The sequence below is a fragment of the Miscanthus floridulus genome, chromosome 6 (assembly GCF_019320115.1).
Source record: "Miscanthus floridulus cultivar M001 chromosome 6, ASM1932011v1, whole genome shotgun sequence".
NCBI classification, from domain to species: domain Eukaryota; kingdom Viridiplantae; phylum Streptophyta; class Magnoliopsida; order Poales; family Poaceae; genus Miscanthus; species Miscanthus floridulus.
In genome coordinates this window covers 7559483-7620430 of record NC_089585.1, presented here as the reverse complement: position 1 = coordinate 7620430, position 60948 = coordinate 7559483, and the positions used below count along the sequence as shown (strand labels likewise).

The following is a 60948-nucleotide window of genomic DNA, read 5'->3' as shown; positions in this document are numbered from 1 at the left end:
GGCCGAAGTCAGAAGCGGGCGTCGTTCCTCCTTGGCTAGGCCTTTCGGTCAGAGATTGGATCGCCCTTCTAGCTTGTCGTTTAGGCTCTTGGGCCGGCCCAAGAGCTATGGGTTCATTCGTAGTGTTCGTCTGCTGGGCCAAACCTTTGCAGATAAGTTGGTCCATGTGAGACCCCGGGTTTATGAACCCGACAACTCCAGTCTTCGCCTTTTTAGGTGTCTTTGCTATGTCCTTCTTGCTTCTCATGAACGCACTAAGCTGAGTGTGTTTTCCTAGGCTATAGTGCTGAACACAAGGGATATTTGTTGCTTGTCGTATGTGGATTTCTTGGGACGTTACTTTTGATGAGTCTCGTCCATTCTATCCTCAGCCTACCTCTGATGTTTCTTCCCAGGCCATTATTGAGCCTCTTTCCTTCTTGATTTTTCCTGATACACCTATCTCCACTATGTTTCTTCCTCCTCCACCATCTCCTCTTGCACCCTTTCCTTCGCTGCCTTCTAAGCCGCCTTCACATGTTCCTTTTAGGTCTATTTATGATTCCAAACCCCCTATGATTCACACCTATAGTCATCACCTCTAGAATCCCCCACCTCTTGTTGAGTCGTCTCCTGATGTTTCACCTCTAGTTGAGACATCTTCGGTTGCGGATATTTCCTCTCAGCCATCCTCTCGTTATGATCTTCATGATCGAGGGTCCCTGAAGCCTACAAACTAGTATGGTTTTGCTGGCACTGTTCTTTCTGAGCCAACCACATACCATGATGCCATTTGTCATCCAGAATGGCAACATGCCATGGCTGAGGAGATTGCTGCTCTAGAGCGCACTGGCATTTGGGATCTTGTTCCTCTTCCTTCTCATGCTCATCCCATCATGTGTAAGTGGGTTTATAAGATTAAGACTCGCTCTGATGGCTCTCTTGAGCGTTATAAGGCCCGTCTTGTTGCTCGTGGTTTTCAACAGGAGCATGGTCGTGACTGTGATGAGACCTTTGCTCCTGTGGCTCACATGACCACTATTCGCACTCTCCTTGCTGTGGCCTCTATTCGTGCCTGGTCTATCTCTCAACTTGATGTAAAAAATGCCTTTCTTAATGGTGAACTCCATGAGGAGGTCTACATGCGACCACCTCCTAGGTATCTTGTTCCTGATGGCATCATTTGTCGTCTTCGTTGCTCTCTTTATGGTCTAAAACAAGCTCCTCGTGCTTGGTTTTAGCTCTTTTCCTCTGTGATCGCGGCTGTTGGTTTTTCTCTGAGTGCTCATGACCCTGCCTTATTTGTTCATAATTCATCTCATGGCCGCACTCTTCTTCTTCTTTATGTTGATGATATGATCATCACTGGTGATGATTCTGAGTATATTGCATTTGTGAAGGCACGTCTCAGTGAGCAGTTTCTCATGCCCGATCTTGGCCCTCTTCGTTACTTTCTTGGGATTGAGGTCTCTTCCACCTCTGATGGCATTTATCTGTCCCAAGAAAAGTACATTCAAGATCTTCTTGATCGTTCTTCCCTCACTGATCATCGCATTGTTGAGACTCCCATAGAGCTTAATCTTCATCTTTGCACAATTGATGGTGAACCTCTCACTGATCCCACTCGATATCGTCATATTGTTGGGAGTCTTGTCTATTTGGGTGTGACTCGTCCTGACATTTCATATGCTGTGCATATTCTTAGTTAGTTTGTTTTTGCTCCCACTCACCTCCACTATAGTCATCTTCTTCGTGTCTTGCGTTACCTTCGTGGGACCATTACTCACCATCTATTCTTCTCGCGCTCTAGCTCTTTTCAACTCTAAGCCTACTCTGATGCTACTTGGGCTAGCGACTCTTCTGATCGTCGCTCTCTTTCAGCCTATTGTGTTTTTCTCGGTGGTTCTCTCATTGCTTGGAAGACTAAGAAGCAGACTGTGGTTTCTCGTTCAAGTGCAGAGACTGAGTTGCAAGCTATGGCTCTTGCGATAGCAGAGGTTACTTGGCTGCGCTGGCTACTTGAGGATTTTGGTGTTTTAGTTTCTGTGCCAACTCCTCTCTTGTCTGACAGTACCGGTGCTATCAGCATAGTTCGTGATCCGGTGAAGCATGACCTCACGAAGCATATCGGTGTTGATGTGTCTTACACTCGGGCACAAGTGTAGGATGATATCATTACTCTTCGTTATGTGCCTTCAGAGCTTCAGTTGGCTGACTTCTTCACAAAGGCATAGACAAGAGCTCATCATCGTTTCTTTCTCTCCAAACTCATGCCCTGTTCGCTTGATCATTTCTGTGGCTTATAAGCCGACTGATGCTGTTTTGTTGTGAGAGAAAAATATTGTATTATGATTGGTAAGCATGGCTGATACGATCAAGCGAACAGGGTGTCAGTTTTCGTGATCCATCCTGAGTTTGAGGGGGGGTGTTAGATATAGATGTATATGTGTCTGTGTACTTTCCTCTTTGTGTAAGGGCTTCTATGCATATATGCCCATGTACATGTTTGGGCTGAAGCCTATCGAATGAATAGAGTTCATTCTCTCCTAATAATAAAAAAAAAATTACCAAAGTCCTCAGTAATCCACAAGATGAATTTATTAAGCCTAATTAATCCATCATTAGTACATGTTTACTGTAGCACCACAATTGTCAAATCGTAGACTAATTAGGCTTAAAAAATTCGTCTAGCAAATTAGTCGCAATCTGTGCAATTAGTTATTTTTTAGTCTATATTTAATACTCCATGCATGTGTCCAAACATCCGATGTGACAGAAAGTAAACTTTAGAGGGAGAAACTAAACAAGGCCTCAATTATGTACAGTACATCCACAAATAGTATCTCTAACTCTTTGTCTGGTGCCTACTGCTGCAAGTGCAACGGTGGTCATGGTGCTAGCTCCATTTTGTCGAGGCAGCCAGGCAGGGCCGCAGGGGAGATCCAAACTTGCACAAATTAAAAGCGAGGCTGCAAGTCTCGTCAAAGTGCATGCGCTGACTATTCCAAATGCATAAAAACTGAGAATATATATCATGCTTACGATGATTATAAAGATTGGACGAAATGAAGCGGCCATCCCCTACTGTATGTGAATTTGCACTCTACTTTCATGAACTACAATATATTGAACTACTTGAGTAGTACTTTTCAGCAAACAAATAGTGTTTTTCTCTCACAACAAATCAGTATAAGTATCAGCATAAGCCAAATTTCAGCGAAGCGAACAAGGTATTTTTCATTGGTTGAACTTATGGTAATAGATGGTTGTGCAAATTCATGTACAGTAGAGGATGGCCATCCCCTACTCTACTTTACATGAACTACAATGAACTACGATCAACACCCCACACTCCCACGTCCCCGCACTCTACTTTTCATTGGTTAGACTTATGGTAATAGATGGTTGTGCCTGTGCATAAAACTCATGCAAAGTCTAGAATAGAGCAGTTGCCTTTATTGAGAAAGATAACCTGTATTGATCACTTGCATTTTCTGGTTAGAACTAGAGGATCCATCTTATCTTTTTCAGAATCATAGTTGGATGATTAATTTGGACAGCGCCAGAATTTTTATTTTTCAAATTGTTGGAGGATTTGGATAGTGACAGCATTTGTCTTTTCAAATTGTGCTAGTGCCTAGAAGAGACATCACCAATAATTGGACCCTTTGCATTGTCACTACATGTGGTTCAGTTGACATTGGTGGATTCCTAGTACTGATTGTCCCCCACTCACTTGCCTTACTCTTAGCCGTTTCACCACTATTGGTGCGTGTACAGGAACTCCATGTCTACAGGGACGATGACATTGGAGCACTACTTCTCTTCCCCTCAACCTCCCCATTTCCCTAAGCTGAAGATTGATCTATTTTGTTGTGGTTAGATCGGCCCTTTCCCTTGAATGAGTAGATCCCCAACAAAATTTGCACTGGATATATCCTTAGGTGTGGTGGCACGATGGTCTAGGTGCAGCCAAGGATGTGTAAGTGTGGGGTGTTGGATGTTGTTCCTAGGCTTTTGGCATATGACAGAGGCCATGTTTTGGATGTTTTGTGCTACAGGCGGTTCTAGCAACCAGATGCTCCATGGATGGGAGTAGCTACGAGTTGATGCCCTGGTGGTTGCTGGGCTACATCAATGGAGGGCTACAGTGGTGGAAAATGGAGGTTGAAGTTGCGTACCAGTGGCCAGTTTGTTTTCTCTAACGTGGCTCTTGTACCATTAAGTATGGTGGTTGTTTCTAGTCTCTTCCTCTAGTGCTTGCATCCCAGGCGATTCTTTGCTCCTTACCTAACTACTAGATCTATCCTCTCCTAGGTTCGCTTTAGATCGAAGAGAGCTAGATGGCTTGGTGCTCAGAAGTGACATCTACGGGCGGTGGTACCATGGTGGCACCCGCTTGCAAATTCAAGTTGGACGAGGGGTCATTTGGAAAAAGCCCTTTTCGCAATGATGACGTTGTGGACTACACTCCCTTGTTTAGAGGCAATCGTCAAGGCTACATCCCTTCTCACCACCACTCATGCCTAATGGATTGATCCCTTTGTGTGGAAACCTAGCCGACTTATATAGATAGATAGATAGATAAAAATAATCCCTCCATCTCTAAATAAATTAATTTCTAAAATCCATACAAGTGAAACTATCTTAAGATTGACTAAATTTACGGGAAGAGCAACAACATCTAGGATGTAAAATGAGCTTATTATGAAAATATATTTTATGGTATATTTAATGATTCTAATTTAATGTCGTAAATCTTGACAGACTTTTTCTAAAAATTTGGTTAAAGTTTAAACAAATTAATTTTATATAACTCTAGAAATATATTTATTCAGGGATGGAGGGAGTAATACACAACACGTCAAACACTGGGGAAACAAGTTTTTTTTAGAAAACTAGGGAAACAAGTATGTCCATCTTTCTGAGCTCATTAAATCTCCAAACCGACTTGGCCAGCTAAGCCCAATCCGGTTAACATAAGTTAGGTGGTGTTTAGTTCTTTAGTCGCTCCTAAAATTTATGTCACATCGAATGTTTAGATACTAATAAGGAGCATTAAATATAGATTAGTTATAAAACCAATTACATAGAAGCAGGCTAATTTGCGAGACGAATTTTTTAAGCCTAATTAATCTATTATTAGCACATGTTTACTGTAGCACCACGTTGTTAAATCATGGACTAATAGGTTTAAAAGATTCGTCTCGTAAATTAGCCTAATTAATCTATCATTAGCGTATATTTACTGTAGCACCACGTTGTCAAATCATGGACTAATAGGTTTAAAAGATTCGTCTTACAAATTAGTCATAAGTTATGCAATTAGTTTTATAATTAATCTATATTTTATTTAAATATTTGATGCAACATGAATTTTAGGAGATGCTGTAGAAACGAAACAGGCCCTTAGCCGCCCATGGGAGCCCTAGTGTAAATCGAGAGCAAAGCCCACTTCCATGTCCACGGCAACGAAACAAGTCCATCTAGACTGTTCCTCTTCTAATTTGGCCCCATCCTCCCTTCCCGCAGCCCTCACCGCCATGGCAACCATCGAGGACTCCGCCGCCGCGGGCGAGGTCCGGCGCCTGCTCGCCCACCTCGACTCCCAGCAGCAGATCCTCGCTGACTGCCACGGCGCCTGGTCGCGCGCCCTCGCACACTTCGCCTCGCTCGAGGAGGACCTCGCCTCCCGCTCCGCCGCACTCGAGGAAGCCCTAGCCGCCGCCGACGCTTCCACCTCCGAGTCCCTCGCAGCGCTCGAGGCCCGCGAGTCCGCCGTCCCCGTGCGCCTCGCCGCGGCCTCCGCCGCGCTCTCCGCCGCCGTCGCTGAGGCCGAGACTGAATCCACGGGGCCACCGCCCACCGACATCAAGGGCGCGCTCCGGTGGATATGCCGCCGCATGGACGCTGCTGCGCTCTGGCGCTTCATGGCCGCACACCGCCGGGAGCTCGCCGTGGTCCGGAAGGAGGCCGGCCCCGCTGTCGCCATGGCCGTCGACCCGCCCCGCCTTGTCCTCGACGTGGTAAGCGATTTCTTAGCCGCTGGCAGTGGCGTCGGCGAGGACCAATGCTGGGTGCTCGGCATGTTGTTGCGCTCGTTGTTGGATTCCAATGGCCGGAAGCCTCCTGAGATAGGAGATACATTGGTTGAGAGGGCGTTTGCAGTAACCAAAGAGTGGCAAGAGCGCTTTGGGATCAATATGGACAAATTGTCTTCCGAGGACAAAGAGGTAGAGATGGCCGAAGCTGATGGGTTAGGGAATTCAGGAGCAACAGAGAAGAAAGAAGGAAAAGAAGAGGAGGAGGAGGAGGAGGAGGTGGTGGAAGAAGAAGAAGAAGAGGAAGAGGAGGTGGAGGAGGAGGAGGAGGAAGAAGAGGACCCTGAGAAGACAGCCCTTGTGTCAGGGGACGAGGAGGACCCAGAGGAAGTAGAGGAGCCTGAGGCATTAGAGAAGGAAGGGAATGAGGTGAAGGGAGAAGGGGCAGAGGGAAAGGTGTCTGAGGAGGGAGAAGGGGCAGAGGGAAAGGTGTCTGAGGAGAGAGAAGGGGCAGAGAAAATAGGACCTGAGGATGAGAAGAAGGGAGCAGCAGTGGGCGCCATGGAGGGGAATAAAGGAGAGGAAGGTAATAAGGGTGCACCAGAACAACCGGAGGCGCAGATATTTGTGCAGATGGTAGCGGCATTTGGATTGAAGGACAAGTTCGATGAGGAGTTCTTGAGAAGGCTATTTGTTGCTAATGGACGGAAGAGGGAGCTTGCTAGGTTTGCGTGTGTGCTTGGATTTGGGGAAAGCCTAGGAGGTGATGATCTATTAACCTTGTTTATTAAGTATGCTATAACTTATATTTATTATCTGATTCAGGATCAGATTGTTGTTCTTTGAATTGTGATTGTATGGTATTTGCAGAACTATTGCTGTTAGATTACAATAACAACAACAACAAAGCCTTTAAGTCCCAAACAAGTTGGGGTAGTCCCAAACAACTATTGCTGTTAGATTGTTAGAACAAAATTGCATACTGTTATTCTAGCTATTTCTTAAGTTTACTTAACAAATCGATAATCTTTGTTTAAGAATGGGACATACGTGTTCATAATCTTGTGTCAGGTTTAGGATGTCCATCTGAACACCTCATTGAGATAATCCTTTTGTCAGCCTATTCAATGTCTCTGTATGCTTGCTTTGGTGTTTTGATTTCTGGATCTAAATAACCATGTGAAATTTGCTTTGTGATAATGTTACCATTGGTGCTGAAACAGCACCCATATTTTGAGTATTTGGAGCATTTTAAAAATGTAAACTGCTGAAATTACCATGGGATTTCATTGAACTGAGGCCATCATGATTTTGATTTTCAAAGTGGCCTTAGTATGCAGAACATGGTTTGAGTTCGCCATTGTTCAGTTAACACTGAAGTTGGCAGACATTCAACTGTGTTTGTGCTTTTAATAATTTGTCTTTGGAGAGTGCATCTTGATTTACTGAAGCTAATATAGTTTGAAGTTTAAGATAATCTATTCTAATCTTAGTTTTTTTATTCAACAGTATGTTCTTCCTGAGTCTGTTAACCAGACTAAGGTAGTGCATACTTTAAATTGAAGGATTTTCCTTCTTTTAGGTGAGAAGTGAACCAGGCTTTCCTTAAAATCTATGTTGAATTTTGTCATATCTGACACCTTCATTTAGTATTTTGTTCAATTCAACTGTACTCTAATAATAAACATTTTTGAATGAGAAACAAGAGTTGACAAAAGCTACTGGGTGCTAATCTTTTCAGGTATTGTTGAGGAACTAATAAAGTCAGGCAATGTTATAGAGGCTATATTTGTTGCCCATGAGGCTGATTTGCTTGAGAGATTTCCACCTGTACCTCTCCTCAAATCCTATCTGCGGAATTCCACAGATAAGGCTCAGGCGGTGTTGAAAAGTGGAAGACATTCCAGTTCCGCACTTGTAAGTATTTCTCTTCTGCCCTTGTTCCAATCACTCTGTTATTGATTGCTTAATAAATCATGTAATATGAGCAGAGCCCTTTTTTCTTCCCAGATACCTGTGAGGAGTCTTGTATAATATTGTATTTAGTCTATTTATTTATTTCTGAACGCAAAGGGTTCAGCCGGCTAGGCAAACTCCCAAACTAACCTACTTAAAGCCAGTTACAACTGACTACAAAGCATGAATAAATTCCACAGTCCAGAAATACTGGTTACAAGCCAACAGCTAACAACACACACAGCCTGAAAAAAAACGCATCCCAGGGAAAGACTCAGTTGCCCATCATCTTCATCAGGTTGTAATCCTCAACATTTCCTTCTTGTCCTCCTTATGACGATGAAATGAGAAAATTAATTTCAGCGCTTAAACCTTCATTATGACAGTACTTGTAGTTCCTTTTTAATGGACCTAGACATTGTTAAACCCATGTGCACCACCCTGATATTCTCTTCTTGGATTTGTTCATCGTCTTCTTTGAATGGATTTTCACCAAATCTTCTCCCCTTTGTAGTTGATAGTATCTCATATGCAGTTATACTAGTCATTTGGACTACTTTGCTCCTGGGTTCTGAAGAATGCCTTTCTGTATTATCTGTTATTGTAATTAATTGCTCATGCTGGATTCAAATTTTTTCCAGGAAGAGGCAAACAACCTGGAGGGCAATGCGTACAGGTCCAGCATAAGGTGTGTCGAGTCCTGCCAGCTACAATCAGTGTTTCCTATAGAGGTCATGAAGAGGAAGTTAGCGAAGTTGGAGAAAGAGAAGTCTGAGAAGAAGAAAGCAGCTGGCCCGAGCAGATTCCAGAACAAGCGATCCCGAGGCGCAGCTGGACCCTATCCCTTCCCTGCTGCCAAGGCTGCTAGGGGCTCAAACTTTGGTCCGCGTTTCCAGAACCCAATCTCACGATCCTTAAACTATGCAGCTCATGCTGGATATATAAACCCAACAGCTGCATCATCATACTACGTGCCTGGGAGCGTGTCAGGGCGACGAGGTGGTGTGCCATTGGGCGCACCTGGAGCTACATATGGTGGCTCCCCTAACTTTGCAGCTGGTGGTGGGCAGCAATCATTCCGTCGTTAGGTCTAGGGCTGTTGTTGTAACTGAATGCTCCTTGTTTTCTGGCTAATAGGATCAGGTGTACCTTCTGCTATTCAAGCATGCTTATTCAGTTCTTGATTTTCGATGGATGCTGGATATTGAAGGCCGTGTAGTATACATTCTATGGTACTGTGTTTCCTTTGATAAATTTGAGCTGTGTCTTCCATAATTTTGTGGTGACGGCTTATGTGGACTTATTACCATTTCTTTCTCTTCTGATATAGTATACTCTTACCAATAGCAAAAGGAGTTCACACGTCGAACCCAAAATGAATAACTAAGCAGACATTGTTAATAAAAATCTACCCAGATGCTTAGAAGATTCCCATGACTATTTTTTACAGGAATTTTTTTCTTGAACATGTAACAGAGCTGCGTGTCATTTCATTAATAAGTAGAAAACAATCCGATTACGTGCTAAATCCACAGCTTGGTTAGTGGTTTTGTTACACTTGTGCCCTTGTTCATAACTATAGGGAATTTGGTGCATAAGGAGGGGGCGGTGAATTAGGACGCTCAAAATTAAAAGTGTGCTCAATTAAGCCTCCATTTACCTATGTAGATCTGCACTAAGATTCAGCTATTGTGTTCCACACATCGCAAAATGAGTACTGCAGCATAGAGCCAGTTACTATAATTCTAATGTATCATGCCATTTTAGAAAAAGGTAAAGGCACATAAGAATTGAAAAGGAAGTGCAGTAGCATAAATGTTGTAAGGAAATGAGCATAAGGTAACATGATATTTGTAGCAAACCACCACCCTTTTGTCAATCTTCGCCCTGTTCTGCAGCACTACTTCAACAAACAAGACGCTTCTCGTAAAAGTCTCTGTCAAATCGGATGACCCACTTGTCATAAAGACAAGTCTCAACACTAGCCTTTTTTTTTCTCTCGATCACTTGACATTGTTTTTACTTCAGAGCTTAGCCACAAGAGATAACTTAGCATATTTTATATGATATATTGGTGTTTTTCTATCCTATATGAACATTACTCCATCCATCCCAAATTATAAGTCATTCCAGAAATCTTGGAGAGTCAAAACATCTCAAGTTTGATCAAAATTATAGAAAGAATTACAAATATTTATGACATCAAATAGGTATACTACGAAAATATAATTAATAAAAAATCTAATGGTAGTTAGTTGACATCATAAATGTTACTAAATCCGTTCCAAATTATAATTCGTTTGACTTTTTCGACCTCAAGTTTGAATACTCGTTTTATTCAAAATTTTATGTAAAATATCACTTCTTTTGTTGCGGCTTGCTTTATTAACAAAAGTTCTTCAAAAATGACTTCAATTTGACTATGTTGGCATAAATTTTTTGAATAAGACGAGTGGTCAAACTTGGGGTCAAAAAAGTTAAACGAACTATAATTTGAAACGGAGGGAGTATTATAATTTGGAACGGATGGAGTATTATCTTATCATATAAATTTGGTCAAACTTGAGATGCTTTGACTCTCTAAGATTCTTGAAATGACTTATAATTTGGGATTGAGTAAATGCTAAAACTACCGGCCATGAACCGTTTATGCATTATTTATGGCAAAACACTAATCAACTAGAATAAATGGATAATTAAATGGAAACAACGTGCCACTATGTAGCGTTTAGATGGCATTGAAACGAACCAAACGATTTTGTTGATTAGATATTTAGATGTGATTATGTGTGTTTACACTAAAATTTGGGAGAAGAACACGGGAACTCATAGGCTTCCAAGTTTGTGCCAATCAAGGAATCGGTTGCATAAGGATCGATATCAGTCGGTTCGGATGCGACACTGGAATCGGCTCTCTTTAAATGATGTCAGCAGATAACGACGATGAACCATGATTGGCGTCGGGAAGATACATATCGGACTCTACAAAAGGAGAAAGATTAGGGTTCAAGTTATCTTAAGATAGAAATATTTTCTTCATACTCAGGATTGTACCGAGTCGTACTTGAGTAGGATTCGTGCTTAGGCTCCGGGTATAAATATTGGACTCCGGCTATTGTAAAACACACACAATCAATCAAATACAAGTTACTTACTTTTTTTTTGGCTTCGGTCATCCCTTAGGAGTAGGAGTAGATCTCGGCGAGTTCTTCAGCAAGTACGACTGCATCGATTCGGTCGACCTCCACTGCTTGTCTGTAAGTACCATCATGGCTTATACTTCTGTTCGTACGGCTGCATCGATCCGGTCGACCTCCACTGTGACTCTGGTATAAGCTAGTTATCGACTCTTGTCTAGTTCAAGTACGGCTGCATCGATCCGGTCGACCTCCACTGCTCGAACTAGATTAAGGTCAAGTTATCGGCTCTATCTAAGGGTGGCGTTCCTTCGGATAGATTCATTAAGTTACCGATATTGCTTATTGCTTTCATTATTTATTTAATTACAGCAATATCACTTCGCCCGATTGAGATTGATCTAGATCGGCCTTATATCCTTCTTAACTCATCGTTTATTGATCTAAACTTGATCTAATCTGCACTTTAAACGATGAGTTATGTTTTATCGGTCGTTTTATGTCAATCTTGATCGTGCATAATATGCGGTTAAGGCATGTTTTTGTCTTGAGTAGATCTATTGGCTAGCAAAAACCGTTCCATGGCCCGTTATCACGGCCTGTGTGATTCTGCCTCACACCCCACTGTTAGCACCGTGGAGTGAGGATCGTTATTTGGTAGATCTGTTCCTGATAGGACATGACCTTAACTGTGCGCTATGCTTGAATCGACTGTTTTAGTCGATATCGAGTGCTTTCACGAACAGTTCACGTTACGAGATTGTTGAAGTAAAGATAGGTTGAAAGATGTGTTAGCCCCATGATCTTATTATTGTATTACGGTCTGCATGATTCTGCCTCATGCCCCACTGATATTAGTAATAAGTTAGGGTCGTCGAATCTATTGTTGTTTCTACGGCCTGCATGATTCTGCCTCATGCACTACTGGTCATAGCGATAGATGGGATCTAATATGTTCATTAGATTTATCTTTATTAAATAGTTAAATGATGATGAGCTATTTCATTTATACAAAAATGATTCGGTTACTTAAAGTTATTGGCTTAGCATAAATTAATCATTGTTGACATCCTTTTGTCATTGGCTAACGTTTGTCTGAATAACGAGATCTACTCTGAGCAATAACCGATTTACCTTCCATGAGCTTTAATTGATTTATCTTTATGAGTATGCTGGAATCGACTATTTAGTCGATTTCCTTCCATATCCGCTCTCAGAGCCGCACATTCGGGACTGTCTGGCAATATCGGCATGTTCCGCCTTAAATTACTGATTAACTTTCTCTTCTTGTCAATTGCAGGGTTAAATTGACTGGCACATCTTGGGAGGAGTGCGTAGGATCGACCATCCCTACACTGAAGCTAGGCGGATCTCCAGCTCCATCGAGCGGACCCTTCTGGCTTACTCGTGTGCCCTCGGCACGAGACGAAATTTCGTGCCGACAATGTGAAACCTAAACCACCTATCAAGTACCCATAAACTTCCTATTGTGCTGCATCATTCATACACGATTAATGTTGGGCCTGAATGTTAGCACGCCCAACCACGGTCAAGCCCATGACAGGACCTTCGCGCACGAGTGATAAAAACCATTTCCACTGTTGAGACCGAAGTCCCCCAGTGCCTTCTCGCTCGCCCCCGCCCGCCGCTCAAGCATTCCCTTCCCCTAAACCAACTCCCGCCCGCCTCACGCCGACAAAAATTTCTCCCCTTCCTGCCCACCGCTCTCTCCCCCCAATGGCCTCACCAGCGAAGCGCGCCAATGCCTCGTCGCCGACCAAGCCCCCGAGCGCGTCGGCTCCCGAAGAGGCCGCCGCCGCCTCCTCTGAGAACCCCATCGTCCTCCTCCATCGCCGCTGGGAACTCACCTCCGTGCTAAACTTCCTTAGGGTGAGCCTAGGGTTTCTTCTTCCTCTCTCGATCCACGGATTGCATGAGCCGATTCGGCTTTTTCGGCCCACGCTGGGTGTGATTCCGGTTCTGGTTGCTTGGGTCTCAGGTGTTTGAGCTAGTGATCGAGGCAGACTTGCGGCTCTCCGCGGATGAGATCGAAATGGCCCTCGCGTCCAACAACCGCGACCTAGCTCGCATCCACATTACCCTTTTGAAGGTGGTTTGTCTGAAGGGATAGTATCTGATTATATGATGATTTAATTAAAACAACAAAAACACAGGCAATGCCCTCATCATTGGAGCGGAAAATTTATTGCTCTAATCACCATTGCATATGACTATAGCATTGACTAAAACCCAATAACTTTTGAAACTCGGGCCACTGATAGCTCCCAAAATATATACTCCCTCTGTCCCTTAATAGAGGAAGTTCTAGCATTAAAAAAATACCACAAAGAAAGACATTTTAGCTTGTATAGGGTGGGTCCCACTCTATGTACCGACCCCATCCATCATCTCTCGCCCTATTCGTTTGGGCTTGTTTGGCTCATAAGCCATTGCTAAAAGTACCGTTGGCTGGTTTGGTATGAGAGAAAAATATTGTTCATTGACTGATAAACCATGACTTATAAGCTAAATACGACCTAGCGAACAGACTGTCTATATCCTCCACCGCCCACTGCTATGAATAAAAAAATGAAAAAACAGACGGTTGGGTTGGCTTTATCCTTTCCATCCCGTCCCTGGCGTGGTGCTCGCGATTCCATCCCACCAGCTCCGCCGCACCCGTCCTCTTCCCACACGGAGCAGTGGTCGAGGCGGAGTGGTCGTCCCCGAGCGGCCGATCTGGAACGGAGGTGGAGCAGCCTACGTCGAGCGGCCCATTCCGAGCGGGCGCCGCCCCCTTCCTTCTTCCCCATCCACTGCACCGCCCAAATCCAGGCGTAGCCGAGGTCAACGCCCAGCTCAAGATCCAGGGTGCCGCAACCTCAGGCAGGCACAGCGCCGAGCAAGGAGGAGGCGCAGCTGCAGGGCTTCCTCCGCTGGTACCCCTCGCCACCGCCAACCGCCCATCTACCGGTCGTCGCCTCCTCCACCGCGCATCGCATCCGCCGCCAGTCGCCACCAACACCGGCGCTCTCCCTCTTCTCCACCGGCGCCTCCCTCTAGTGCGCATGGCCAGGAGCGCCAGAGTTAGAGAAATCCGGATCTGAGCGAAGCAGAACGCAGGAGAGGAAATAACGTGTGGGGATGGAGGGAGGACTGGACAGAGTAGGGGCATGTAGGTCTTTTGCCATAATCGTTGGTAGTCACGCCGGTTCCTAGAACGACTAGTATTGTGGGATAGAGGGAGTATAGTTTGGAGATGTACCAATGATAGCGACCCCATCCACGAGGATCCAGATTCAGTGACTTTGCTTGAGCAAGTCACGTTGTAACTTTTCTATCATCTCCTCCGTCCATTTTACATCTCATGGTGCTAAGTGATTCCAACGAGAAAACACAGTGCAGAGAGCCTAGACTTGGCATTTTCCGCCTAGGCCGGTGATGCTCGCCGACGCGCACTCTCCCTCGCGCATCGCGCAGCCCCAACTCGTCGACGCAGGAAGCGGCGTCTCCTTCTTAGACGCCTACCTGGGCGCTCTCGTCGAGCTCTACGTCCCTCGACGGCTCGACGCCGTCCCGCCCGTGCGACGTCGTAGGTCGCCAAGCTGATGCACACCATTGTCCGCAAGCCCCAAGCTACACCGACCGCGCGCGGGGGCGGGGGGCGACGCGCGGCTGCCTGGGCCATGGCGGCTCTCGCGCGTGGCCATGGCGGGGCATCCCGCGCGGCACGCGGCTCTTCGGCTTGACCATGGCTGGCCTCCCGCTCGGTGGGGCGCACCCGTGGTGGGCGCGGCGAGCGGCGGCAGGGAAGACCGGAGGACGCAGGACGGGGAAGCCGTTGCGGACAGTGGACGTAGTCACATAGACTGGCTGATGGAGGGGTCCCTGATGGAGAGCAGACCCGCCTCAAGATCTGTAGGGACATGCACCTCAGCACGCCCCCCGGCGGCAGTCCACGTCCCTCTGCACGGCGCGCGGCCTGCCTCGCTCTCCATCAGCAGCAGCCCGGCGTCTTGGTTGCTGAAGGCTGCTCGTCTTCTTCTCTGGCAACAACCCGACGTCCCTGCTAAAGTGGTCGTCCTCGTCTTCTTCACGGTGTCCTGGCCCTCCTCCTTTCTCCGGCACCGACCCGACGTATCGGCAGTGCGGTCGCCGCGGTGCGCCGGTGCGGCCACGGGAGAGCAGAGTCCGCACGCGGCATGCCGCTATCTCTCGCTGAAAATACCAAGTCTGTGTATTTTGCTGGGAGTCTTCAAGAGCCGTTGAATCTGCTTTGGACGTCGGATGTGAATGGGTAAGTTACGACGTGACTTGCAGGAGCAAAGTCACCGAATCTGCGTCCCATCTACGAGGAGTGGATAAGAGGGAGAGGTGGTCGGGGGAGGCGGTCGGCGCGGCCGAGCCTATTCTTCCACCGAGGTAGCGACGAGCTAGGGTTCGTGCAATTTGGGGAGGCTGCAAGTTCCAACTATTCCTCCATCGGGATTCCAGGTATTTCTTCGTATATCCCTTGATTTCGAGCCAAGTTAACTTCAAATGTTCCCCTTCCTTTGATTTCGAGCAAGTCTTGATTCCAAACGATCCTCTCCACTGATTTCGAGCAAGCGTGGGAAATTGATTGTAATCGTTCTAGATCGACGCTTGTAGGGGCGTGCCTTCATATTGCTGCATATTGTTCTCCGTCCACCCCGGCAATGTAGCACCCTTCTGTCCTTCCGGTCTTACTGCCGAACGGCGGCGCCCTCCGATCCTCATCGGCACCACTCGACGGCGGCGGTCCGCATCATCTCCGCCCCAACGGCGCCGACCCTCCACGTCTCCACCTGCCGCCAGGTCGGATTAGGCCCTTTGCCATCTCGGATTCCCCCTCTCCTCGCTTCGCTTTTCCTGCAAGCGAACGCTAGACCAGTTGGTCTGGCTGTGCGCTTTGCACCCTGCCGGCCAGAGTTCGAACCCCTTTGGCGGCGGATTTGTTGGCCAGATGAGGCGCAGTTTATCTGCGTTCAAAAAATCCCCTCGTCTGCTTCACGCCAAAGCATAGGTCTAAGGCCAGCCCAGTCTCACGGGAGGTGTTGCGGTGCTGCTGCGTATGGGTGGGGCAGGTTCGCGGGTTTTCTCGACCTGCGTGAGAAGGTCTTCTTCTTAACCACAATGGCTGGGGCTGTCTTAGCCGTGGGCCGAGTTTTTTTGTCATCGTCTCCTACCGCCAGGTCGGATTAGGCCCATCGCCGTCTCAGAACCCCCCCCCCCCCCCCTACCCCTCGGCGCGCGCCCCTCTCTTTCCTCCTGCCGTCGCCGCTGCCTGTCCTTCGGCTCACCTCGTTAATCGGTAACATATATTACTATGCAGGAGACGATGATGTCCAAAGAACATGCTATACTTGGCCAACGTGAACCACGCCAACGTGAGCGGCTTGGCCAACGTGCGGTGCAATTGTTGGCCATTTGTGCAAACTTCCCTATCTGCGAAATCTACGGCTATGACTGGCACCAAGGTCGGTGCATCTACGTGAAGCGCAAGGGGGAAGTACGAGAGGTATATACTAGCTACCTTATATTATATCTACTATACGCTTTATGTCTCGTACATACTGACACATATTGTAATAAATTAAAACCCTTCACATTCATGCTTGCACGTGCAGGAAGGAATGGTCGATTTGGTGCCCATTGGACCCCGTAGAATTCTCATGGCTTATGGTTACTTCAGCTTGGAAGTTTATGCTGACAATGAGCCTGGTCCTCCCATCACAGAGGACTGGGATGTTTTAGTCGATGATGAAATTGAGGAATACACACGAACCATCTGTGCAGGCCCTGGCCGCAAGTTGGAGATCACATACTTGGTGATTCCGAACGCCATTGAGGCCAATGTTGAGGTTAAGTTAAAGTTGAAAGACCTCGGTTCTAGGAGCCGTGCTGTTTATGGTAAGATCAAGGCAAGCGCCACTGACTATAGGAACAAAAGCGTCCACCTCTTCAGTTGTGAACGAGGGACGAGCTTGTCCTTTCCCTCTGGCTCCACATCCATTCTTCCGTTGAGTCCGTCTATGGTTGCCGTGCCATGTCGTTGGCAGCTCGAACTCCACATAGAAGTGGACCTGACAGTAATCACAACATGTGATAGTCAAGAAGAGCAGGACAAGAATTTAAAATTCAGTCTAGAATTCACCCATGAAATTATGAGTCAAGAAAGAGAAGTCGATGATGATCAAGTTGAAGTGAACATCAAGTGGTACCCGATTTGTTGATACTTGGTACCACGAACTGAGACGTGATGGGGTGTTGTAGTAGTGGCAGCGCTAGATGACTATGAAATAAGTGAAGGGGTGTCATAGTAGTCGCAGCACCAAATCTGGAACTTTGTGTATGTTTGACAGATGATCTTATCTATTTCCTTTTCTGTTTGATCAATTCGTGTCGTTTTTATTTGAACTGAACTTTTCGTGTCATTGGGTGAGTGGGTACCAAAAAGAAAGGCGCCCGCGCCGATTGACAAAACCAGTTACCAATATTTACTGGGAAACAGTTGCAACTAACCTTGACGAGTTTCTTGAAATATCAGTAAGGGCTTCTGCTTATTTATATATATTTGATGTGCTCTTATATTTTTACTACTATATTTGTCATAAGATGTTGACAGGAGAAGTTATCCAGAAAGGGTCATGCTGAATCTGCTATTGCAGAGCATCTTAAGACTGAAATTGTTCCAGCTGTGGAGAAGTTTCAAAAGGTAGACACCCACTGATACTTTTCCTAAGTTCCTATCTATTTCCACCTATGTTTTTTGTAATTAGTATTTAGTACGAGAGGTGTTAAAAACACATATGCTTATATAATATTCGAAATAGCTGCATTATCCTTCGCATGAAATATTGTTTTCGTGCTGCTGGTTTATCTGATTTGTCTCTACAGAAAAAAGAGAGGCTTTTAAAACGTCAGGAGAAGAAGGACAAAGTTTTAGCTTTTGCTAACACTTTCCAAACCCGTTCATTGCGTGAACGTAGGTCTGTCAGCTACAATTTCTGTAAGGAGCTTCTTTATTGATCATTTCATCAACACAAAAGGCCATCAAACATTCAAACTTACTATGGTCACTTTTATCTGGCCAAGAATCGTTGGGGTGTGAACTGTCAGCTTGATGGTTATGCTGAATGTCATGTGGCAATTCCATCCCTCATTTCTTCTGTCAGATCAGAATCCCATTGGCATTCTATAAATGCATCCAAATTAACGTGCTCCTACTATCTTTAACCATTAATTGTGAGTCTGTGATGTAGACAATTCTTACTGCAACACAGAATAACATCTGTGGTATCTGTTGCATGTTGCTGCCAATATCTATTCTGATTGGGTTCAAAAAACGCTTGAATAAAATTGACATTTTTGTGACCAACTGTCTTTTTCTTAATCTTGGATATCTTTTGTGCTGCCGATTATGATCGTTCTATTGAGGAGGCGATAAGAGCTGTACAGTAAGTTCGGGCCATTCCAGCACTCCCTAGTATTTTATCTATAGTATCAGCACCTGTTATTGCCTGGTGCAAGCGGTAGAGTCTTTACCGCCTGTGACCGGAAGGTCCCTGGTTCGAGTCGCGGTTTTCTCGTATTGCACAGGCGAGGGTAAGGCTTGCCACTGACACCCTTCCCAAGACCCCGCACAGAGCGGGAGCTCTTTGCACTGGGTATGCCCTTTTTTTTTATCAGCACCTGTTATCTTCTTATAGTAAAAGCATGACACATACTTTTGATGGATATTTGGGGATAAAATATGTATAGAAAATTCTGGGAAGTGGGAATTGAGGTTGCCTTTTTAACATCAAAGAAATATCACATATGAACTATGGATTGCAATCTCAATAAGTTCATGTCTAAATGATCTTTTGAAATTCTATCAATTGTTCCTTTATTAGTTAACTACAGAGCATTCTTCTTGAAAAGACTTGTACTGTACCTTTTTTAGGAAAGAAAAAGAACAAGATTCACATGAGGCAGGAACAAAAGAGAAACGTGCTTCACATCATGGAGACAAAGGTGCCAATGGAAGATCTGACATCAGTTCTGAAAACAACAAAAATGGAGGACAGGAGGATGCCAAGTATCTAAGTGACCTGAGCTCTGGTGATGAGGAAGACAGAGACTATAATGACAGGGATGCCAGCTCTGCTGACAGTGACGGAGAAAATAATGCTTCTGATTCCTACAAGAGCGACATGGAAGAGGAGGATGTGTTTGTACCGCGCAAGAGAACCCGTCTTGCTGCCCGTTTGGCAAATGACAAGCCTCGGCCAGGGCTCCGTCGGAGTCTAAGAAACATGAAGAATGATGAAGGGACTATGCATCCAGGTCAGATCACCCCTCCACCAATGACGAAGAAAACACTGAGGCAAAGGCCCACGCCTGTCTCCAAGCAGCCTGACACTACTTTCTCTGGCTCTGAAGATGATCTTGCACAGGTTGTTGCTGACTCAGAGGATGAAACTGAGTAATTTAGCTGAGGTTCAGTTAGTCATGTGGTATTTTGCATTTTGCCTTGTGGAAGCGGTTGAAATTCCACAGGTTTAGCGTCACTAGGCACTTCTACTTGTACTGGCAGGCGGAAATCAGACGCAGACAGCACCAGCATTTTGCGCATTGCTGATGAGCTATTTTTACAAAGTCATGGGGACACCACTGACCCACTTGTATGGTGATTTGTACATATGTGTCTAGACTGCCACGCATCATCACTGGAGCACCCAAAAATCTAGCTGATGAATACTTCATCTGGTTATTGCACTGCGCGACCTGCTGTAAAATATGTTATCCATGCATTCTAAGGGAGATGGTGCTTTTGTTTGAATAGCTTGCCTCTGCAATTTCAGTTAAGCAGGTTTCTCTAATCCTGATTTATTGCCATCATCTCTGTGTACATGGTAGTTCTGTACATGCAGGCTCTTTGACAAACGGCTGCCCGACTCAAACGACTGCATAAAGCTAATTCAATCAAGAGAGAGAATCCAGTCAAAAAATAGAGTCCACGCGTGGCGGTTAAAATTTTCAGTGCAGTCTGAGTCTCCGCTTCGTGAGAGAGAAAGCAATCTTTTTAGGGCTGCTGTAGGAAAAAAAATCTTTCATTTTTAAGGAGACCTAAGAGCGGTCGTAATGGACATATCTATACTGCTCCTATATATTTAATGTGAGGATATGACCTACTACAACCTATTTTTAGTGTGATGAGACTTGCTCCTTCACACTTTAGGGTCGACAAGTTGCTCTCACCTATAGAACCTGGGTCCAAGAAAAAAAAACATGTTTTCTCTCTCACCGTCTTTTCTCGATCTTCATGTCATTGCTGCTCCCATCATTGAAACGAAGTTGGAGCTTCGTCGGGCTTCAGGGGTGGAGACAATTTCATGTGAGCCATTATAAAAGATGCCTGGGACTGCAGGATCATATTGCATGATAGAATGATGGCCAAGCCTTCCTTCAGTCTGATTAAAATCAATTGGTGCTTTATCATTGTATTGTATTGTTATATATAGTCATATAGACTATGGATGATTATCTGGCTTGTCTCATTACCGTTTCGGTGCAAGCTAACACGTTATCAAGGAAATGGAACATGAAGATGCTGGCAGGCAGAATGACTCATTGATCAAATTTTCTGTTATTTCACAGTTTTTCTTCCTATCATTAGAAAAATAAGAAACAATCGATCTTTTTTTTTATTGCATCCTTTTGAAAGGTTGACTACATTAGTTGTGTTCTTTTCCGCGATTAGTGTTGTGATTGTGAACCATTATGATTTTTCAGTCATATCCTCCAAGTTATTATACAAGCTGGTGTGTTTCTGATACCTAAGTCTCGAATCTTGACTTTACCAGAAATATATTAATAATCTCAGGTGAACTTTTACACTGCAAATTTGCACAACTCTCAGGTGAACATTTCACCATTGAACCATTTTGGTAAGGAATGTTCCTGGCAGCTGCATTTCCTTTGATATCAATCTGTGCCAACTTCAGAGATTTTCAGGAACAGTATTACGTTCCAGTTCCTCCATGGTGACATTTCCCTTCTGGCGCCCTTCAAAACCTTCACATGCTTCAGACTGAGAAATGGAGATGTACCGTTCTGTGTCAATTGATTGCGTTCCAATCACATTGAAAGATAAAATTGAGTACTTCCAAAAAAAATGATCATCTTGGTTGTTGGCAATTGTTCAGGGGCTCGTGCACTTTTGTAGTCCGCTTTTTACTTCCAAAAATTGATCGAAAGATGGCTGGTACTGATACAGGCTGGACCGTTGCCATTGCCGATGAAAGGTCCAGTACGCAAAACCTTTGTACAGCATCACTTTAGGGAACATCCGCATTAGACGATCAACACAACACAGAAATTCAGTTAACATCCTTACTGCTGGCAACAACCGACATTGTGAACATCCGCATTGGACGATCAACACAACACATAAATCCAGTTAACATCCTTACTGATGGTAACAACCGACATGATGCTTATAAGTTATAACATGGCGCACAAAACAATAACGATGCTTGCATACATCCAATCCAAAGGATTCAGATTCATAATGCAATGAACATACCCCTGTATACTCACATAACATGGCTCCAGCCTCTAGGATTACTTCCATATATTAGCCTAGTTTACCAACAGGAAACTAAAATTCTGAAATTTCTTTAAAAAAAAATCAGCAACCAACCACCAGTCCACCACCATAAAGCAATAGCAGCATAACGACTTGCGTATGACTACAAAAGACATGTATGAGACTGCCAGCTTGTATCAAGCATCGAAACCAGTGGCAGAAAAGCGTAAAGCGTGGTGAAACCCCATATAATTGCACTGCCATCACAGGAGCAGCCAGCAGGTAACAATATTATGCGTGAACCTAGCAAAAAGAGACCAACTTAGCTCACGGAGGATTGTTGAAGCCAAAAATGACAGCATTTGGACACTGGTGAATTGGTGATTAAGGTGAACAACTAAGAACTGACTGAAGAAAAAAGGAAATCTTTGGGTCAACAAATAAGAACTGATGCTGCTAATGCCTAATGGAAATAAATAAGAACATTTAGAAGGAGAAAACAAAACATAAGAACAAACAAAATACTGACCAATAATTTCTTAACTTCATGTTATTTTCTTCCTTAGAGGTATGATTGGAATCAGATGAAAAAGATCTTGATGCCACTGCACATCCACTAAACTGCACATAGTTTACATCATTTTCATGCCCACATAATAGGTCCATCTCATGATTCGGTTCACGTTCATCAGAAGAACTCTTGCAAGCATTCCAGACCTGAATGAACTTTTTTTATGAAAAAGGGCAATTTTCCATAATTAGATAAGAAATCGACAACTGAAGGTAAGAAGAAAAACACACCCTTGCAAGTGTCCGAGCTGCCAGTGACAAACACGGTTCCATTTGCACTAAATGCGCAACATAAGATTTGGTGATTTGTTGGCTGAACTTGAGCAGCGCTGGAAGATGCATCACCGCTCTTACCTGGCATCAACAATTCAACACCACATGGATTGGATTATCCAAAATTCGACATTACTAATGCACTATGCATGCTTCAATTAACTAACCTGGGGCAGCATCTGGGGGCTTTGGTGTATACAGTCGTGGAGGTTGTTGAGAGTATATGGCATCCCAAATCCTGCACGTCCCATTATCTGATGACCTGTCAACAAATATTATTAGACAACTTCAAAGGGAACATAATAACAAATAATGACAAGTAAAACCCTATAAACAGTTATGTGCAATGAAGTACTACAGCAAGCCAGATGTTGTAGCACAACTAATACAGAAAAAACAAACACTTTTCAATGCACCTTAGATGTGTCGTAAACAATCAGTGTTTAAAATGACAGTGAAAATGAGCGCAAAACAAAGCCGCACTACAAATACGTACTACAAGTACATAGAGAAAACAACAATAAAAGACATAAGCGGCTTTGTTTAAAATGACAGTAATACATAAGCAGTACACCATGTCTTTTATTTAAGAAAACAGCATAATATAAGAGATTTTGGGAGAATTAAGGCCATTTTTACTTTCCAAGAATAAACTTTTACTCCCTTAGCATTAAATACTGTTACATGAGCCAATAAAAAACTGCCTTTAATGTAATGTTGGGATCGGAGTCGGCTTTTAATGAAGGGTACATGCGTCATTTCTCATCTGGCTTAAATCGATCAAAAACTTCTAAGATCCCTAATATGAAGCAGTGCATAATCCACACAAATTAATTGCCCTAAGATCACAGAGAATTTAAGCTCACATAAACCAAAGCACTCACAGAAAAACATAGCAATCAACTTATACTAGATATTTCATTGCTGTATATATTGCCTCCAATATGGGTAAATGTGTGCCAAACAGTTCTTGGGAAGAGAAAAATGAACATATTTCACTATTGGCAATCTAGCTTTCAGATAAGTACCTACCAGCCTCATTCAAACACTGAAACTACAGCAGATAGAATACAGTTGTTATACCATTGGAATACAGTTGTTATACCATTGGCTGGTATCAAATATGCGGACACATGGTTGATATGTGCCATGTGGTCTAGTGTGATGAGTGATTGTCAACGTGATTCACGTCTTGGGTTGAGTTGGTGAACTAACCTTGGCGTGAGTTGGGTTGTGCAACATGTCTCTTGGCTTGTGGTGCGCAGGTGTGGAGCTCGGAAGCGGTGGTAGATGGCGAGGTGAAGGTCAAGTAGAGACGGGTTGTGCCGATAGACCGGGAGCGGTGAAGGACGGACGTGAGGCTTGGACTGAGGGACCGAGCGCCGGAGGACCAGCCACGGTGGCTGACACCTGGGGACATCGACAAGCGCAATTGTACATGGAGGAGTGACCGTGTTGACCGAGTCAAGACGACGGACGTGCAAGTCGAGCGGAGGCTCTGGAAGACTTGGCGGTCGGGCGGTCGAGGACGGCGGTGACACGTGTCGAGAAGCGGGAGACGCGTATGGAGTACGCTACTCGCGAGTGGGTTTGGTGGTTTGGGCCGCAAAACCACCGGCGGACGGTTTTCGGGTTTGGGCCTCAAAATCCGGGCAGAGGTTCCGAGGAGGAACAGGGCGGCATGTGGCGGAATCACAGAGGCTGCGTCGAGGCGAAGCAGATCTGTGCAGGAAGCGTGGCCGTCCGATCGACAGAAGACAGAAGACAGAGTTGGACCATAATGCCTTAGGGTTAAGTGGTTCGCTCTATTTATCCGGGGGCAATTTGGGACTGTGTAATACCCCTGTTAAATAAGGATGAGGGTGCCCCAATCACCCTCACCTCTTGCCATTTCATTTCCACCTCTCTAGGTCTCCCCTCTCTCTAGTCTCTCTCTCTCTCACAAGAGGTCCTCGGATGCTTTGGCTAATTCATCCGTGAAATCGAACCGAAGATTTTTTGCGGGAATGGAGGCCCTAACCTCCTCGTGCCCTCCGGGATTCGTGGTATGATCCTTTTGTGCAATTCCCGTTTGTGTTCTTCGCGTTCTTGCTTCTTCCTCTCCACCCCTTCTCACGTTCTTGTTCGATTCTCGAGTTGTGAGTTGTTTTGAGTCAAACCGATTGATTTGCAGTGAACTAGGACGTGAGTTGAACCTTTCCACCGAAGGAAATTGATTGAAACCTCACGAGTTCATAGATCGGGGCGATTCAATTTTCGGAGTAGAAAAAGCGGTGTTCTTCGCGTGATCCAAATTTCCCGTCGATTGACAAATCTTTAAGCGGTGATCTCTTAGGAGTAGCTTCCCTACTGCCTTGTGATACCTAGGTTCAATTTTGGTGGCAGTTGGTTTTGATTTGGTCGCAAATCGGGCAAATTTGTGTTTGGGCGATTTTCGGGCGATCTGTTTCTGTGCTGATTCATGAATCCCGGACAGTCCGGGGAGCATCCGCGAACAGTCCGCCCATCGGGGACGAGCACAGGCGAGCCCGGTGCTCCGCTTCAGCCCCAGGCGCAGACAGTCTGGCCCCAAAGTGCAGACAGTCCGCCGTCCTCTAGTAGACAGTCCGCCGTTCCCAGGTTGTGCTGTTTCGTTCGGTTGTTGCTCGTTTGAACTCCGAATTGAGTTCCGCTTTTTGTGTTAGTTTTCTAACATTCTAAAGAACTTTCCAAAGTACTTTTGTCACTAGTTGGCCTAAGTATTTTTGGTTGGGCTCTTGCTCCTTCTCTATAGGAGTTGAGTGCTCCTTTCTCGGAGTTTCGGTTTCGTGAGTGCTCTCCAATTGAGTTTGTGGTGTCCAGCTGTGTTCCTAGGGAACATCCACCCAATCATTTGGGTCGTGGACATCACGGTGTTTGCTTCTCATTCTTAGCGGTGATTTCGGGACATCGGCCTAGTTTTTCGAAGGAAAATTTGAGGCTCCCATTCAACACCCCCCCCCCCCCCCCCCCCTCTGGTCGCCGTTTCGGTCCTTCAAAATACATGACTTCACGCAGATCATTTCCGTTTGTAAAGCAGTTGCATCTAGTAGCATGTACTTAGTATATAGCAAGTTAGCAACAAGAACAAAGTAGTGCAAATTGCCTTTCTCAAATACATAGGAGAGTTGTGTATCATTATACTAGAGAAAGTCAAAGAAAGACTGATCTGTACAGAGAGCCCTGAGGGTAATAAGAACAACAAAGCAGAACAAAATTATATAATCAGGGAAAAACAAGAAAGAGAAAAGAGGCACTCACGACAACAGCCGGAAAGCAGCACCTGGCCTTGGGCTAAATGCAATAGCAGTAACTGCCCCAGTATGCCCCTTGAGCACTGAGACTGGCATTCCATCAGGCATACACCACTTCATTGGTAAAAGGAGACATTCAAGGTAAAGGGAAGAAATAACGTCATGGCTGTGAATGGATGTTATGGCAGTTTACTTAGGAAGAATGAATACTACTAAACTTACCACTCAAATAATGAAATCATTAGATGAAGATGCTACCACAGCATTATTGGAACTCACTGTGAGATCAGTAATATCACCCTTGATTTGAAAAATGAAACAGCATAAGTGGGATTAAGTTATCAATGAAACATTATGAGTGTGTGTGCGTCACAGCAAGCAAAACTTCATGGCCCCGGCAGCTCGCCAGGCAGAACGCTGTTTCCATCGCCCATGTTTTAACAAGGCGGTCATCAGAACCAGTAATGACATAACGCCCTGTGCGATCAAAGGTAGCTGCAGAAATAGGATTAGTATGAAAGCAATGCAGCAGATAAAAAAGATGTATTGATGATAAGGTAAGATGGTTTGGGCTTTGAGGAAGCAAAGAAAACAAGGCAGCAGCTAAGTTTGTCAAAGATATATCATGGGGGAAAATAAGGTTTGTGGAACATAATGGACGGCATATACACATTGTTAACTGAATGGAATACAACCACCACCACAACAACAACAACAACAAAGACTTTAAGTCCCAAACAAGTTGGGGTAGGCTAGAGTTGAAACCCAGGCAGAAGCAATCAAGGTTCAGGCACGTGAATAGCTGTTTTCCAAGCACTCCTATCTAAGGCTAAGTCTTTGAGTATATTCCATCCTTTCAAGTCTCCTTTTATTGCCTCTACCCAAGTCAACTTCGGTCTTCCTCTGCCTCTCTTCACGTTACTATCCTGGCTTAGGATTCCACTACGCACCGGTGCCTCTGGAGGTCTCTGTTGGACATGTCCAAACCATCTCAACCAAATACAACCACAAGAACTTCGGTCTTCACCCCATTTCTCTCTTTCCTTGAGCTGATCGCCAAGATCTAGGCATCATGGTTGAATTTCATTTCGCCAATGTCAGTGGTCAGGATTTCGATCGTCTTCAGTGGCTTCCTCTTCCTGCCAAGAAAATCGTCCCTCTTGTACACATTCACGATGCCGCTGGTAGAGCCTGTGGCAAACAAAGAGCTGTCCTGCGAGGTGCAAAGCGAAATGCCAGCCAGGGAACTGTCGTCAAAAGCCTTGTGGATGCACTTCCTCGTTCCGAGACCCCAGTGGTAAACATGGCCATCTCCACCGCTGCTTAGCAGCTGGTTTCCACCATCCACAAAAGCCAGTGAACGCACGCTTCCGTTCATCTTGAGGGTTCCAATGAGCTGCTTTGTCTTGGCAGCAATAAGAAGGATGTACCCTTCGTTACCGACAAAAGCAATGGTTCTCGAATCAGGTGATATCTCAAAGCTCTCCAGGCTTTTCTCCTCACGCCCTGTCAAAGGTCCAATCTTGCTAACAGCAGCATTCACCAGGTCAAATGAGTAGAAGAACTTTCTCCTGCCTGATAGGATCACCTCAGAGCCATCAGGTAGAAATGAGGCCTTGTGTACTGGACACTCCCCAATAAATATGCTCTGGATCTTGGGGTTTCTCTTTCCATCAATCTGGAAAAACCTGAGATGTTTGTCCAAACCTGCAGCAAGCATCAGTTGCCCATTACTATGAAACTGCACTGAATTGATAGGACCACTTGAAGGATCCTGGATATTGGCATCAACGAGCCTTGAGAACTCCAGCATCCCAGGTAAGAGCTTGACAGTATCCTTGACAACAAGCTCGTCGTTATTCTGAAGGATATCATCGACACAACCCTCATCATCAGACTCACCATCTGACGCAACAGGAAGAGAAGTTTTCCGGTCCATATCAGCCCAGCCAGTGAAGGGGTTCAATTTGGCATGCTGACCACGCAACCTGGCCTCATAATCTTTCCCTGAAATCAAATGCTCATCTTCCTCTTTTCTCAGCTTCCTCAACCTTGAAACCTTCACGATGTCCACCTCTGTCCTTTCTACCTCCTCATCCACCCATACAGGCTTCCTCCCCTTGATACCCACCACGTCTTCCTCATCCTCACGGGCCATATCCTCCTCATATATAGGAAAATAATCCATGCCACCACCAGCGGACCTATCTGTGAAAAACAAAGGCGCATCCCGGTCAGGAGCTACTACTGCAGCCCCAACCTCAGTGCCAAACTCCAGTGGCGCATAAAGGGAACCAAACAATGAGCTCTCCAGCTGCCGCATCTCCTGTTCCTCTTTGTTCTGCTAGGACTCCTGCAACTTAGTCCTTTTCTTCTTCCTTTCCTTACTGTGATTCTTCAACTTTGCTACCTTCCCAACCTCTTCATCTATGGATGTCAGAGAGCCAATATCCTCGTCATTGCCATCATCAGCTTCACTTTTCCTGAGGCGGCGCTTCTGGACCGCGTTCTGGGATATCAAGCCCACCTTTCCTGGAGAATTAGTCTGCCAAAACAACAAAATCCTGCCAAAATAATCACAATAACATAAATGTATACAACTTCTAATGGTTACGCATTAGGATACAAAAGCTATGAAAGATCAATTAGCCTTATAAACCGAGACATGCAAAACAATCAATGTTGCACACATAGATAAAGTACAGGCTCTTGGCACCTATGTATTATAAATTATAAATTACTATGCATGGATAAATATACATGTATGGGTATAGGGGGGATATGGATACTGCTTTTTCACACACATAGTTTTTTTATAAATAAATTTAAAAAGGCATATTAAAAGCAGTAGCAACGTAGCACTAGCATTAAAATTGCCCTTCATTCTTGCATTGTGCCATTTTGCTCAACTTTTCTAGATTTCCAATAAGCCAAACACTCCAGCAGGCAGGCAACCTGCTGTAGCTGCTGGCTCCCCCTCCACAATCAGACCAAGTGACCAGACAATTTGACTACAGGAGAGGGGACAGGAAGGGAATACAAGAGAGGGGACGGAGAATAAACTGGCCGTGGACTTGCAGGTACTAGATGTGTAGTTCCTGACTCTTAAACACAGACAAACAGGACCTCTAGAACTCCACTCTCTGAAGGAGAGTTATGAGTAGTTCCTCTCGAAAAGTGCATCAGATCGGTCCTCCAAACTAGATAATGGATAGTTCAGAGCAAACATGACAGGTAGCTGAACCATGACAACAATTAGTAGTTTGATATATGGTTGTAGATGAGCAGAATAGCATGATCCTCCTATACAGCTAGACATGTCAGGAGATCAAGAACCCAAAGAAAGAAGTCTCAGTGTATCTCAACAATACTGCATAACAAGGTAAAACAAGTCTAGCCAATGAGCACAATCAGCAAGACATCACCAAATTCAGAGCATGCAAAAAAATATCAGCTACTCAATTGGGAGGGGGGGAGGGGGATCAAAAACACCCTATGCTAATGTTTCTTAAGATTATATTTTCTAAAACATAATAAGCAGCGCAGCCGCAGGGACCGGGCGCCGTCGACGGTCCAGCGGAGGCGGGAGGGGAGAGGGAGGTGCGTACGCAGGGTCGCCGGCCGGTGTGCGGAGGACGGAGGCGAGGGCGCGAGGCGACTGGCGAGAGGCGGGAGGGGGAGCCGCCGACGCCGACGCCGAGCCTGGGACTGCCCCGCCGTCGCTGAGAGCCCGAGCCTGAGCGCCGCCTCCGTGCCGAGCGCGAGTGGGGGAGGGACCATCGATGGGAGCAAGCGAGCAGCACGTTCGTGCGATTCAGAGGCGGCCCACGCAGCCCACAGAGGTAGCGGCCCACGCATTCGACAAGCCAGGAAGCCACACAGGCCGTTGGGCCCTACTAGGAGCGCTGCGGCCCCCGACCGGATGCGTGGCCCACTGGCCCCTGCCATTCAGCGTTTTGTCTCCTGCGTCCAGTCATGGAGCCCAGCTTGCTTATCTTACCATGATACAAATATATTAGAATTAGATAGGCCTAGAGCCCTAAAGGCATAATATGATATGCCGGAATGGAATGATTATGTCGAGGTAAGGAACAGTGCCCGCCTGATCCCACGGATTAAAAGGCCACGCGGTAACGCTACGGCCTTCAATAATTATAGGAGTATTTTGATTTGATCGACGTGAAAGCTAGTAGCAGCAGCTAAGCTACGGCATCGAGTGGGCATGCCCCCCGTGCATTTTGACCGCTCGGCCCCACGCATATCTATGCACATCTGAGAATGCAATACAACCACATCCTTCTTGAGACGCATGATCGATCCCCAGGAATGCACATCATCACTCCTACTACTACGACTGGACCATAATCTACGCCACGTCCGACTTTCAACTTGTACGGTGTTTTTCTCTCACAACAAAACAACATAAGTCGATTTATCAGCCGCAAGAATCATCAGCCGAACAGCTCGAATCTTATTTATTTGTAGAATTAAGCCATAGAGACAATAGTTTTAAAGGGAGCCCCAACATTCATCGAGGGGTTAGAAATTATGGGATAAATCAAAATAAATTAAATAATAAGTATTATTAAATTTTATGGCGACCTAACGTCTAGATTTATTAGAAAAAAATATGAGATTAATCGGAAAAGTTATGCACAATTGGATTATATGACGATCTAACGGTCTAAATTTAGAAGAAAAATTATGCTACATAGAATATACATTTAGAGAAATTTTTCTTTGTTGTCATGCTCTAAATTAAAGTCTTCTATCCTTATAAAAAAGGACCAATCCTAATCAAGTAATATTGTTAGAGCCTGCAGAGGAAGCTAAAACTGAAATTGATTTGAATCTTCTAGCTCGCTAGCAGGACCTTCATGAAGTAATCATAAATCCTACAAACCCAATAGTGGGGAATGGCTTTTTAGAATTGAATTATCTGAATCTAAACCTTGGCTGAAGAGCATCTCACCCACAGGGAACAAGGGGTGTTTTACTTAAACCCAGATGAGGCAAACCCACATGGAACAAGAGCAGACAGCTAAAGCTTCGGACATCTTTGACTTATTGATCCAAAACATGTTGCAATTCATATTTTATCATTCATTTTCTTTCGGTCTTTTTTTCCTAAACTCTGGTCTGTTTTGTAACCCTCTTTTACTCTGAATAAATTTTTCATCGGGTGCAAACCCCTCTAGTTCCATAAAAAATATGCTATATTTCAGAATGGAAGGAGTATATGTCGAATCACGGTATACCTATACCCGCATGCATCCGCATATGCCCAAATACGGAGCAATTTAAGTAATTTATTTATTGTTCCCGTACCTAAAACTTTGATGGGTTGTCCGATCAACTCCCATTACTAATAATAGCTTTCACTTACCTAACTGCGCCCTGAGTCCCCGACAGTACTAAATTAGTTACGTAAAACTTTGATGAGCACCTGAGCAGAATCGCATCGGAGCTGTGTATATATGTTATTTATTATTTCATTCATGCACATATATATTAGTAGCTCCTTTGAGCTAGCTAGCTAGCTCAAGATGATTAGAGAACAATTGCTTAAAGGGGGAAAAGAAATATCAGGCTAAACTAAAGCAGCAAGCTCATCAACGTGCTATCGCGAGAGAATCCAAAAAGGGCGAAAGAGGCCATGTTCGATTATATATGCTCAATCCCACTAACACAAATCTCCTTGCAACTTCCTTTTGGGACGGAATCGACCACACATGCATGGGATGGGAGACCTATATAAAACAAGCTTAAGTTAATGCATGTGCACTTTAATTTGTTTTTTCCTTTTATTTTCCAGCTAATAGATTATTTATTTATTTAGTGCATGCGTGTGTGTGAGAGAGAGAGAGAGAATGCAAGGTCTTATCTTTTTGTTGTTTAAATTAAAACAAAAATGACCAAAATTAATAAAAAGGATGGGCATATAGGGCATGTTTGGTTGAGACCGGAGAAAAGTTATTCAGCCTAGACAATAATTTCAAACGTTTGATTTTTAATTATTTGTGGTCGGATGAGAGAGGCAACTCTTTTTTTTTTTTTTTGAGAATACGACTTCACATGTATTTTATTAAGGAGATGAGAGACAACTTTTGGACAGCACCTGTGTGTTGGTACAACACAGACAACTCTTTGGACAGCTAGATAGAGGGAGCGAGGAAAGGAGCAAGACACGGCATTCCCTTCTTCCCCTAGTGTCTTTCTTTTCTGCTTTCTATCTCCTGTGGAAAGGGACAGGCAGGCAGCAAAGAGAGAAGGAATTGGATTATTATTATATGCGCCATGCACTAGCACTACGATACTACGACCTACTCTGCTTCTTCTTGAACCCGTATCTGCTAATATCTGTACGCTCTTGCTTAGTCGTATCATCTACGCAAACCTGACCAGAACCTATCTATCTACAGATACGACAAACATGTTGTACATGATCGACTTGTTGATCAACTGCATGCAACCTGTAAGCTAAAGCTAGCTGTATGTATACGCATGCTGTCTGCAACTTAATATAATATAAAATCAATATATATATGCATGCTAGGTAGCTAGGCCTAATTAAAAAGGACTTGAATATAATTTTTTTTAGAAAACAGAAAAGTTCAGGCCTCTGCGACAGCATGCATACAGCCAAAGTATTACAATGTTGTCAGCTTATTTGCTGCCAAAGATAAAGAGAAATAGTGTACTCAATCAAATAGGACTTGAATATATGGAATCTGTTTTTTATAATAATATGGAATCTGTTTGGAGTGTTTCTGTCAGCTAGTAGGTCGATGATGAAGTACTGACGAACAAACCTGCCGGATATATATAATTTCTAGAGTTATCTTAAGTCAAAGTTTTTATATGTTTAACTGAATTTATAGAAAAGCACGTAAATATTTGTGACATCAAATGAGTATATTATAAAAAAATATTTTATGATGTATCTAACAATGATACTAATTTGTTCTCATAAATTTTGATGTTCTTTTCTATAGCTAGATTCTATCAAACTTAAAAGAGCTTGACTTATGATAACTAAACATTATTCTATTTAAGGATGGAGGGAGTATACAAATAAAAATAGATACATATAGCTCCGTGGAGAACCTTCGCTTTACCTACCTAGTACTCAATGGTGATCGATCAAGGGAGTTTTATGAATCCAAGCATACACATCCCTGGTACCTATAGCTGCTAGTTATTTAGGTCCTAGCCTCCTAGGATCGACCCCCACACCACGGTATGGTCGATATAATCTGATGAAAGCCAACAATCTCCATTGTCTAATCAAGTAATGATAGATAGGTCTAATGAAGTAATGATAGATAGATAGCTGGCATGGGAATGAAGAATATGTATATGATGACAATGCTGCATGTCCGTATGTTCTTACCTACGGATCGGAATAACATACAAATGAATCTTAGGGTTGGATCTCAGCTCCATTTGCTAGTCTAATAATAAATATTCCTCTCCGTCCAAATTAAATCATTTTGGCTTTTCAAGATAGCTTTTGGTACGTGACTAGATACGCTTAGTATAGATATATAAAAAGCTATCTATATCTAGGATAAAAGATCAAAACAATCTATAATTCAAAACCGAGAGAATTTTAGTGACAAACAAACTAACAACATACACAATAAAATTAAAACCGTGTACATGAAGATGGGGCGTACAGATTTACATATACCCATATATGTTTATGTGCCATGTATATGTTTATGTCCACGTATAAAACTAAAACTAAAGAGTACTCCTAAGTTTGACCTAATTTCAAAAAATCTTAGCGTGTATACACAAAGATAGATCTACCTATATATGCAAAGCAAGCCTATGCATCATGTGGGGGCCCAATGCAAATTCTATGCACTATTGCAAGTCCTTTTGTCATTCTCTCAATTCTCTCACTCCATCGGAAACTAGCTTCGCAATCTCATTATATAATTGGTTCTCGTGTTCCCCAAGGGTTATTCTTGCTATATATTATGGAGTCCAAGGGTTGTTCTTGTGTTCCATAGGAAAATTTAACTATATCGAACTAATCTCGATGGACTGCCACTATGTCCGTACATATTATTATTATTATAATATAGGCTTACACATGTTATTAATTCATACACAATTATACATTTTTTGGTGATAAATTATCAATAAACACTTGATAAAACTTACTTTCTACTTATAAGGCAATGCCCTCATCATTGGAGTGGAAAATTTATTGCTCTAATCACCATTGCATATGACTATAGCTTTGACTAAAACCCAATAACTATTGAAACTCAGACCGCTCCCAGAATATATATAGTTTGGAGATGTACTAATGATAGCGACCCCGTTCGCAGCCCAACGCTCTAAGGCCCGGCCCATCTACGAGTGGATAAGAGGGAGAGGTGGTCGGGGGAGGCGGTCGGCGCGGCCGAGCCTATTCTTCCACCAAGGTAGCGACGAGCTAGGGTTCGTGCAATTTGGGGCGGCTGCAAGTTCCAACTATTCCTCCATCGGGATTCCAGGTATTTCTTCGTATATCCCTTGATTTGGAGCCAAGTTAACTTCAAATGTTCCCCTTCCTTTGATTTCGAACAAGTCTTGATTACAAACGATCCTCTCCCCTGATTTTGAGCAAGCGTGGGAAATTGATTGTAATCGTTCTAAATCGACGCTTGTAGGGGCGTGCCTTCATATTGCTGCATATTGTTCTCCGTCCACCCCCGCAGTGTAGCACCCTTCTGTCCTCCTGGTCTTACTGCCGAACGGCGGCGCCCTCCGGTCCTCATCGGCACCACTCGACGGCGGCGGTCCGCATCATCTCCGCCCCAACGGCGCCGACCCTCAGTCTCCGCGCTGCCGACCCTCCACGTCTCCACCTGCCGCCAGGTCGGATTAGGCCCTTTGCCATCTCGAATTCCCCCTCTCCTCGCTTCGCTTTTCCTGCAAGCAAACGCTAGACCAGTTGGACTCTGTTTGGGAGAGCGTTTGCTCAGCTTGAGCCAGATAAGCGATAAGCCCGCACAAACGCCTTGTGATACCGGTCTACCAGCGAACGCGCTTCCGCGAGGTCGCCCGCAACGCTTCCGAGCTCGACCCCGCTTTTTCCGAATCGCGCAGGCTTTTCCAGACAGGCAACGCTTCCGAGCTCCCGGCGCCGCCTGCCTCTCCGCCAACGCCGGGCCTCCCCTTCCCCTCCGCCGGTGCTCCAGCCAGTGCGCCGGCGGCCGTCCCCTCCCCTCCTTCGGATCTCCAGCCAGGGCGCCGGCGGCCCTCCCCTCCCCCTCCGCCGGTACAGCAAGGTGATATTTCCCCCAAATCCTCTTATCTCCTCCACCTGTCTATCCGGCAGACCGCCACACACGCCGCGCCATCCAGCCCGCCGCCTCGAGCTACGCCACACCCAGCGCCGCCGCCCGCTGCCTTGGACCTCGCCGCACCCAGTGTCGCTGCCCGCCACCCACGCAACCAGCCACCAGACCCGTCAGCCCCGCCCCTGGATCCCAGCCCCGCCGCCCCCGTCCACCAACGCCGCTGCCCCTCGTCTCGCCATGCGCTGCACAGCCGCCTCCGAAATCCCGAGCTGCTACCTCCAAAATCACACACCGCAGATGCGTTCCCATGAGATCTGCTGATTGGGTTGGCTGTTGGTAGGGCCTCGACGTTTGGACGGACACTGTTGCCGTTCTCCACCGAAGTCCAGAGGCAGCACAAAGATCCATCTCATCGTCTTCCACACATCCAGCCACCAATCTCCTCATCTTCCGCTGCCACCCAGGTACGACCAATTCTGTTCTTATATGCTGAAAGTGGATTTTTTTTAACTGAAGCAAATTTGTTTTGCCTGTCTGTGTTCGGCTGTGAAGGTGGCTGCCTTCAACCTCACAGATCTGAAAGTTGCATCACCAATCCAAATTCATCTCCCTGCTCCGTTATTCCAGGTACTTGCAACACTGTCACCCCAATTGCTTGTGGAGATTTTTCGTTTTTTAAGCCTGAAGCAAATTGTGCTGTGTATGTACCCAAGTGGGAGAGGTGAATCATGGTCTGAGAGAAATTTTCTTAAGCGTCCATTGACGACCTGGGATTTGAGCTAGTGATTGTCCAGTGAAGGTCTAGTTGGTTAGTCTCCCTCTTTGTTTTTTCTTCTGTACTGTCTGACCATTTCATCAAGTTCAGGTTGCACACTCTATGCAACATGATAGTATTAATCTGACTATCTGATAAAAAAGCCTTTGAAATCTGAGATTTTTCAGTATGCCTAAGTTCATATAACACAAACCTTAGATGCTATCATCACCCCATTCTATGGCAGCTGTTAACATTGCCATGCATCTATTTAGTATTCTCGGATTCCCCCTCTCCTCGCTTCGCTTTTCCTGCAAGCGAACGCTAGACCAGTTGGTCTGGCTGTGCGCTTTGCACCCTGCCGGCTAGAGTTCGACCCCCTTCAGCGGCGGATTTGTTGGCCAGAGGAGGCGCAGTTTATCTGCGTTGAAAAAAAATCCCTTCGTCTGCGCCACGCCAAAGCACAGGTCTAAGGCCAGCCCAGTCTCAAGGGAGCTGCTGCGTATGGGTGGGGCAGGTTCGCGGGTTTTCTCGACCTGCGTGAGAAGGTCTTCTTCTTAACCACAAAGGCTGGGGCTGTCTTACCCTGTGGGTCGAGTTTTTTTTTCATCGTCTCCTACCGCCAGGTCGGATTAGGCCCATCGCCGTCTCAGAACCACCCCTCTCTTTCCGCCCACCGTCGCCGCCGCCTGTCCTTCAGCTCACCTCGTTAATCGGTAACATATATTACTATGCAGGAGACGATGATGTCCAAAGAACATGCTATACTTGGCCAACGTGAACCACGCCAACGTGAGCGGCTTGGCCAACGTGCGGTGCAATTGTTGGCCATTTGTGCAAACTTCCCTATCTGCGAAATCTACGGCTATGACTGGCACCAAGGTCGGTGCATCTACGTGCAGCGCGAGGGGGAAGTACAAGAGGTATATACTAGCTACCTTATATTATATCTACTATACGCTTTATGTCTCGTACATACTGATACATATTGTAATAAATTAAAACCCTTCACATTCATGCTTGCACGTGCAGGAAGGAATGGTCGATTTGGTGCCCATTGGACCCCGTAGAATTCTCATGGCTTATGGTTACTTCAGCTTGGAAGTTTATGCTGACAATGAGTCTGGTCCTCCCATCACAGAGGACTGGGATGTTTTAGTCGACGATGAAATTGAGGAATACACACGAACGATCTGTGCAGGCCCTGGCCGCAAGTTGGAGATCACATACTTGGTGATTCCCAACGCCATTGAGGCCAATGTTGAGGTTAAGTTAAAGTTGAAAGACCTCGGTTCTAGGAGCCGTGCCGTTTATGGTAAGATCAAGGCAAGCGCCACTGACTATAGGAACAAAAGCGTCCACCTCTTCAGTTGTGAACGAGGGACGAGCTTGTCCTTTCCCTCTGGCTCCACATCCATTCTTCCGTTGAGTCCGTCTATGGTTGCCGTGCCATGTCGTTGGCAGCTCGAACTCCACATAGAAGTGGACCTGACAGTAATCACAACATGTGATAGTCAAGAAGAGCAGGACAAGAATTTAAAATTCAGTCTAGAATTCACCCATGAAATTATGAGTCAAGAAAGAGAAGTCGATGATGATCAAGTTGAAGTGAACATCAAGTGGTACCTGATTTGTTGATACTTGGTACCACGAACTGAGACGTGATGGGGAGTTGTAGTAGCGTGATGGGGTGTTGTAGTAGTGGCAGCGCTAGATGACTATGAAATAAGTGAAGGGGTGTCATAGTAGTCGCAGCACCAAATCTGGAACTTTGTGTATGTTTGACAGATGATCTTATCTATTTCCTTTTCTGTTTGATCAATTCATGTCGTTTTTATTTGAACTGAACTATTCGTGTCATTGGGTGAGTGGGTACCAAAAAGAAAGGCGCCCGCGCCGATTGACAAAACCAGTTACCAATATTTACTGGGAAACAGTTGCAACTAACCTTGACGAGTTTCTTGAAATATCAGTAAGGGCTTCTGCTTATTTATATATATTTGATGTGCTCTTATATTTTTACTACTATATTTGACATAAGATGTTGACAGGAGAAGTTATCCAGAAAGGGTCATGCTGAATCTGCTATTGCAGAGCATCTTAAGACTGAAATTGTTCCAGCTGTGGAGAAGTTTCAAAAGGTAGACACCCACTGATACTTTTCCTAAGTTCCTATCTATTTCCACCTATGTTTTTCGTAATTAGTATTTAGTACGAGAGGTGTTAAAAACACATATGCTTATATAATATTCGAAATAGCTGCATTATCCTTCGCATGAAGTATTGTTTTCGTGCTGCTGGTTTATCTGATTTGTCTCTACTGAAAAAAGAGAGGCTTTTAAAACGTCAGGAGAAGAAGGACAAAGTTTTAGCTTTTGCTAACACTTTCCAAACCCGTTCATTGCGTGAACGTAGGCCTGTCAGCTACAATTTCTGTAAGGAGCTTCTTTATTGATCATTTCATCAACACAAAAGGCCATCAAACATTCAAACTTACTATGGTCACTTTTATCTGGCCAAGAATCGTTGGGGTGTGAACTGTCAGCTTGATGGTTATACTGAATGTCATGTGGCAATTCCATCCCTCATTTCTTCTGTCAGATCAGAATCCCATTGGCATTCTATAAATGCATCCAAATTAACGTGCTCCTACTATCTTTAACCATTAATTGTGAGTCTGTGATGTAGACAATTCTTACTGCAACACAGAATAACATCTGTGGTATCTGTTGCATGTTGCTGCCAATATCTATTCTGATTGGGTTAAAAAAACGCTTGAATAAAATTGACATTTTTGTGACCAACTGTCTTTTTCTTAATCGTGGATATCTTTTGTGCAGCCGATTATGATCGTTCTTGTTATGACCGGCCTGCAGTACTCCAGGCGCCAAGTTAGTGGCTAATAAGCCATAGTATTTATTTCGTGATTTATATTATTAGCAAATAGCCCAAGGGGTTAATTAGCAAAAGGATTATTCATTAGCATAAATACTTGTAATCAGGATTATTGGAGATTAAGCGGAAACAGATTGTTTCCGGCTTCCTGGAGGGAGCCAGGAGACCTAAACCCTAGCCGCCTCTTCCTGTCGCTTGAGCTCGTGCGACCACGGCGCCCCGCTGCCGCGCGACGTTCAAGCCTCGCCCTCCAATCTCCCACAGCTACAACCTCCGATCGACGAGTCACAGAGGACCGCTGCCCATCAACCTGGTATCAGCGTTCTCGGTTCCAATGTCGACCTCGCTGCCCACCTCCACCACTCCGCCGCCGGCCACCAACGCCTCCGCGCAGCTGCCTGTCCCGCAGACGTCCCAGCCGGTTCTGCCCGCGGGAACCCTGCCGCTCGTCCCCAAGACCTCGCTGCCGATGGCCGCGGGGGCGTCTCCCTCCGCCATTGGCGTTATGTCGAACGCAGAATTGACGGCAGCGGTGCTTGACCTCGGCAAGATGGTGGCCAGGATTCATGCGTTCAGTTCTATTGAGGAGGCGATAAGAGCTGTACAGTAAGTTCGGGCCATTCCAGCACTCCCTAGTATTTTATCTATAGTATCAGCACCTGTTATTGCCTGGTGCAAGCGGTAGAGTCTTTACCGCCTGTGACCGGAAGGTCCCTGGTTCGAGTCGCGGTCTTCTCGCATTGCACAGGCGAGGGTAAGGCTTGCCACTGACACCCTTCCCAAGACCCCGCACAGAGCGGGAGCTCTTTGCACTGGGTACGCCCTTTTTTTTATCAGCACCTGTTATCTTCTTATAGTAAAAGCATGACACATACTTTTGATGGATATTTGGGGATAAAATATGTATAGAAAATTCTGGGAAGTGGGAATTGAGGTTGCCTTTTTAACATCAAAGAAATATCACATATGAACTATGGATTGCAATCTCAATAAGTTCATGTCTAAATGATCTTTTGAAATTCTATCAATTGTTCCTTTATTAGTTAACTACAGAGCATTCTTCTTGAAAAGATTTGTACTGTACCTTTTTTAGGAAAGAAAAAGAACAAGATTCACATGAGGCAGGAACAAAAGAGAAACGTGCTTCACATCATGGAGACAAAGGTGCCAATGGAAGATCTGACATCAGTTCTGAAAACAACAAAAATGGAGGACAGGAGGATGCCAAGTATCTAAGTGACCTGAGCTCTGGTGATGAGGAAGACAGAGACTATAATGACAGGGATGCCAGCTCGGCTGACAGTGACGGAGAAAATAATGCTTCTGATTCCTACAAGAGCGACATGGAAGAGGAGGATGTGTTTGTACCGCGCAAGAGAACCCGTCTTGCTGCCCGTTTGGCAAATGACAAGCCTCGGCCAGGGCTCCGTCGGAGTCAAAGAAACATGAAGAATGATGAAGGGACTATGCATCCAGGTCAGATCACCCCTCCACCAATGACGAAGAAAACACTGAGGCAAAGGCCCACGCCTGTCTCCAAGCAGCCTGACACTACTTTCTCTGGCTCTGAAGATGATCTTGCACAGGTTGTTGCTGACTCAGAGGATGAAGCTGAGTAATTTAGCTGAGGTTCAGTTAGTCATGCGGTATTTTGCATTTTGCCTTGTGGAAGCGGTTGAAATTCCACAGGTTTAGCGTCGCTAGGCACTTCTACTTGTACTGGCAGGCGGAAATCAGACGCAGACAGCACCAGCATTTTGCGCATTGCTGATGAGTTATCTTTACAAAGTCATGGGGACACCACTGACCCACTTGTATGGTGATTTGTACATATGTGTCTAGACTGCGACGCATCACCACTGGAGCACCCAAAAATCTAGCTGATGAATGCTTCATCTGATTATTGCATTGCGCGACCTGCTGTAAAATATGTTATCCATGCATTTTAAGGGAGATGGTGCTTTTGTTTGAATAGCTTGCCTCAGCAATTTCAGTTAAGCAGGTTTATCTAATCCTGATTTATTGCCATCGTCTCTGTGTACATGGCAGTTCTGTACATGCAGGCTCTTTGACAAACGACTGCCCGTATCAGGGCTCCGGTAGTCTTTGAAACCGAATCATCGTCCTTGCTGTAAACCGACTCAAACGACTGCATAGAGCTAATTGAATCAAGAGAGAGAATCCAGTCAAAAAATAGAGTCCACGCGTGGCGGTTAAAATTTTCTAGTGCAGTCTGAGTCTCCGCTTCGTGAGAGAGAAAGCAATCTTTTTAGGGCTGCTATAGGAAAAAAAAATCTTTCATTTTTAAGGAGACCTAAGAGCGTTCGTAATGGACGTATCTATACTGCTCCTATATATTTAATGTGAGGATAGGACCTACTCCAACTTATTTTTAGTGTGATAAGACTTGCTCCTTCACACTTTAGGGTCGACAAAGTTGCTCTCACCTATAGAACCTGGGTCCAAGAAAAAAAAATGTTTTCTCTCTCACCGTCTTTTCTCGATCTTCATGTCATTGTTGCTCCCGTCATTGAAACGAAGTTGGAGCTTCGTCGGGCTTCAGGGGTGGAGACAATTTCATGTGAGCCATTATAAAAGATGCCTGGGACTGCAGGATCATATTGCATGATAGAATGATGGCCAAGCCTTCCTTCAGTCTGATTTAAATCAATTGGTGCTTTATCATTGTATTGTATTGTATTGTTATATATAGTCATATAGACTATGGATGATTATCTGGCTTGTCTCATTACCGTTTCGGTGCAAGCTAACACGTTATCGAGGAAATGGAACATGAAGATGCTGGCAGGCAGAATGACTTATTGATCAAATTTTCTGTTATTTCACAGTTTTTCTTCCTATCATTAGAAAAATAAGAAACAATCGATCTTTTTTTTATTGCATAGAAACTGAAACACCAAAATCCTCAAGTAGCCAGCGCAACCAAGTGACCTCTGTAGTCGCAAGAGCCATAGCTCGTAACTCAGCCTCTGCACTCGAACGAGAACCCACAGTCTGCTTCTTAGTCTTCCAAGCAATGAGAGAACCACCGAGAAAAACACAATAGGTTGAAAGAGAGTGACGATCAGAAGAGTCGCTAGCCAAGTAGCATCGAAGTAGGCTTAGAGTTGAAAAGAGCTAGAGCGCAGGAAGAACAAATGGCGAGTAATGGTCCCACGAAGGTAACGCAAGACACGAAGAAGATGACTATAGTGGAGGTGAGTGGGAGCGGAAACAAACTGACTAAGAATATGCACAACATATGAAATGTCAGGATGAGTCACACCCAAATAGACAAGACTCCCAACAATATGACGATATCGAGTGGGATCAGTGAGAGGTTCACCATCAATTGTGCGAAGATGAAGATTAAGCTCTATGGGAGTCTCAACAGTGCGATGATCAGTGAGGGAAGAACGATCAAGAAGATATTGAATGTACTTTTCTTGGGACAGATAAATGCCATCAGAGGTGGAAGAGACCTCAATCCCAATAAAGTAACGAAGAGGGCCAAGATCGGACATGAGAAACTGCTCACTGAGACGTGCCTTCACAAATGCAATATACTCAGAATCATCACCAGTGATGATCATATCATCAACATAAAGAAGAAGAAGAGTGCGGCCACGAGATGAATTATGAACAAACAAGGCAAGGTCATGAGCACTCAGAGAAAAACCAATAGCCGCGATCACAGAGGAAAAGAGCTGAAACCAAGCTCGAGGAGCTTGTTTCAGACCATAAAGAGAGCGACGAAGACGACAAACGATGCCATCAGGAACAAGATACCCGAGAGGTGGTCGCATGTAGACCTCCTCATGGAGTTCACCATTAAGAAAGACATTTTTTTACATCAAGTTGAGAGATGAACCAGGCACGAACAGAGGCCACAGCAAGGAGAGTGCGAATAGTGGTCATGTGAGCCATAGGAGCAAAGGTCTCGTCATAGTCGCGACCATGCTCCTGTTGAAAACCACGAGCAACAAGATGGGCCTTATAACGCTCAAGAGAGCCATCGGAGCGAGTCTTAATCATATAAACCCACTTACATGTGATGGGATGAGCATGAGAAGGAAGAGGAACAAGATCCCAAGTGCCGGTGCGCTCTAGAGCAGCAATCTCCTCAGCCATGCATGTTGCCATTCTAGATGACAAATGGCATCATGGTATGTGGTTGGCGGTTAAAATTTTCTAGTGCGGTCTGAGTCTCTGCTTCGTGAGAGAGAAAGCAATCTTTTTAGGGCTGCTGTAGGGAAAAAAAATCTTTCATTTTTAAGGAGACCTAAGAGCGTTCGTAATGGACGTATCTATACTGCTCCTATATATTTAATGTGAGGATAGGACCTACTCCAACCTCTTTTTAGTGTGATAAGACTTGCTCCTTCACACTTTAGGATCGACAAGTTGCTCTCACCTATAGAACCTGGGTCCAAGAAAAAAAAACATGTTTTCTCTCTCATTGTCTTTTCTCGATCTTCATGTCATTGCTGCTCTCGTCATTGAAACAAAGTTGGAGCTTCGTCGGGCTTTAGGGGTGGAGACAATTTCATGTGAGCCATTATAAAAGATGCCTGGGACTGCAGGATCGCATGATAGAATGATGGCCAAGCCTTCCTTCAGTCTGATTAAAATCAATTGGTGCTTTATCATTGTATTGTATTGTTATATATAGTCATATAGACTATGGATGATTATCTGGCTTGTCTCATTACCGTTTCGGTGCACACTAACACGTTATCGAGGAAATGGAACATTGATCAAATTTTCTGTTATTTCACAGTTTTTCTTCCTATCATTAGGAAAATAAGAAACAATCGATCTTTTTTTTATTGCATCCTTTTGAAAGGTTGACTACATTAGTTGTGTTCTTTTCCGCGATTAGTGTTGTGATTGTGAACCATTATGATTTTTTCAGTCATATCCTCCAAGTTATTATACAAGCTGGTGTGTTTCTGATACCTAAGTCTCGAATCTTGACTTTACCATAAATATATTAATAATCTCAGGTGAACTTTTACACTGCAAATTTGCACAACTCTCAGGTGAACATTTCACCATTGAACCATTTTGGTAAGGAATGTTCCTGGCAGTGTTGGGTGCCAGTAAGTAGGGAAGGAGGAGCATATGGGAACAAAGTCATGACGGTATTAAGGTCATGTAGTGCAAGATTAGCAGTGGTAGTAGTACTCCTTGGTGTTAATGAATCTATGGTCTTTGTTTTGGGGTATATTTTGACGGTTTAAAGCTTACTATTTATGCACGCGTCAAATTTGGTGTGTTGTGCTGATCTCACACGAACGTGTTTCTGCGTGACCTTGACAATGACCGTGATACATAGGACATGATGACCGTGATACGTGCTGATCTGAGTTCTGACGATTTCTGAGTTGAAATCTGAACTAGAACTCTGTTTCGCCAAAACCACTGACCTGCTTCCTTCGCCTTGCGGTTTCCTTTCGTTCTTTCCTCTTCTCCAAACCGAGGTGCTCCGTCGTTGCTTCTTCATTGCTGCACAAGCACAACTGATCTGATTCCGTTCTAAGGTGCGTCGTCGCGGCACCCTCTCCAACCTTACTTCGTGATCTCGCTTCCTTTCGATCGGCGCGGCGGGGGTAGGTTTATTCTCCCTTGCCTTGCCGTGTGCTGTTCCGCGCTTCGGTTTTCCGTTTCGTGTCCATTGGCGGAACAGGGGACGCGCGCGGGTGAGTGCCGACTTTCTTCGATTGCTTTTGTTTGTGCTCTGGACGATTTAGATAGACTTCCTAGATGCTCCACAAGGTTACCCTTTTCTAGTTTGTCGGATTTGTTTTTTCGTATAAAGATGGGTAACGCGAAAAGCCAAGTAGCAGTTATTGCTGGGATTTGTGTTCATAGCCTTGTTGTTACATCTTGTCTGAGAGGCATATGTTGTGGCATCAGAGATTTGAGTTGATATATTATGATAGTATATCTTGTTTGAGTGGTGGTGTGGTGAGATGGAATTACAGATGGTTGCGGGTTGCCCACCTTGTTTGATGTAACGTCTTGTTAAAATTTGGGTAAAGAGATAAGAGAAACAACCATTGCTGGAATCCATTTTGATACCTTTGCTGCATAGTCGCAGTTAAGGCCATCTTAACGCCATAAGGAAGCCTGCAATAGGGTAACTGAAGTATTTTGATCACTATGCAGGATGGTAGCGTCATTGGGTTTCCCTGCAAAGGGTGGGTTCAGCTTCGATCTGTGCGCGAGGAATGATATGCTGCCCGTTTTCATAAAGGGAACATATATGTGGAAACTTCTAATCAGATCCGCTCGATGCTGATCCAATAGATGAGATAAGAGGTGGGACGATTTTACGTCTAAACCCTCCCACCTGCCGGCCTTTTTTCAGAAAACCCCCTAGCGATCCGCATGCACATGCACCAGTCGGTTCCTCGCGTGCAGCGATCCCGGCGCGGAAGGGAGATGCGCCGCCAGAACTTTCCTCGCGTGCAGGCGCTGCTGATCCGTTCCTCGTGCGCAGCGCCGCCCGTGCGAAACTTTCCGCCGCCTGTGCATGCGAACTAATCCGTTCCTCGCGTGCAGGCGCTGGCAGTGCGCCCGGCCTGATCCGTTTCTCGCGTGCAGGTGCCACCCATGCGCCCGGCCTGATCCCTTCCTCGCGTGCAGGCGATCCGGCCAGTTCAACCTGCTGTGGATCGGCCAGCAGCAGTGCCTGGGCTTCGACGTGCGCCCGGCCTGGTGTGCTCGGCCAGTTCGTTTTTGCGTGCGCACTGCCATCTGGGAGGTCTAGCACGGCTCCGGCGTGTGTAAGTTCTTTTTAGTGATCTTTCTTTTCGTTTTCGTGGTCCGGTTTCCTTTTCGTTTGATTGCAATTTCTGTCAATCTCATTGCCAGAGAATGTACTCGGACGACGCGACGATGCGAAACGACGGCGACAGCCAACAGCAGCAAGAGATGCAGCAGCCATGGACAGGGAACCACGCCCTCTTTGAAGCCGTCGCGGGACTTACTGGAAGAAGTTTTGAGAACGCCGCCATGGATCAGTTGAAGCCTGTGGTTGGAATGATGTTTGATACACTTATAGATGTGGAGAAATTTTACAAATCGTATGCACATGAAGCTGGTTTCTCTATTCGTGTTGGTCAGCACAAGAAGCAAAATGATGAAATATTATTCAAGCGATATTATTGTTCAAGGAAAGGGTACAGAAAGGAGAACGAAAAAAATATTATTGACAAATCCAGAAAAAAGAGAAAGACGCATAATGTGATGGAAACCAGATGTGGTTGTGAGGCACATATTGTTGTCAAGCTTGGCACTGACAAGAAGTATCGGATGGCTTTAATGGTTGAGGAGCACAACCATGATTTTGTGTCAGCCATGGTTTTGTGTCACCAGATAAGAGGCATTTGCTAAGATCCAACCGTAATGTTAGTGAGAGAGCAAAGAGTACCTTGTTCAGTTGTCATAAGGCTAGCATTGGCACCTCACAGGCATATAGACTTCTCCATGTCAATGAGGGTGGGATTCAGAATGTTGGGTGCACGCTGAGGGATTTGCAAAACTATTACCGTGACCTCAGGAGCAAAATCAAGGATGCAGATGCACAAATGTTTGTGGCACAACTTGGGCGAAAGGAGGAAGTAAATCCTGCCTTCTTTTATGACTTTATGGTGGACGAACAAGGACGATTTTTCATGTGTTTTGGGCAGATGCCTTATGTAGGAAAAACTATAGTGTTTTTGGTGATGTGGTTTCTGTAGATTCAACATACACCACTAACCAGTATAACATGATTTTTGTGCCATTTACTAGAGTCAATCATCACTTGCAAAGTGTTTTCCTAGGGGCAACATTCTTGGCAAATGAAAAGATCGAGTCATATGAATGGTTGTTTAACACCTTTCTAAAGGCTATGCGTGGAGTAGCACCTCATCTAATCATAACAGATGAAGATGCGAGCATGAAGGCTACTATTGCTCAGATTCTACCAGATACAACTCACAGACTTTGCATGTGGCATATTATGGAAAAGGTACCTGAGAAGGTCGGGCCCTCTATAAGAGAGGATGAACAGTTCTGGAATAGACTACACACGTGTGTTTGGGGCTCCGAGACTTCAGATGATTTTGAGTCATAGTGGAATTCTATCATAATAGATTTTGCACTCATGGGAAATGATTGGTTTTCCACAAAGTTTGCCATGCGTCAATCATGGATTCTAGCATACTTTATGGACATACCTCTAGCAGGAATCCTTAGGACTATGTCACGATCGAATAGTGCAAATTCTTTTTTTAATCATTTCATTCATTGAAAATTGACCTTTGTTGAGTTTTGGCTGAGGTTTGACACAACTTTGGAGTACCAGCGCCAAGAGGAGTTAAAGGCCAACAATGCAAGTCTTCACAGGACTCCTAAATTGATGACACCATGGTCCATGGAAAACAATGTAGTGTGATATATACACATGAAGTTTTTAGTAAATTTTAGGAACAAATCGTAGCTGCAAGAGACCATTGCATTATTCAGGGCATTACAGAGTGTGAAGATATAAAAATTGTCACCACCAGCAGTCTATCTGGAAAAGAGCGAGTGGTTCAGTTCAACAAGTCAAACATGTTTGGTAGGTGCTCCTGTAAATTATATGAGTCCTATGGCATCCCGTGCCGTCATATAATACAAGTGCTTAGAGCCGAGAAGCAAAATGAGGTACCATCGATTTATATTATGAAGAGATGGAAGAAAAGATGTAAAAGGTTTGTATTGTATGATTTTTTTTCTATGGCTGTTTTGTACAATAGTCTTGATCAGATATTTAATTTTATAGGGAACTATTCTTTGATGAAGAAGGTAACCTGCTAGATGAAAAGCCTGAAGATCCTATGGAGGTGGCAATGCAGAAAAAGATTTCAGATTCACAGAACCAGTTTAAAGATCTCATCCAGATGGCCAAGAACTCTGAACAAGGGATGGACTTTTTATTTTCTAGTTTATCCAACCTAGTAGAACCTCTTCAAAAGATCACGCCTGCTATGAGAGTTAATAAATAGGATGAGTATGAATCTTTCCTTGGTAGTAAAATTCCAAATCAAGTCAATATATATCCACCAAATGATATCAAGTCCAAAGGGAGACGCAAAAGAATTAAGAAGAGCAAGGAGATGAAGGATGCAAGCAAGGGTAAAAGTAAACAGACGTGTAGAAAATGTAAGCAAATAGGGGATCATGATGGACGCACTTGCCCAAACAATGTTGTTGGCTGATATTTCAAGTTCGTGTAAACACTTTTGATCATTTTGATCATATTCAATGTACTCTGTTATGATAATCAAGCTGATCTTCCAAGCTTCTATTGCTCTGCTTGCTGAAATTTCATCTACTTGTGTCTTCGTCAATTGCTGATATTATGATCTGGAAGTAGGTTTTGATCATTCATGATGGCATGATGCCATAGTGAATTAGTAAGCTTAACTCTGAAATAGTTCATTAATTTTCTCATTCTTAAGTCTGTCTCTACATTTTATTGCACTTGGAAACCTTTTCAGATCAATTATGGCAATTTTTTATGACGACAATGAGATACCTAACATACATGTGTGATACATATCATTCAAATTCAAAAAGATGGATTAGGGTCCAACACCAGGTTCTTCTAATCATTCACGTTCAAAAGATGGATTACAATCAGCACCACACCAGGTTACAGATTACAACATTGCTGTGGTGTAAAAACACATGCAAATTGGACAGCTTTCTAAATGCGTCTTCAATCTCATTCACCATCTGCCAGTGCTTATTCACCATCTCCTGACAGAATAACTGTCAGACCTAAAGAACCTCAGCACCCTCTCCCCTACATACAAGCAAACAGGCACCGCCAGATACATCCATGTCTATATAAAAAACAAATACCTTAGGACTCAAACTTCAATTGTTTCATGTAAGGAGAATGAAGACAAATAAATAAAATCTCACCGTTTTTCAGTACCAGACATGAAATAGGTATAGCCACTGGCCATGAACAATGTGTGCCAGATACACAATAATGAACAAATGAACATGAATGGTTTTGGAAGCTTCACCAAGCTACGGTGGAACCACTGTGTTGCTAAAGTGAAAGCTATAACCATGCAAATCACCATAATTACACTAGTGATGCCCTCCACTCCTTTGACCAATGTAAAATATGTAGGCTTTATTTCCCCAAAGTACTGCCCCAGAGGAGCATACTTCTCATTTGACAATTTTATAAGCCGCGGAAAATCACAAACAAGGTGGTTCCATGGAGAAGCAAAACTGACAATCCAAAGCTGATGGCATCTCCTCTCAATCCAAAGCTGAGATCATCTCCTCTCAATCCAAAGCTGATATCATCTCCTCTCAATCCAGCTGCTTCAGGTCATAGTACAGGCAGTAGCCATCAACAATAAGCTCAAAATCCTCAACATCCCACTTGGCAATGGCTGTGCTGATCCATTCATCAATATTCTCATGCCAACGACCTAGCATTTGGAGTCTCAGTTTCTGGATAGGCCGGCATTGAAGCACATCCTTTGGAGCCAGAAGAAATGCATTCACCTACTTGACATCAGAGGAACTTAAGTAAACAAAACTATAAGAATGCTGATTCATACTGAAAAGGGAAACAACCAGGCGGAGCACACAAGGCGGCGACAAATTATGCGAAGAGGCGAAGGGGCACCGACGCCCTCACCAGGCGGTGGAGGGCCATGAGCGGAGGAGCCCTCACAGGTCGGCGACGACGCCCTCACATGACCAGCGAAGGGCAAGGGGCGGCGGCGGGAGATTTGCGTCGGGTGAATCAGGGGCGCATGGCCATGGCGGCGGTCTAGGACAACTCGCTGAGGCCGAGCAAACCAGGGGTGTGGTGCCATCCTAGGGGCTAGGGCGATGTGCATGGGGCTAGGAGAAAATGAAGCCTGGCGGTGGCGATGGATTCCTGACAGTGCAGTTGTGGCTCGCTCGCGACTAGGAGAAAACAAAACCTAGCGCACGGGGCTACGGATCGCTTGGGGGTTTTCCAAAAAAAGGCCGGCGGGTGGGAGGGTTTAGGTGCAAAATCATCCTACCTCTCACCCCATCCATTGGATCAGCATCGAGTGGATCTGATTAGAAGTTTCCAAGTTTCCATAGGTTCCCTAGTTTGCACCTGATATGTTCCCTTTCAGAAAGACCGAGACTACAATTGTCGGTCTAGTTTTTAAGGTATGTTCGGGATATCCCATGTTTTCTAGGCATTTTTTCTCTCTCTCTCTTGAATGGACGACGTATTTTTTTTGTATTAATAGGGAGAAATGAGTTTGATTATAATAATATAACGGATGCCCGTGCGTGGACATGCCACAATGTCATGATAGAGTTGTCCCTGCCAGTGGGCTAGGGTTGCCAGAGAAGATGGTGCGGGCATTGTCGATCGGCAATCGCCCTGTAGCGTGTCTAGCAATATAAGCCGTCGAGTCCCTCCTATGAAAGACAGGCTGTAATAACTGAATTCTGTTATCGTTCTATCCAATACAGCCCCGTGGACATCAGCCGTGTTCCTCCAATTCCCACCTCGTGTTTGCTTCTTCCCCGAATTCCATCTCTTCTTACCAAGATTGTTACATTTGGTATTGAGAGCCTCGTTGATTCGGGGGAAATTTTTTCACCGAAGCCTTCGCTCTGGCGCCGAAGAAGATCACCAAGTTTCAAGCGGAGATGACGACATCAACTGAAGACCTTAAGGCATCCATGGAGGCCATGACGAAGTAGTTCACGGGACTCCATGACATGGCAAAGCAGTTCGTCAGGTTCCAGGATGCCATGACGACGATGCTGGACAAGCTCAATGATCTCAAAGCATGGCGGACAGTCGCGGGGACGTCGATGGGCTCGATGATGCAGAAGTCTATGGAGGCAGTGAACCAGATCCAATAGCTAGAGACTTAGCCGCCACCACACCGCCACCCCCGTCTCCACCACCACCGATGCCCTAGCTGATACCCCAGCTACCTCACCCGAGCGCACCGCCTCTCTACGACACGGTGCAGCTTCCACAGGGCGCGCCGGTCCGCTACGACATGGTGCAGTTCCCATTGGGCGCGCCACCCTGCTATGGCACAGCGTCGCCCTAGCTGAGTGCTCTGCCATGCTACGACACGGTGCTTGGTGGGTTCGACTTGAACACCTTCCCCGCACTCTCAGCGTCGAGCTTGCAATCGCCCCATGGGCACGGCCTACGCAATGATTATCGGGTTGCTGGCGAGGGGATCCTCGGATACCCCCCGCTGCACCCGATCACGGGTATGATTCCTGCCAATTCCATATGAGGGTGAGGGATCTGCTATGCATCGCTCATCTCATTGCCCCAAGATGGAGTTTCCCAAATTTGATGGGGAGAATCCCAGATTATGGTGTGATCGTTGTGTTTTGTATTTCAAGGTGTATGGCACGCATCCGACAATGATGGCAAGGTTTGCGGCGCTCAACTTCCAAGGTTCCACAACTACCTGGCTGCAGACTATTGAGAGGCACGGCAGGATCATGGATTGGCAGAAGCTCTGTGACTTGGTATTTGCAAAATATGACAAGGATCAGTACAAGACCCAACTTCATGATCTTGAGAACTTGAAGCAGATAGGATCAGTTGTAGAGTACCAGCATTGATTTGAGCAACTTGCACATGGGATTCTCTTGTACAACCCAGCGTATGATGATGTTTATTTCATCACCCGATTTGTGGCGGGCCTCAAAGAAGAGATCCGAGCCGCGATCACTCTACATCGACCACAAGATGTGGACACAGCAAGTGCGCTGACGCTTCTGTAGGAGGAGGAACTCAATGTTGGCAAGAACAAGACCCTTGAGTGGGTTTTCACCAAGGGACTTGATCGGGGGTTGGCTAACAAAAGTACAACAATTGATGCTAAGAAAGGAAAGAACAAGCAACAGTGGCTAGAAATGGACAAGAAATTGGCAATGTTAAAGCAGTACCGAAGGCACAATGGGTTGTGCTTCAAATGTGGTGCCAAGTGGGGGCCAAATCATACATGCCCTGATCAAATTCCCTTACATGTGCTAGAAGAATTATTGACTGCTCTTCAGATTCAGGATTCTAATGATATGGATGAGGTTTAGTCAGAGTACTCTTTTTTTAAACGACCAGCAGGAGTTCTGCCCCGCATATATTAATGGAGAAGAAGAGTAAGTTCAAACATGAAATATAAGTTCCAAATTGGAGTAAAAAACATAAAGTCAAAAAGCTCCGCTAGAGGACTACTCTCGAGATAATCTCCTTGAGCCTCTTGGCTCTCATAAGGCACCAGGTCCTTGCTTCCTCCTTGATTTTCGCAATTAGGCTTTCCGCAGTGGAATGGTGTCGTTGAAAAATCCTAGCATTGCGTTCCTTCCAGAGCTCCCAAGTCACCAGGATTGTCAAGGACTGAATGGCTTTAATAGGCATACCCTCAGCCTTTTTGACTGCACGACACCAAATAGACACATATTCAAAGGAAGCCCAGCCTAAAGGGTCCGAGAACTATCCCTCGGTCCAAGTCCTTACTATAGACCAAATTCGTTGGCTGTATTGACAATGTGCAAGCAAGTGTACTATTGATTCATCCGTGCTAAACAAATTGCCCTGGCGATTCGTTGGGATAGCTGGGAGGAAGCGTACAATAGGTTTCCCCAAATATTATGTGTAATGCATTACTACAACCCTGACTTGAAATGGTTTATAGACACTGGAGGGATGTATTTTGACGACCCGTTGAGGCATGTCTTGCATCGTGTGTTCTAGTTGTTCACGCAGACAGAACATGCATTCTAGTATTGTCGGCCAGTCGTACTTATTGATGGCAATTTCCTGACCAAAAAGTATAGAGGCACGTTGATGATGGTTGTTGCTGTTGATCTAGGGGACCAGATAGTACCCATGGCTTTTGGTTTGGTAGAGGGAGAGAACAATGAATCGTGGTCATGGTTCATGCGGCTTCTACATGTACAAGTGCTTGGCCCATCTCACACTATATGTTTGATCTCGGACCGTCACCCAGGGCTTCTTAATGCTGCAGGTGAACATATCGATGAGTTCCTGCCTCTAGTGCATAGATGGTGCATATGACATTTTGCCACTAATTTCTGGCGGTGTCAGAGGAAGAAGGAGGTTTGTGACAAGGTAAAGGCTCTATGTTGTGTACGTACAGAGCACTAGTTCAAGGAGACAAAGAGAGAACTAGATAAGATGCTAAATGAAGCGGACAGGGCCTGGTTAGAGGCGCAGATGGAACAAAAGGCTAAGTGGGTATTAGCATATGACAAGGGCGGTTTCAGGTACGTCATCATGACCACCAACTCGTTAGAGTCTTTCAACAGTGTATTCACCAGAGTTCAATCATTGCCTATGTTTGGAATTGTTGAGTTCTCCTTTCACAAGTGCAATGAATATTTTGTTAAGAGGTGAGAACTTGCGCAGAGGAAATAGCTGAGCTTGGGCGAGTTGGAAAGGCTAGAATAGAATATTTGAAGGAGGTCAAGGAATTGGCCAAGTATCATATTGCCGAGCCATATGGACCTTAATGGCATGTCTATAGTGTATGGGGGAAGGGTGGCACAAGCTTGGGCGGTGAATCATTTTGACAATCCATCTTTCTCATTGTCTATTAAAAATTTTAGGAAAACATCTGGTGTCAATTCGGTCTGGATAACAGAAAACTCCGGGACGCCGCTGCACCCAGGTGCTCTAGAGCATGAGATCGAGAGGTATGCTAGAGTGTGGCTGTGGCACTTCTTAGGCACCTTCCTATTCCCTGACGCATCGGATAACACCATCAGCTGGGCCTTCTTGAACATACTAAGCTAGGCATGAGAGAACATAGGAGCATATAGCTGGGGCAGCGCGATCCTAGCATGGACCAATTGTCAGTTGTGCGTTGCCTACCGTCACACTATAGGAGGCACCAACCTAGGAGGTTGCTCCCACCTACTACAGGTTTGGTGTTGGGAGCGATGGCCAGTTGGGAGGCCCGTTGTTCACCGTTTACCTGTAAGTGCATTAATTTTTTATTTACCTAAAACTTGACGCCACACTTGTGACTGACTATTCTATTCAATGTAGCCATGGAATCACGTTGACGTACAACCGAGTGTTTTGTATGTCTGGCAAGAAGCGAAGGTAGTGAGAGGGAACCCCAAGCGACGGTACAGGCAGTACTCGAACATGCTAGACATCCTGACACAGCACCAGGTTATGACCACTTTGATTATGCAATTCGGTGTTGTTGGTTTTTCATTATTCTAAAAACCTAACTTTTGTTACCTAAATTTCAGGTGAGTTGGTGTCCTTAGTCCAGATTTGAGCTAGAGGGCTACCTAAGTCCTCGCACTGAGGAAAAGTTAGAGGAGTGGCTTTATAACGTCCACTAATTTTCTTCCACGTGGTTGAGATACACTACCCTATAAGGGTGTACAGGCAGTTCAGGAGATTCCAGCCATGCCCACCGCCGCTATACACAACCAACAAAAAGTTGCATGAGTGCGATGATAATAACATAAACATTTAACAGTCATGTGCATACATACAACCACTAACTTACGTGTTCATTGCAGGTACGATCGAAGGAACAGGTATAAGGAGAAGAATTGGGCCGTGACGCACCACGAGTACATCTAGGACTAGGAGAATAGGCAAAGGTTCCTGATCGCTGAGACAGTGCCGCACGACCAACACAACTTTGACGTGTACCTCCAATGGTTGCATAGGACTACCCGGACACATATCCATGCCCCTACACTGACAAGGCAATTGATGAGGACCAGAACGAGGATGACATCGCCGATGTGTATGACGATGCGACAAGGATGGAGACACAGCTTGAGAGAGCCCCGCTATAGAGATACGTGGTAAGAAATTTGAATTTCAATACAAGTGGACATCGGAGTTCCTATGAATTATAGTGATATGAACTTAACTCAATTATGTACGCAGGCAACACAGTTGGCAAGTCTCTCCAACGAAGCAGCCATGTGACTTCACGAGGCTAGAGGGGAGCAGCATGACATTCTACATGTCTTTGTCGATGTACATTCTATTCCAAAAGGCATCACAATGGTTAAATGGTTCCCATGCCTCATTCATCCGTGTCATCTTTTTTGTAGAAAGTGAGGAGGAGCTATAGGAAGCTGGCCCAGAAGCTCAGCTACGTGGATACTCCATGGGAGATGCCCTATGACCCGATGTTGTCTAGTCCCTTATGTTCGAGCACTTTGCCGACAGCAGCCGGTTCATCCAACATGATGTGAAAGCTCTAGTTTGGTTTTGGTTAATTGATGAAACTCTAAGTACTAACCTAGTTTATCAAGATGATTATGAGATAAGTAGCACTACTCCAAGTGATGAAGCAATGGCGAAGATCATGATAATGGTGATGGCATGGTGATGGTCAAATGCTTAAACTTGGAAAAGAATAAAGAGAAAAAAAGGCTCAAGGCAAAGGTATAAAATGTAGGAGCCATTTTGTTTTAGTGATCAAGACACTTAGTGAGTGTGATCACATTTAGGATAGATAGCCGTACTATTAAGAGGAGTGAAACTCATATTGAAATGCGGTTATCAAAGTGCCACTAGATGCTCTAATTCATTGCATATGCATTTAGGATCTAGTGGAGTGCTAACACCCTTGAAAACATTTGTGAAAATATGCTAACACATGTGCACAAGGTGATACACTTGGTGGTTGGCACATTTGAGCAAGGGTGAAGAAGTTATGGTTGAAATGGAGTTGGTTGAAATGATGCCGGCGTTGGTCTACTAACCGGACGCTAGGTCACTCAGCCACCGGACGTTGATAGGCTGCGTCCGGTCAAACTGACGGGTCTACATAGTATCTAAGGTATTGCACCGAACGCTAGTCTATGTCCGGTCAAGGTGGACCGGACGCGTCCGGTCGAAGAAATACGCCTCGGGGAGCTTACTGGAAATGACCGGACACTGGGGCTTCAGCGTCCGGTCAGTTTTGCCGGAGCATCCGGTCAGCTTCGTAGCCGTTGAAATCTAACGAACGGCGTTTGAAGTAAGTGACACATGGCGTCCATCGGATGACCGGACGCTGAGGGCCAGCGTCCGGTCAGTCTGACCAGAGCGTTCGGTCAGAGCGCGTTTTGCCCAGTGAAGGGGTATAACGGCTCTATCTTATGGGGGCTTCTATTTAAGCCGCATGACTGGCTCAAGCTCACTCTCTTGCACATTTTCATTGACATAGCAACCTTGTGAGCTTAGCAAAAGTCCTCCCACTCGTCTCCATCATTGATTCATCATCTTTGTGAGATTGGGAGAGAATCCAAGTGCATTGCTTGAGTGATTGCATCTAGAGGCACTTGGCATTCGTGTTGCGCTACGGATTTTGCTTGTTACTCTTGGTGGTTGCCACCACCTAGATGGCTCAGTGCAGCGGTGGAGGATAGGCACGAGTTGGTGATTGTTCGTGGCCGTCTCCGGTGATTGTGAGGGGAGTTGTACCTTCCCTAGTGGAGTGCCGAAAGGTAACTCTAGTAAATTGCTCATGTCATTGAGTTACCTCACTTGTGGGTCGGTTCTTGCGGTGTCCTATCGTGTGGACGAGGTTTGTAAAACACCTCTTAGCCACCGAACCACCAAGTGTTGGTCGACACAACGGGGACGTAGCGTGTTGGCAAGCACGTGAACCTTGGGAGAAAATCGATTGTCTCTTGTCTTTGGCATTCTCCCGGTGATTGGCTATATATTCATCTTGTGATTGGTTCATCCCCTACATGTCGGTATAATCACCCTACTCACTTATTTACATTCTTGCAAACTAGTTGACACAAGCTCTTTAGTGTAATTAGAATTGAGAGCTTGCTTTATTATTTACATTCATCTAGTTGAGCTTTTTAGAGTAGCAAGATTGAGAGCTCTTAGTGAGTGTTTACATAGCAAGTTTGTGTGCCTAAGTAATCATTGCAACTAGAATTGTTGGATAGGTGGCTTGCAACCCTTGTAGAGCTAGAGCAAGTTTGCATTATGCTATTTATCATACTAATCAAATTGCTCTAGTTGATTTGTAGATTTTTAAATAGGCTATTCACCCCCCTCTAGCCATATTAGGACCTTTCAAGTGGTATCAGAGCCGTGGTCACCGTTTGATTAAAGGCTTAACAACCTCGGTGTCAAATTATGGCTCAAGTTGTGTTCAACCATGTGGGGGGCAAACCACCGTTTTTGATGGCACATGCTATGGTTATTGGAAGAGAAAGATGAGGATGTATCTTGGTTCAATCAATGATCAAGTATGGGAAGTGATCGAGAATGACTATGCTATCATTGATCCCGATGATCCAACCAATCAAGATAAGATCAACAAGCAATGCAATACAATGGCTCTCAACACCATATACAATGCCATTGATTCCAAGGTGTTTGAGCAAATCAAGGATTGTGATAGAGCAAATGAGGTGTAGAAGAGATTGGAGGAAACATATGAGGGCACACCGGCGGTGAAGAGTGCCAAGTTGTATATCCTCAAGGATAAATTGACAAGCTTCAAGATGAAGGAAAATAAGAGCATTCCGGAGATATTCCATCGATTGCAAGTCATTGTCAACGACTTGAAGGTATTGGGAGAGAAGATCAAGGATAATGATGTCTCCCATTGATTCTTGATGTGCTTACCTCCAAGATTTGAGATGTTAAGATTACTCATCATAAGAGGAGGATTGAAGGACATTACCCCCAATCAAGTACTAGGTGATGTCATGACACAAGAGACATAACGTGTGGAAAGGGAGGGGGATGACAAGGAGGACAAGAAGGAAGAAGAGGATAAGAAGAAGAAAGGCATAGCATTCAAGGCTAGTTCATCATCATACAAAAACAAGGGCAAGTCCAAGAAAGAATTAAGTGATGATGAAGATCTAAGTGATATTGATGATGAGGCTATGGCTCTCTTTGTGCGTAAGATGGGCAAGTTCATGAAGAAGAAGGGCTATGGTGCAAGAAAGAGAAGAGATCACACCAAGAAGAAAGAGTATGTGAGAAGATGCTACAATTGCAAGACCCCCGATCATGTAGTAGCAAATTGTCCATACAATAGTGACAATGATGAGGATGAGAAGAAGAAGCACAATGAGGATAAGAAAGAAAAGAAGGAGAAGAAGGAAAAGAGAATGACCTTCCAAAAGAAGAAAAAGGGTGGAGGCTATGTAGTCACTTGGGATAGTGATGGCTCATCGGATAGTGATGATGGCAAGAAGTCTATCAAGAGAGCACTAGCAAGCATCGCCATCAACGACAAGCTCTCCATCTTCGACACTCCATCAATATGCTTCATGGCAAAGCCTACCAAGGTAAAATATGATGAGAGTGATGATGATGAATGTGAAAGTGACTCTTGTAGGAATGATAATGATGATGATGAGGAGTACTCCAAGGAGGAGCTCTTGGACATGTGTGAGCAAGTGCACGCTTGCAATAAGATGAAGAGAAAGGAGTGCAAAGAATTGCGCAAGAAAGTAAAATTTCTTGAGCAATCCTTTGATGAGCTCAATGCCACTCATGAGGGGCTAATGGATGCCCATGAGAAGCTTGGCAAAGCTCACTCTAAGCTTGAAAAGGCTCACTCCTCTCTCATTGAGCAAGTCAAGAAGGAGGAAGCCAAGAAGGAGCAAATGAAAGTAACATGTGATGTGGGACTAACATGTGATCTTATTGATGAATATTTTCATGAACCCATTATTGTTGCTCCTACTAACACTTTTTGTAGCACAACCATTACCACTCCACCTATGAATGATACATCACTAATGGTGGAAAATGAAACCCTCAAGAAGGAGGTGAATGAGCTCACTCGTGCCTTAGGTAATGCCTATGGTGGAGATGTCCGCTTGCTAAAGTGCTTGGGTAGCCAAAGGTTTTCTCTCAACAAAGAGGGATTAGGCTATACCCCCAAGAAAGGCAAGGCGGCCTTTGTCACTCCCAAAGCTAGCTTTGTGAAGGGAATGATCGGTTTTGCAATAGATGCAAGCAAGTTGGGCATATAGAGCAAAATTGTAAGACTAACAAGAACAAGCTACCTAATGTATCCTCAATCAAATTTGATTCTTGTTACATGCTTTATAAGGGTGCCAATGGTGTGAAGGCTAAGTTCATTGGTACACCAATTGTGGGCCCAAAGAAGAAGGTAATTTGGGTACCAAAGATCTTGGTGACTAACCTACAAGGACCCAAGCAAGTTTGGGTACCTAAAAAGAATTAATCTTCTTTTGTAGGTAAATTATAAAGCCGGAGGAAGGCATTGGGTGCTTGATAGTGGGTGCACACAACACATGATCGGTAATTCAAGAATGTTCAATTCAATCAATGAAAGTAAGAGCAATGGGATTGATAGTATCACATTTGGTGACAATGGCAAAGGCAAGGTCAAAAGGCTTGGTAAGATTGCAATATCCAATGATTTGAGCATTTCCAATGTGCTACTAGTAGAGAGCTTGAACTTCAACCTATTGTCGGTAGCTCAATTGTGTGATCTTGGTTTCAAGTGCATATTTGGTGTGGATGATGTAGAGATCATAAGTGTAGATGGCTCTAACTTGATATTCAAAGGATTTAGATATGAGAATCTATACTTAGTTAATTTCAATGCTAGAGAAGCTAAATTGTCAACATGTTTGATCACTAAGTCTAGCATGGGTTGGTTATGGCATAGAAGGCTTGGTCATGTTGGAATGAAACAATTGAACAAATTGATTAAGCATGACTTAGTTAGAGGCTTGAAAGATGTCACATTTGAGAAGGACAAACTATGTAGTGCATGTCAAGCTGGAAAGCAAGTTGGGAACACACATCCTAAGAAGAGCATGATGAGTACATCCAAGGCATTTGAGTTAATGCATATGGACTTGTTTGGACCAACCACATACACTAGTATTGGTGGAAACAAATATGGATTTGTGATTGTGGATGATTTCACTAGATACACATGGGTATTCTTTCTTGGTGACAAGAGTGATGTGTTTGCAACATTCAAATCTTTTGTCAAGGGTATTCACAATGAGTTTGAAACAACCATCAAGAAAGTTAGAAGTGACAATGGTAGTGAGTTCAAGAATACTAGAATTGATGAGTTATGTGATGAATTTGGAATTCGACATCAATTCTCGGCCAAGTATACTCCTCAATCAAATGGGCTAGTTGAAAGAAAAAATAGAACCTTGATTGATATGGCAAGATCAATGTTGAGTTAGTACAATGTGAGTCATTCATTTTGGGCCAAAGCAATCAACACGGCTTACTATTATAGCAACCGACTCTATTGTCACCCCATGATGGAGAAGACACCCTATGAGCTTTTGAATGGAAGAAAGCCCAACATAGCATACTTTCGAGTTTTTGGTTGTAAATGCTATATATTGAAGAAAGGCACTAGATTGAGCAAGTTTGAAAAGAAATGTGATGAAGGTTTTTTGCTTGGTTACTCCACTACTAGCAAGGCTTATAGAGTTTGGAATTTGGCTAGTGATACTCTTGAGAAGGTTCATGATGTGGAGTTTGATGAAACAAATGGTTTCCAAGAGGAAGATGAGAATCTAGATGATGTAAGAGGCACTCAATTGGTCAATGCAATGAAGAACATGGACATTAGTGAGTTAAGGCCAAGAGAGGTGATTGATGTTGAAGATGACAATAATTAAATGCTCTCTAACTCAAATATGCAAGCTAGTGGCTCTCATGATCAAATCCAAGCAAGCACTAGTAATGGCAATGTGCAAGATCAATAAATGGCTAGTTCATCATCTCAACCAAGTGATCAATCAAATACTAGCAATCAAGTGCAAGTGCTTCAACCAACCAATGTTGCAAGAAATCACCCATTGGACACTATCATTGGTGATATTTCAAGAGGTGTGCAAACAAGATCAAGATTGGCATCATTTTATGAGCATTTCTCATTTGTGTCATCCATTGAACCTAAGAAGATAGATGAAGCTTTGAGGGATGTTGATTGGATAAATGATATGCATGAAGAGCTAAACAACTTTATAAGAAACCAAGTATGGGATTTAGTTGAGAGGCCTAAGGATCATAATGTGATTGGAACTAAGTGGGTCTTTCGGAACAAGCAAGATCAAGATGGGATAGTAATAAGGAACAAAGCAAGATTAGTGGCTCAAGGTTA

General features: G+C 44.6%; 5 protein-coding genes and 1 pseudogene across 8 annotated transcripts in view; 5 read left to right on the top strand and 1 right to left on the bottom strand.

Moving 5' to 3' along the window:
• Nucleotides 1-5434: 5434 nt before the first annotated feature.
• LOC136457540 (FRIGIDA-like protein 4a) lies at nucleotides 5435-9272 on the top strand. Its single transcript, XM_066457569.1, has 3 exons — nucleotides 5435-6783; nucleotides 7762-7937; nucleotides 8618-9272. Exons 1-3 carry the CDS (start codon nucleotides 5439-5441, stop codon nucleotides 9062-9064), a joined length of 1968 nt encoding a protein of 655 aa, XP_066313666.1. The 5' UTR covers nucleotides 5435-5438; the 3' UTR covers nucleotides 9065-9272.
• A 7324-nt stretch (nucleotides 9273-16596) lies between these two features.
• Nucleotides 16597-19929, top strand: LOC136460165 (uncharacterized). The gene is made up of 7 exons (XM_066459977.1): nucleotides 16597-16611; nucleotides 16762-17055; nucleotides 17507-17680; nucleotides 17760-17849; nucleotides 18032-18143; nucleotides 18549-18591; nucleotides 19080-19929. The coding sequence occupies exons 1-7, from the start codon at nucleotides 16597-16599 to the stop codon at nucleotides 19603-19605; spliced, it is 1254 nt and encodes a 417-aa protein (XP_066316074.1). The 3' UTR covers nucleotides 19606-19929.
• Nucleotides 19930-20897: 968 nt separating this feature from the next.
• Nucleotides 20898-30133, bottom strand: LOC136460164 (U3 small nucleolar RNA-associated protein 18 homolog; annotated as a pseudogene).
• Nucleotides 30134-34491: 4358 nt separating this feature from the next.
• On the top strand, nucleotides 34492-37693 carry LOC136461593 (uncharacterized). Its single transcript, XM_066460877.1, has 6 exons — nucleotides 34492-34699; nucleotides 34931-35112; nucleotides 35465-35588; nucleotides 35677-35751; nucleotides 36616-36801; nucleotides 36911-37693. The coding sequence occupies exons 5-6, from the start codon at nucleotides 36622-36624 to the stop codon at nucleotides 37514-37516; spliced, it is 786 nt and encodes a 261-aa protein (XP_066316974.1). The 5' UTR covers nucleotides 34492-34699; nucleotides 34931-35112; nucleotides 35465-35588; nucleotides 35677-35751; nucleotides 36616-36621; the 3' UTR covers nucleotides 37517-37693.
• A 17-nt stretch (nucleotides 37694-37710) lies between these two features.
• Nucleotides 37711-40745, top strand: LOC136461592 (uncharacterized). Of its 4 annotated transcripts, none has more exons than XM_066460876.1 (5): nucleotides 37714-37850; nucleotides 37920-38019; nucleotides 38719-38769; nucleotides 38881-39379; nucleotides 39867-40745. In XM_066460876.1, the coding sequence occupies exons 4-5, from the start codon at nucleotides 39108-39110 to the stop codon at nucleotides 40390-40392; spliced, it is 798 nt and encodes a 265-aa protein (XP_066316973.1). In that variant the 5' UTR covers nucleotides 37714-37850; nucleotides 37920-38019; nucleotides 38719-38769; nucleotides 38881-39107; the 3' UTR covers nucleotides 40393-40745. The 4 variants fall into 4 exon arrangements, 3 of the variants coding, with proteins under 3 accessions (XP_066316971.1, XP_066316973.1, XP_066316972.1); XM_066460875.1 differs by having other exon boundaries at nucleotides 37810-37850; nucleotides 37930-38019; XM_066460874.1 differs by lacking the exon at nucleotides 38719-38769 and having other exon boundaries at nucleotides 37711-38019.
• Nucleotides 40746-44945: 4200 nt separating this feature from the next.
• LOC136461588 (proteasome subunit beta type-7-A-like) overlaps nucleotides 44946-60948 on the top strand; it is a 139402-nt gene continuing 123399 nt past the window's right edge. Inside the window, exons 1-3 of the mRNA XM_066460873.1 lie at nucleotides 44946-45015; nucleotides 49801-49834; nucleotides 49951-49987. Of these exons, the coding sequence (XP_066316970.1) occupies nucleotides 44946-45015; nucleotides 49801-49834; nucleotides 49951-49987 (141 nt within the window). The remainder of the gene's footprint in view (nucleotides 45016-49800; nucleotides 49835-49950; nucleotides 49988-60948) is intronic.

Excerpts from the sequence above, each read along its gene's own strand:
- LOC136457540 (XM_066457569.1), top strand. The coding sequence starts at position 5,439 with ATGTCCACGGCAACGAAACAAGTCCATCTAGACTGTTCCTCTTCTAAT. Across the intron at positions 6,784-7,761 it reads ATTTGGGGAAAGCCTAGGAG|GTATTGTTGAGGAACTAATA; the intron begins GTGATGATCTAT and ends TAATCTTTTCAG. Across the intron at positions 7,938-8,617 it reads GACATTCCAGTTCCGCACTT|GAAGAGGCAAACAACCTGGA; the intron begins GTAAGTATTTCT and ends AATTTTTTCCAG.
- LOC136460165 (XM_066459977.1), top strand. Across the intron at positions 17,056-17,506 it reads CTGTTTATGGTAAGATCAAG|CTATTTCCTTTTCTGTTTGA; the intron begins GCAAGCGCCACT and ends AGATGATCTTAT. Across the intron at positions 18,592-19,079 it reads GAGGCGATAAGAGCTGTACA|GAAAGAAAAAGAACAAGATT; the intron begins GTAAGTTCGGGC and ends TACCTTTTTTAG.
- LOC136461593 (XM_066460877.1), top strand. The coding sequence starts at position 36,622 with ATGATGTCCAAAGAACATGCTATACTTGGCCAACGTGAACCACGCCAA. Across the intron at positions 36,802-36,910 it reads GCGAGGGGGAAGTACAAGAG|GAAGGAATGGTCGATTTGGT; the intron begins GTATATACTAGC and ends TTGCACGTGCAG.
- LOC136461592 (XM_066460874.1), top strand. The coding sequence starts at position 39,108 with ATGTCGACCTCGCTGCCCACCTCCACCACTCCGCCGCCGGCCACCAAC. Across the intron at positions 39,380-39,866 it reads GAGGCGATAAGAGCTGTACA|GAAAGAAAAAGAACAAGATT; the intron begins GTAAGTTCGGGC and ends TACCTTTTTTAG.